The sequence below is a fragment of the Mytilus galloprovincialis genome, chromosome 12, assembly GCF_965363235.1.
Source record: "Mytilus galloprovincialis chromosome 12, xbMytGall1.hap1.1, whole genome shotgun sequence".
Classification (NCBI taxonomy): Eukaryota; Metazoa; Mollusca; class Bivalvia; order Mytilida; family Mytilidae; genus Mytilus; species Mytilus galloprovincialis.
Window position 1 is genome coordinate 73,649,326 of NC_134849.1, and position 72,089 is coordinate 73,721,414.

Here is a 72,089-nt window from a genome sequence, read left to right on the forward strand (position 1 = left end):
GGAAATATTTTGGACAACCCTCTTATTTACAATATCATTTGATCAACACCTAGTGGTCTTTGGTGGTATCTCGCATAACATTAATAAGGTCCTTTTTAAAAGGCAACTTGAAATTATTGGTCCCATATTTATGTGCTATAGCAAATGTATGGGCTGCTGATCTGCATATATGATAGCAATATATTCTTATGTTTTCAATGACCCCTTATTTCTTCACTCCACTTTATAAGATAGAAATAAATGTTATTCCATATTTTATTGGTTTTTTTAAAGGTATCATAATTTAGACATAAAGACAAAACTAAGCACAGTGAAAAAAGTCTACTCTGTCCTGTAAAGTTTGAGATGTTTTTGTTGTTCAATCTTTGTCACTTGTATGGAAACACTAAATCTTGATAACCTACAACAGAAATATTATCACTTTTATTTCAATTCAATTGTTGCAGTTATCATGCATGTAATAGAGAAAATGATAAATTAGACCAGATCTCCACATTAATAATATCAAAACTAGAGGCTTCAATGAGCCTGTGTCACTCACATGATACTTTTATTTACAATTGATGCATGATACAGAAATTGTCCATACCAACCGTCAGTGTTTACCTTACAATACAGTACTTCTATACACTGTCTGTATACAGTATTTGTTGGATTTTGTCCATACCTATCGTCGATGTTTGACATAAAATACAATACTCCTATATACCGTATATCAACAGTATTTGTCTATACCTACCGTCGGTGGTTAACATACAATACAGTCCTCCTATATACCGTCTATCAACAGTATTTGTCTATACCTACCGTCAGTGGTTAACATACGATATAGTACTCCTTTGCACCGTCCATCAACAGTATTTGTCTATACCTACCGTCGGTGGTTAACATGCAATAAAGTGCTCCTATATACCGTCTATCAACAGTATTTGTCTATACCTATCGTCGGTGGTTAACATACAATATAGTGCTCCCATAAACCGTCTATCAACAGTATTTGTCTATACCTACTGTCGGTAGTTAACATACAATATAGTGCTCCTGTATACAGTCTATCAACAGTATTTTTCTATACCTACTGTCGGTAGTTAACATACAATATAGTGATCCTATCTACAGTCTATCACCAGTATTTGTCTATACCTACAGTCGGTAGTTAACATACAGTATAGTGCTCCTATACACCGTATATCAACAGTATTTGTCTGTACCTACCGTCGGTGGTTAACATACAATACAGTGCTCAATTACACATTCTATTGACAGTTGTCTATACCTACCGTCGGTGATTAACATGCAATATAGTGCTCCTATATACCGTCTATCAACAGAATTTATCTATACCTACCGTCGGTGATTAACATACAATAAAATGCTCCTATATACCGTCTATTATTAATTTTTTTTCTAAACCTACCGTCGGTAGTTAACATGCGATATAGTGCTCCTATATACCGTCTACCAACAGTATTTATCTATACCTACCGTCGGTGGTTAACATGCAATATAGAGCTTCTATATACCGTCGATCAACAGTATTTGTTTATACCTACCGTCGGTGGTTAATATACAATATAGTGCTCCTATATACCGTCTATCAACAGTGTTTGTCTATACCTACTGTTGGTAGTTAACGTACAATGTAGTGCTCCTATATACCGTCTATCAACAGTATTAGTCTACACCTACTGTCGGTAGTTAACATACAATATAGTGCTTCTATATACCGTCGATCAACAGTATTTGTTGATACCTACCGTTGGTGGTTAACATACAATATAGTGCTCCTATATACCGTCTATCAACAGTATTTGTCTATACCTACTGTTGGTAGTTAACGTACAATATAGTGCTCCCATAAACCGTCTATCAACGTATTTGTCTATACCTACTGTCGGTAGTTAACATACAATATAGTGCTCCTATATACCGTCTATCAACAGTATTTGTCTATACCTATCGTCGGTGGTTAACATACAATATAGTGCTCCTATAAACCGTCTATCAACAGTATTTGTTTATACCTACTGTCGGTAGTTAACATAAAATATAGTGCTGCTATATACAGTCTATCAACAGTATTTGTCTATACCTACTGTCGGTAGTTAACATACAATATAGTTCTCCTATATACCGTCTATCACCAGTATTTGTCTATACCTACTGTCAGTAGTTAACATACAATATAGTGTTCCTATATACCGTCTATCAACAGTATTTGTCTATACCTACTGTCGGAAGGTAACATACAATATAGTGCACCTATATACCGTCTATCAACAGTATTTGTCTATACCTACTGTCGGTGGTTAACAAACAATATAGTGTTCCTATATACCGTCTATCAACAGTATTTGTCTATACCTACTGTCAGTAGTTAACATACAATATAGTGTTCCTATATACCGTCTATCAACAGTATTTGTCTATACCTACCGTCGGTGGTTAACATACAATATAGTGCTCCTATATACCGTCTATCAACAGTATTTGTCTATACCTACTGTTGATAGTTAACGTACAATGTAGTGCTCCTATATACCGTCTATCAACAGTATTAGTCTATACCTACTGTCGGTAGTTAACATACAATATAGTGCTTCTATATACCGTCGATCAACAGTATTTGTTTATACCTACCGTCGGTGGTTAACATACAATATAGTGCTCCTATATACCGTCTATCAACAGTATTTGTCTATACCTACTGTTGGTAGTTAACATACAATATAGTGCACCTATATACCGTCTATCACCAGTATTTGTCTATACCTACAGTCGGTAGTTAACATACAGTATAGTGCTCCTATACACCGTATATCAACAGTATTTGTCTGTACCTACCGTCGGTGGTTAACATACAATACAGTGCTCCATTACACATTCTATTGACAGTTGTCTATACCTACCGTCGGTGATTATCATGCAATATAGTGCTCCTATATACCGTCTATCAACAGAATTTATCTATACCTACCGTCGGTGATTAACATGCAATAAAATGCTCCTATATATCGTCTATTATTAATTTTTTTTCTAAACCTACCGTCGGTAGTTAACATGCGATATAGTGCTCCTATATACCGTCTACCAACAGTATTTATCTATACCTACCGTCGTTGGTTAACATGCAATATAGAGCTTCTATATACCGTCGATCAACAGTATTTGTTTATACCTACCGTCGGTGGTTAACATACAATATAGTGCTCCTATATACCTTCTATCAACAGTATTTGTCTATACCTACTGTTGGTAGTTAACGTACAATGTAGTGCTCCTATATACCGTCTATCAACAGTATTAGTCTATACCTACTGTCGGTAGTTAACATACAATATAGTGCTTCTATATACCGTCGATCAACAGTATTTGTTGATACCTACCGTCGTTGGTTAACATGCAATATAGAGCTTCTATATACTGTCGATCAACAGTATTTGTTTATACCTACCGTCGGTGGTTAACATACAATATAGTGCTCCTATATACCGTCTATCAACAGTATTTGTCTATACCTACTGTTGGTAGTTAACGTACAATATAGTGCTCCCATCAACCGTCTATCAACGTATTTGTCTATACCTACTGTCGGTAGTTAACATACAATATAGTGCTCCTATATACCGTCTATCAACAGTATTTGTCTATACCTATCGTCGGTGGTTAACATACAATATAGTGCTCCTATAAACCGTCTATCAACAGTATTTGTCTATACCTACTGTCGGTAGTTAACATACAATATAGTGCTGCTATATACAGTCTATCAACAGTATTTGTCTATACCTACTGTCGGTAGTTAACATACAATATAGTGCTCCTATATACCGTCTATCACCAGTATTTGTCTATACCTACTGTCAGTAGTTAACATACAATATAGTGTTCCTATATACCGTCTATCAACAGTATTTGTCTATACCTACTGTCGGAAGGTAACATACAATATAGTGCACCTATATACCGTCTATCAACAGTATTTGTCTATACCTACCGTCGGTGGTTAACATACAATATAGTGTTCCTATATACCGTCTATCAACAGTATTTGTCTATACCTACTGTCAGTAGTTAACATACAATATAGTGTTCCTATATACCGTCTATCAACAGTATTTGTCTATACCTACCGTCGGTGGTTAACATACAATATAGTGCTCCTATATACCGTCTATCAACAGTATTTGTCTATACCTACTGTTGGTAGTTAACGTACAATGTAGTGCTCCTATATACCGTCTATCAACAGTATTAGTCTATACCTACTGTCGGTAGTTAACATACAATATAGTGCTTCTATATACCGTCGATCAACAGTATTTGTTTATACCTACCGTCGGTGGTTAACATACAATATAGTGCTCCTATATACCGTCTATCAACAGTATTTGTCTATACCTACTGTTGGTAGTTAACATACAATATAGTGCACCTATATACCGTCTATCACCAGTATTTGTCTATACCTACAGTCGGTAGTTAACATACAGTATAGTGCTCCTATACACCGTATATCAACAGTATTTGTCTGTACCTACCGTCGGTGGTTAACATACAATACAGTGCTCCATTACACATTCTATTGACAGTTGTCTATACCTACCGTCGGTGATTATCATGCAATATAGTGCTCCTATATACCGTCTATCAACAGAATTTATCTATACCTACCGTCGGTGATTAACATGCAATAAAATGCTCCTATATACCGTCTATTATTAATTTTTTTTCTAAACCTACCGTCGGTAGTTAACATGCGATATAGTGCTCCTATATACCGTCTACCAACAGTATTTATCTATACCTACCGTCGTTGGTTAACATGCAATATAGAGCTTCTATATACCGTCGATCAACAGTATTTGTTTATACCTACCGTCGGTGGTTAACATACAATATAGTGCTCCTATATACCTTCTATCAACAGTATTTGTCTATACCTACTGTTGGTAGTTAACGTACAATGTAGTGCTCCTATATACCGTCTATCAACAGTATTAGTCTATACCTACTGTCGGTAGTTAACATACAATATAGTGCTTCTATATACCGTCGATCAACAGTATTTGTTGATACCTACCGTCGTTGGTTAACATGCAATATAGAGCTTCTATATACTGTCGATCAACAGTATTTGTTTATACCTACCGTCGGTGGTTAACATACAATATAGTGCTCCTATATACCGTCTATCAACAGTATTTGTCTATACCTACTGTTGGTAGTTAACGTACAATATAGTGCTCCCATAAACCGTCTATCAACGTATTTGTCTATACCTACTGTCGGTAGTTAACATACAATATAGTGCTCCTATATACCGTCTATCAACAGTATTTGTCTATACCTATCGTCGGTGGTTAACATACAATATAGTGCTCCTATAAACCGTCTATCAACAGTATTTGTCTATACCTACTGTCGGTAGTTAACATACAATATAGTGCTGCTATATACAGTCTATCAACAGTATTTGTCTATACCTACTGTCGGTAGTTAACATACAATATAGTGCTCCTATATACCGTCTATCACCAGTATTTGTCTATACCTACTGTCAGTAGTTAACATACAATATAGTGTTCCTATATACCGTCTATCAACAGTATTTGTCTATACCTACTGTCGGAAGGTAACATACAATATAGTGCACCTATATACCGTCTATCAACAGTATTTGTCTATACCTACCGTCGGTGGTTAACATACAATATAGTGTTCCTATATACCGTCTATCAACAGTATTTGTCTATACCTACTGTCAGTAGTTAACATACAATATAGTGTTCCTATATACCGTCTATCAACAGTATTTGTCTATACCTACCGTCGGTGGTTAACATACAATATAGTGCTCCTATATACCGTCTATCAACAGTATTTGTCTATACCTACTGTTGGTAGTTAACGTACAATGTAGTGCTCCTATATACCGTCTATCAACAGTATTAGTCTATACCTACTGTCGGTAGTTAACATACAATATAGTGCTTCTATATACCGTCGATCAACAGTATTTGTTTATACCTACCGTCGGTGGTTAACATACAATATAGTGCTCCTATATACCGTCTATCAACAGTATTTGTCTATACCTACTGTTGGTAGTTAACGTACAATATAGTGCTCCCATAAACCGTCTATCAACGTATTTGTCTATACCTACTGTCGGTAGTTAACATACAATATAGTGCTCCTATATACCGTCTATCAACAGTATTTGTCTATACCTATCGTCGGTGGTTAACATACAATATAGTGCTCCTATAAACCGTCTATCAACAGTATTTGTCTATACCTACTGTCGGTAGTTAACATACAATATAGTGCTGCTATATACAGTCTATCAACAGTATTTGTCTATACCTACTGTCGGTAGTTAACATACAATATAGTTCTCCTATATACCGTCTATCACCAGTATTTGTCTATACCTACTGTCAGTAGTTAACATACAATATAGTGTTCCTATATACCGTCTATCAACAGTATTTGTCTATACCTACCGTCGGTGGTTAACATACAATATAGTGCTCCTATATACCGTCTATCAACAGTATTTGTCTATACCTACTGTTGGTAGTTAACGTACAATGTAGTGCTCCTATATACCGTCTATCAACAGTATTAGTCTATACCTACTGTCGGTAGTTAACATACAATATAGTGCTTCTATATACCGTCGATCAACAGTATTTGTTTATACCTACCGTCGGTGGTTAACATACAATATAGTGCTCCTATATACCGTCTATCAACAGTATTTGTCTATACCTACTGTTGGTAGTTAACATACAATATAGTGCACCTATATACCGTCTATCACCAGTATTTGTCTATACCTACAGTCGGTAGTTAACATACAGTATAGTGCTCCTATACACCGTATATCAACAGTATTTGTCTGTACCTACCGTCAGTGGTTAACATACAATACAGTGCTCCATTACACATTCTATTGACAGTTGTCTATACCTACCGTCGGTGATTATCATGCAATATAGTGCTCCTATATACCGTCTATCAACAGTATTTGTCTATACCTACCGTCGGTGGTTAACATACAATATAGTGTTACTATATACCGTCTATCAACAGTATTTGTCTATACCTACTGTCAGTAGTTAACATACAATATAGTGTTCCTATATACCGTCTATCAACAGTATTTGTCTATACCTACCGTCGGTGGTTAACATACAATATAGTGCTCCTATATACCGTCTATCAACAGTATTTGTCTATACCTACTGTTGGTAGTTAACGTACAATGTAGTGCTCCTATATACCGTCTATCAACAGTATTAGTCTATACCTACTGTCGGTAGTTAACATACAATATAGTGCTTCTATATACCGTCGATCAACAGTATTTGTTTATACCTACCGTCGGTGGTTAACATACAATATAGTGCTCCTATATACCGTCTATCAACAGTATTTGTCTATACCTACTGTTGGTAGTTAACGTACAATATAGTGCTCCCATAAACCGTCTATCAACGTATTTGTCTATACCTACTGTCGGTAGTTAACATACAATATAGTGCTCCTATATACCGTCTATCAACAGTATTTGTCTATACCTATCGTCGGTGGTTAACATACAATATAGTGCTCCTATAAACCGTCTATCAACAGTATTTGTCTATACCTACTGTCGGTAGTTAACATACAATATAGTGCTGCTATATACAGTCTATCAACAGTATTTGTCTATACCTACTGTCGGTAGTTAACATACAATATAGTTCTCCTATATACCGTCTATCACCAGTATTTGTCTATACCTACTGTCAGTAGTTAACATACAATATAGTGTTCCTATATACCGTCTATCAACAGTATTTGTCTATACCTACCGTCGGTGGTTAACATACAATATAGTGCTCCTATATACCGTCTATCAACAGTATTTGTCTATACCTACTGTTGGTAGTTAACGTACAATGTAGTGCTCCTATATACCGTCTATCAACAGTATTAGTCTATACCTACTGTCGGTAGTTAACATACAATATAGTGCTTCTATATACCGTCGATCAACAGTATTTGTTTATACCTACCGTCGGTGGTTAACATACAATATAGTGCTCCTATATACCGTCTATCAACAGTATTTGTCTATACCTACTGTTGGTAGTTAACATACAATATAGTGCACCTATATACCGTCTATCACCAGTATTTGTCTATACCTACAGTCGGTAGTTAACATACAGTATAGTGCTCCTATACACCGTATATCAACAGTATTTGTCTGTACCTACCGTCAGTGGTTAACATACAATACAGTGCTCCATTACACATTCTATTGACAGTTGTCTATACCTACCGTCGGTGATTATCATGCAATATAGTGCTCCTATATACCGTCTATCAACAGAATTTATCTATACCTACCGTCGGTGATTAACATGCAATAAAATGCTCCTATATACCGTCTATTATTAATTTTTTTTCTAAACCTACCGTCGGTAGTTAACATGCGATATAGTGCTCCTATATACCGTCTACCAACAGTATTTATCTATACCTACCGTCGTTGGTTAACATGCAATATAGAGCTTCTATATACCGTCGATCAACAGTATTTGTTTATACCTACCGTCGGTGGTTAACATACAATATAGTGCTCCTATATACCTTCTATCAACAGTATTTGTCTATACCTACTGTTGGTAGTTAACGTACAATGTAGTGCTCCTATATACCGTCTATCAACAGTATTAGTCTATACCTACTGTCGGTAGTTAACATACAATATAGTGCTTCTATATACCGTCGATCAACAGTATTTGTTGATACCTACCGTCTGTGGTTAACATACAATATAGTGCTCCTATATACCGTCTATCAACAGTATTTGTCTATACCTACTGTTGGTAGTTAACGTACAATATAGTGCTCCCATAAACCGTCTATCAACGTATTTGTCTATACCTACTGTCGGTAGTTAACATACAATATAGCGCTCCTATATACCGTCTATCAACAGTATTTGTCTATACCTATCGTCGGTGGTTAACATACAATATAGTGCTCCTATAAACCGTCTATCAACAGTATTTGTCTATACCTACTGTCGGTAGTTAACATACAATATAGTGCTGCTATATACAGTCTATCAACAGTATTTGTCTATACCTACTGTCGGTAGTTAACATACAATATAGTGCTCCTATATACCGTCTATCACCAGTATTTGTCTATACCTACTGTCAGTAGTTAACATACAATATAGTGTTCCTATATACCGTCTATCAACAGTATTTGTCTATACCTACTGTCGGAAGGTAACATACAATATAGTGCACCTATATACCGTCTATCAACAGTATTTGTCTATACCTACCGTCGGTGGTTAACATACAATATAGTGTTCCTATATACCGTCTATCAACAGTATTTGTCTATACCTACTGTCAGTAGTTAACATACAATATAGTGTTCCTATATACCGTCTATCAACAGTATTTGTCTATACCTACCGTCGGTGGTTAACATACAATATAGTTCTCCTATATACCGTCTATCAAAAGTATTTGTCTATACCTACTGTTGGTAGTTAACGTACAATGTAGTGCTCCTATATACCGTCTATCAACAGTATTAGTCTATACCTACTGTCGGTAGTTAACATACAATATAGTGCTTCTATATACCGTCGATCAACAGTATTTGTTTATACCTACCGTCGGTGGTTAACATACAATATAATGCTCCTATATACCGTCTATCAACAGTATTTGTCTATACCTACTGTTGGTAGTTAACATACAATATAGTGCACCTATATACCGTCTATCAACAGTATTTGTCTATACCTACCGTCGGTGGTTAACATACAATATAGTGTTCCTATATACCGTCTATCAACAGTATTTGTCTATACCTACTGTCAGTAGTTAACATACAATATAGTGCTCCTATATACCGTCTATCACCAATATTTGTCTATACCTACTGTCGGTAGTTAACATACAATATAGTGCTCCTATATACCGTCTATCAACAGTATTTGTCTATACCTACTGTTGGTAGTTAACGTACAATATAGTGCTCCCATAAATCGTCTATCAACAGTATTTGTCTATATCTACTGTTGGTAGTTAACGTACAATGTAGTGCTCCTATATACCGTCTATCAACAGTATTAGTCTATACCTACTGTCGGTAGTTAACGTACAATATAGTGCTCCTATATACCGTCTATCAACAGTATTTGTCTATACCTACTGTCGGTAGTTAACATACAATATAGTGCTCCTATATACTGTCTATCAACAGTATTTGTCTATACCTACCGTCAGTAGTTAACAAACAATATAGTGCTCCTATATACCATCTATCAACAGTATTTGTCTATACCTACTGTCGGTAGTTAACATACAATATAGTGCTTCTATATACCGTCTATCAACAGTATTTGTCTATACCTACCGTCGGTAGTTAACATACAATATAGTGCTCCTAAATATACCGTCTATCACCAGTATTTGTCTATACCTACCGTCGGTAGTTAACATACAATATTGTTCTCCTATATACCGTCTATCAACAGTATTTGTCTATACCTACTGTCGGTAGTTAACATACAATATAGTGCTCCTATATACCATCTATCAACAGTATATGTCTATACCTACCGTCGGTGGTTAACATACAATATAATGCTCCCATATACCGTCTATCAACAGTATTTGTCTATACCTACTGTCGGTAGTTAGCATACAATATAGTGCTCCTATATACCTACTATCAACAGTATTTGTCTATACCTACCGTCGGTGGTTAACATACAATATAGTGCTCCCACAATGTATATACCGTCTATCAACAGTATTTGTCCATACCTACCGTCGGTGGTTAACATACAATATAGTGCTCCCATATACCGTCTATCAACAGTATGTGTCTATACCTACTGTCGGTAGTTAACATACAATATAGTGCTCCTATATACCGTCTATCAACAGTATTTGGCTATACCTACCGTCGGTAGTCAACATACAATATAGTGCTCCTATATACCGTCTATCAACAGTATATGTCTATACCTACCGTCGGTGGTTAACATACAATATAGTACTCCCATAAACCGTCTATCAACAGCATTTGTCTATACCTACTGTCGGTAGTTAACATACAATATAGTGCTTCTATATACCATCTATCAACAGTATTTGTCTATACCTACCGTCGGTGGTTAACATACAATATAGTGCTCCTATATACCGTCTATCAACAGTATCTGTCTATACCTACTGTCGGTAGTTAACATACAATATAGTGCTCCCATATACCGTCTATCAACAGTATTTGTCTATACCTACCGTCGGTGGTTAACATGCAATATCGTCCTCCTATATACTGTCTATCAACAGTATTTGTCTATACCTACCGTCGGTGGTTAACATACAATATAGTGCTCCTATATACCGTCTATCAACAGTATTTGTCTATACCTACTGTCGGTAGTTAACATACAATATAGTGCTCCTATATACCATCTATCAACAGTATATGTCTATACCTACCGTCGGTGGTTAACATACAATATAATGCTCCCATATACCGTCTATCAACAGTATTTGTCTATACCTACTGTCGGTAGTTAACATACAATATAGTGCTCCTATATACCTACTATCAACAGTATTTGTCTATACCTACCGTCGGTGGTTAAAATACAATATAGTGCTCCCACAATGTATATACCGTCTATCAACAGTATTTGTCCATACCTACCGTCGGTGGTTAACATACAATATAGTGCTCCCCATATACCGTCTATCATCAGTATGTGTCTATACCTACTGTCGGTAGTTAACATACAATATAGTGCTCCTATATACCGTCTATCAACAGTATTTGTCTATACCTACCGTCGGTAGTTAACATACAATATAGTGCTCCTATATACCGTCTATCAACAGTTTATGTCTATACCTACCGTCGGTGGTTAACATACAATATAGTACTCCCATAAACCGTCTATCAACAGCATTTGTCTATACCTACTGTCGGTAGTTAACATACAATATAGTGCTTCTATATACCATCTATCAACAGTATTTGTCTATACCTACCGTCGGTGGTTAACATACAATATAGTGCTCCTAAATACCGTCTATCAACAGTATCTGTCTATACCTACTGTCGGTAGTTAACATACAATATAGTGCTCCCATATACCGTCTATCAACAGTATTTGTCTATACCTACTGTCGGTAGTTAACATACAATATAGTGCTCCTATATACCGTCTATCAACAGTACTTGTCTATACCTACCGTCGGTGGTTAACATACAATATAGTGCTCCTATATACCGTCTATCAATAGTTTTTATCTATACCTACTGTGGGTAGTAAATATACAATATAGTGCTCCTATATACCGTCTATCACCAGTATTTGTCTATACCCACTGTCGGTAGTTAACATACAATATAGTGCTCCTATATACCGTCTATCACCAGTATTTGTCTATACCTACCGTCGGTGATTAACATACGATATAGTGCTATTACATATACCGTCTATCAAGAGTTTTAGTCTTTACCTACTGTTGGTAGTTAGCATACAATATAGTGCTCCTATATACCGTCTATCAACAGTATTTGTCTATACCTACTGTCGGTAGTTAACATACAATATAGTGCCCCTACATGTGTATATACCGTATATCAACAGTATTTGTCTATACCTACCGTCGGCGGTTAACATACAATATAGTGCTCCTATATACCGTCTATCAAGAGTTTTAGTCTATACCTACCGTCGGTGGTTAACATACAATATAGTGCTCCAATATACCGTCTATCAACAGTATCTGTCTATACCTACCGTCGGTGGTTAACATACAATATAGTGCTCCTATATACCGTCTATCAACAGTATTAATCTATACCTACTGTGGGTAGTTAATATACAATATAGTGCTCCTATATACCGTCTATCAACAGTATTTGTCTATACCTACCGTCGGTGGTTAACATACAATATAGTGCTCCTATATACCGTCTATCAACAGTATTTGTTTATACCTACCGTCGGTGGTTAACATACAATATATTGCTCTTATATACCGTCTATCACCAGTATTTGTCTATACCTACCGTCGGAGGTTAACATAGAATATAGTGCTCCTATATACCGTCTATCAACAGTATTTGTCTATACCTACTGTCGGAGGTTATCATAGAATATAGTGCTCCTATATACCAAGAGGGATAACGGATCTGCATCTAGAATTTATCATGCTGCCCTTTTTTTGGATTTTTAAAATTCTTGTTATCCCTCAATTTTTACATTCATCCCAAATAATACAACAGTATTCAATTAGGGGCAGAACACCCATTGTATTATGTTTTCTTGCAGTTATATAAAAAAAATGTATTTAAGAAAGATGGTATATTGTGGATGATATATTAGCACAACCTTGGTCAATTTGATTTCTGCAGTTACTTAGTGGGCTGTCAATTTTGAAACTAATATTTTTTCACATGAAGAATTTTGTAATACTTTAATTTATTATCAAGTTTGGTTGAAAAGTCTGAATAGTTTCTGCTTTGTTCCAGTAATCAAACATTTTGTTTCATTTGCATCTATGAACATGTTATTCATTTTACACCACTCTTCAACCCTGTACAAATCTTCTTGAACATCATCATTTATATTTTCTAGATGTTTCCCCCTGATTTATGAATAGTGGTGTCATCAGCATATACAACGATATAGGTCTGTTTCACAATTTTTAATGCATAAGGGAAGGTCATTTATAAATAGCACAAACAATAGAGGACAAGGTATAGAACATTGGGGAACACCAAATTTTACATGTTGTTGTTCAGAGTTAACATTACAAATGTATACCTTTTGTTATTCAGGTACGACTTAAAAAAACTAACAGTAGTCTCACTAAATCCATACATGTCGAGCTTTAAACAAAGAAAGTCATATTCTACCAAATCAAAAACTTTTTTTTAAATCTTAATAAAATTGCTAGGTTTAAATTACCATCTTTCATTTCTTGCAACCATGTGTCAATGATATTAAATAAATGTCAAGCTCAATCCAGTATATATTCCAAGTTATGGACAAATGATAATGCTATTAAAAATACCAAATCATAACCAGTGCTTTTCTTTTTTTCTATTTATAGTATATGACTAGGTAATAATGATTATTTTTTTCAACTATTTTCATACTTTTTTGTTTCCTCTACTTTTGTATCAAGGGCATAATTGTTTATGGCAAACTAAGCATCTGCATAATCAAACTATTCCTAACTATACTCTACCTCAAATTCTGGAAACTGCAGAATTTTTGTCATAGCAGTCTTATGGTAGCTGAACTATTTCTATTTTTTGTAAATCTGGATTAATAAGTCTTTTGTCAAATTCTGTGGATATAGAAAAAAAACATTACAGAATTATCAAAATTATGTGTGTATAATGTTTGTGTACAGTCATTCAACTAAAAAAATAAAAAAAATATTTTTTTGTGTATAAATAAATAATTGTGATTTTAATGTCTTAATATTATAAAAAAAACTTCAAAAGATTAAATTTAAATTATAATCTAAACATGAAAGAGCACATATAAATCAACTTTTTACTCAGATTTATATCTAAAACCAGTTATAACTGGCTATAATAGCTTTGACTTCAGAAATGTCATCATCTAATTTTACAAATCAGTATTTATTTGGTGGCACTTCCTGCACACTAAGTATGTTATGCCTTAGGTTTAATTTTGATGCAATCACATTTCAGAAGGTACATGTCTTGAACAATTTAATGAATGAATTACAATTTTAAACTCAGTTTAGGCTGACCTGAGGTCAATAGTCTTAAACAATGTCATCAAACTATCAGTTTTACTGTAATATATTGATATTGTGACATTTATGGGAAAGAGCATATGAGTTAGTCATATTGGTCAATACAATGGAAAGTTTATAGCTGAGACTACTATAACACTATGTGTTATACTAGTAGTCTCAGTTTATAACTATGTTAATGTTAATTATATACATGACATAATAATTAAATCATTTAAAAAACTATTCCAAAGATTTCTCTCAAATCATGTTTACATTTTTTTAGAGAAGAGTCTGTCTGAAATATATTCAGGGGTAGTCCAAATAATTATGACTTCTTAAAAAGCTATATTATGAGAAAAAAGGGGGGGGGGGGTCTATTATGTTTTTTTCATACAGGAGGAAGACGTCAAAGCAACAAAAAAAAAAACCAACAAAACAAATAAAATAATAGCCTGTCAAGACGTCCTTATATCATAATAATTTGGTCTAATTTTGGGATAATACATTTAACTTCCTTTGATGTCGGGGAGGGGAAAAGTTTTGACGATTAATTATTCTTGAAACTAACCATTATTATTTCTTATTGTTACTTTGTTAAGCGAGCGCGATGTGTGGTTCTCGAGTTATTTTAAAAAAGGGGGGGGGGGGTTGTTACTATATCAAATTTACCCAGTTTGGAGACAATAAATATTTAATATAAATCTAACCATAAACTCCAATGTTCCTGCTTTTTTTAGCAGAACAAACACGATGGCATTCTCGTCTCTGTTATAATCAATAGTTAACTCATTTCATCTTCCAGGTTATTTCTTAATCAATTATGATTATCAGCTGTCTATCTATTTACCATGTTTATGTTAAACTGGTCCGTAATTCCATCGTAGTGTATCAATAAGTGAACACAACAGGGATCCAGTTTATTAAACGTCTGTAAACCGAGGTATATAATATACAAGGTTCCTGAGTCAGTAACCGTAACTATCACCGTGCTTTGTGCGCATGCGCAAGAAACACCAACAATAAGGATAAAACAGGGTACATAGTTCCGTAATTTCGTATATTTTTCTTATCTTCATACTAAAGAGCTCCAAAAGTAGGCGTGCTTAGGTGCACTGGGCGGGTCTAAAAACCGACTCTCGGTGGTTAACGTCTCTCGATGGTTAACTTTAAGTGCCTACCTTTTTTGAGTGCCAGTGGCTAGCTAACATTGGGAAGGTAAGACGTTTCCCAATGCAAAATTGGAGAAGTTTAACGTCTATAAAAGTAATGAAACGGACTTCAAATAATAAAAAATCTTAATAAAACTGGTTGATCGTATAACATAATTATATTAGAACTTATAAAAATGTATGTATACAATTTGAGGCCCTTTATTGTCTTGCTGTGAAATCCGTACGCTATCCTATAATTGTCAACTTTTTATACATTGTGACTTGGATAGTTGCCTCATTGTACTCATGCCACATCTTATTTATATTCTATAGTTACAGTGTTGAATATACATTTCATATCTTATGCTGCGTGATGATAATTGTAGCAATACTCATATTGTGAATTTAAGATAAAATATCATGATTGGTGGTTACTATTCAATTTGGTTTCCACTTTTATACATGAGATTGGTGCCGTTTGTGTTTACAGAACAGAGGATGCATATATGCCCAAAAAAATGCAATAGAGAAAAATAGGCCAATTTTGGTGACTAATCGAATTAATCCAAGAAGTAAAATTTTCGGAAAGTTTTCAGATTTATATGTCAAATATTTTTGTTGAACATCAATTGACATGTTCAAGTTGAAGACAGATCGTAACCAAAATTACAACTTATAATCGTTCAGTTTTTATTTATTCGTGTCAAAATCTTGATTGAAACTTTGCTTGACATTACTATCTGTAAGGTCACTACACCAAACAAGATAAGAGAACATTGACATTTCCCAATAGAAATGGCGACGAATGTATTGTACTTATATGGATTAACCTTAACAGCTTTACTTGGAATAACCTATGGTTTACTAGAGAGTTGTCCACATCCGTGTATGCAGGGAGGGCATCGATACTGTCACCCTATACCTTGTCCTCATCCGCCATGCAACAACTCATTCACACCAGAGGGCGCTTGTTGTCCAGTATGTCCGAACAGCACTGATTGTCCTCATCCATGTACCCAAGGCGGTAGACACTTTTGTGAACCAATACCGTGTCCTAAGCCTCCATGTGACAACCCTGTTACTCCAACGGGCGCCTGCTGCGCAGAGTGCAAAAATGGAACCGATTGTCATCACCCATGTATGCAAGGAGGAAAGAGGTATTGCAGACCTATTCCTTGTCCGGCACCTCCATGTAATAATTCTTTTGTACCATACGGCGCATGCTGTCCGGTATGTCCAAATACACCGGACTGTCCACACCCATGCAAACAAAGTGGAAGTCATTTCTGTGGACCGATCCCGTGCCCTAAACCTCCGTGCGACGACCCCGTGACAATAGAGGGAACATGTTGCCCACAGTGTCCTAACCGTAAGTATTCGACACTATGATGTATAGGAGACAGAAGATGTGGTGAGATTGCAATTAATTAGACAACTACCACACCAGAGACAAAATTGACGTAGAAGTTAACAAAAATAGGTCATCGTACGGCTTTCAACAATGATCAAAACTACACCGCGAATTCAAAAATAAGAATACATGTAACGTTATAATGGCCAATCAGACAACTGTTCATTAGACATGCATGTAATCATTATGCCCACAAAATATAAGATCATCATTAAATTATATATTATCAAGTTTTTATCAATAGAAAAAAGGTTAAGTTACATTTGTTAAAATACTTATGTTCAGAGAAGAGGGAGAGCTATGCAATGTCAGATGACATATAAAAATGAAGATTTAGTATGATTGCCAATGAGACAACTTCTCAAAAGAGACCAAATCATACAGAAATTTACAACTATAGTTAATCGTGTGGTCTTCAACAATGAGCAAAGCCCACACCGCATATATATAGTCCACTTTTATACCTTGATTAAAAACAAATAGTCTTTTTTTTTTAAATTCTGTGCAGTATTTTTTTTTCTTGACTCAATTTGTTAGTCATGTCAAATTATAGTTGTTCTTTTTTTTATTGTAGACTGTCCTCATCCATGTACAGTTAATGGTCACAAGTTTTGTTACCCGCCCCCGTGCCCACCACCGCTACCAAACTGTACACACACACACACCCCTCCAGGAGAATGTTGTGCAATATGCAATGGTGAGATGGTATATCATGTCTGCAATCAGAATACACTTTAAATCAAAGCATTCTACTTAAATAGCTTGACCCCGCGACCACAATGATTACCGCATTGACTCAACGGTTATGTTGCCATAATGTAAAAAGCTTATTTTATTCTTCTTACGAATAATAACTCTGCTTTATTACAATAGCGATGACCGACAGATATATGCAAAAACCGGTGACCCATTGGACTATATGACAATAACGATAACCACTAGCACTTAATGGCGATAACGATGATCCCATCACTCTTATGACGATAACCATCAGGGTTGCGTTCAATATCATAGCAGCTACTAAGGACTACGTAGATTTTTGACTACTAAACGTGTAGCTAGCCTAGCTGCAAAATTGATTTAGTAAGTAGCTAGGCTAGCTACACGTTCAGTCAAAAATCTACGTTGCCCTTTGTAGCTGCTACGATATTGAACGCAACTCTGCACTATATGACGATAACGATGACAACCGGCACTCCACGGCGATAACGTTTACCAATAGCACTATATGGCGATAACGATGAACAACAGCACTATATGACAATACAGATGAACAACATCACTTTATGGCTATAACGATGACCAATAACACTCTATGGTGATAACAATGACCAACAGCACTATATGCAAAAAAAAAAAACAGCTGACGATCAGCACTATATGGCAATAACGACGACCAACACTATTATATGGCGATAACGATGACCAACAGCACTATATGCATAAAAAAACGCTGACGATCAGCACTATATGGCAATAACGACGACCAACACTATTATATGGCGATAACAATGACCAACAGCACTATATGCAAAAAAAAAACGCTGACGATCAGCACTATATGGCAATAACGACGACCAACACTATTATATGGCGATAACGATGACCAACAGCACTATATGCAAAAAAAAAACGCTGACGATCAGCACTATATGGCAATAACGACGACCAACACTATTATATGGCGATAACGATGACCAACAGCACTATATGCATAAAAAAACGCTGACGATCAGCACTATATGGCAATAACGACGACCAACACTATTATATGGCGATAACAATGACCAACAGCACTATATGCAAAAAAACCGCTGACGATCAGCACTATATGGCAATAACGACGACCAACACTATTATATGGCGATAACGATGACCAACAGCACTATAAGTCGATAACGATGACAAACAGCACACTCAGAGGCGATAACGATGATCAATAACACTCTATGGTGATAACGATGACCAACAGCACTATATGCAAAAAACGATGACGATCAGCACTATATGGCAATAACGATGACCAACAGCACTATAAGGCGATAACGATGAACAACAGTATTATATGGCGATAACGATGACCAACAGCACTCTGGCGATAACGATGACCAACAGCACTATATGCAAAAAAAAAAATATGATGACGATCGACACTTTAAAGCTTTAACGATGATCAATAGCACGTAATGAGGATAACAATGGCATAAAGCCTCCTATGGCACTAACGATGACAGACAGCACTCTATGGCGCTAACGATGACAGACAGCACTCTATGGCACTAACGATGACAGACAGCACTCTATGGCGCTAACGATGACTAACAGCACTCTATGGCGCTAACGATGACTAACAGCACTCTATGGCGATAACGATGATCAACATCACACTTATGGCGATAACGATGACCACCAGCACTTTATGGCGATAACGATAACCAACAGCGCTATATCGCAATGCCGATAACCAACAGCACTTTATAGCTTTTACAATGACAAACAACACTCCATGGTGATAACGATAACCAACAGCACTATAATTATGCTCAACAGCATATATGGCGATAACGATGACAAAAAATCATCTATGGCGATAACGATGACAAAAAAATCATCTATGGCGATAACGATGACCACCAGCACTTTAGGGTGATAACTATAACCAACAGCAGTCCATGCGATAACGATGACCACTAGCAAACTGGAATTAGTAATGACCACCAGCACTCTATGGCAATAGTGAAAACAACCTCAATTAACTTTACGGCCACAATGATGACCACTTGTTATAGTTTTATTGTTATCGACCCATTATGGGATCCAGGGGGGGGGGTGGTCCGGGGGTTTGAACCCCCCTTTTTTGACGATCAATGCATTTGAATGGGAGCATACAGTTGGAACCCCCCTTTACTCTGGGTTGGGAACCCCCCTTTTTAAAATGGCTGGATCCGCCCCTGCGACCAATCAACTTATCATATATACTAGTAGAAAGGAATGTTGTTGTTTTATGTAAAACTATACGGTTGGTAATATGCATCTTTCATTCTCATTTTTGTCTGTTTTTTTTACTTGTTCCACATACATATATATATGCGCACTATATTATTAGTACATTCTTTCTTATTATTGAGTGTAAGCTCAAATATATTTTGATATACATGTATCTTTTACCAAAAGCATAAAATACCAACAATTAATTCTAATGTATTAAATTGTAAATGGACTAACACCTGATTAATTACTTAGCAATGCTAAATATTGATGATGTGCAACACCTCAACTTACGATCTGTCTCTAATAATGATCTTTTTGTTCCAAGACCAAATACAAATTTTTATAAAAAAAACATCTTTTCATTATTCTGCAACCAAAGTATGGACTAATTTACCACTCGAAATAAAAAAAAATGTCGTATAAATGTGGAATTATTCAAGAAACATTGTTATAATCATTTTCTTTAAAATTATACATGTTATATGCAAGTCAAATAATTTGTTTTCCTTTAAAAAACTTTATCAAATATTGCCATTTATTACCATTTGTATATTTGAATAATTGAATTGTGTATATACTAGTGATATATTTAAGAATTGAATGCTTCTTTTTGTAGCTTCATTGGGGTGTAAAAGCGTTGACCAAAGTACATTTTGTATGAAGTGCGGAAGTGCTTCATTCTAAAAATGTGCGCACGGTCAACGCTTTTACAACCCTATGAAGTTACAAAAAGAAGCATTCAATACTTATAATTACATTTTTTACCTATGATCATGAAAACACGATTTTTTTTAAAATTTAATTCACCTGTGCACTTTATTGTGGGACCACGTGTTATCATGAATGATAAGTTTTATTGAGTAATGCAATTGCTTATGAAATAACACGTGATGTGCAGTTAGCCAATCAGAATAAAGTATTATAATGAAACATACATCTAATGTAATTATATTGTAATATATATTGTATCTTAATGTATGAATGTTAACTCTTAGTATGCATGTATTTTGTTTGAGGGCCAATTGTGTCGAGTGGTATACATAGTATACTTATGTGATGAGTTTTGATAAATATTTTTTTTATCAAACTTTTTGTTTTTGGATCTTTCTTCAGATACGATGGTAACAACTGCAGCAATACGTAAAGATACTACAGACTGTCCGTACCCTTGTGAACAAGGTGGTCAGCATTACTGTCACCCTTTACCATGTCCAATGCAACCATGTGCTGATCGGGTCCTTCTTAAGGGAGCCTGTTGCGAGTCCTGTCCAAATGGTGAGTGATCATATATAATGTATATTATAGTTTATATTATATTTATATTATAGTTATACTTTTTAATAATGGTTCTATCATTACCCCTTTATTTGTTTTGATACCATTTTAAAGGAACGACTTCTACATCGAAAATTCATCTTTTTTGAGGAACATATTTTTCCTCTTAAAATATTGGTTCTCAAGCGCGGATCCAGCCATTTAAAAAAAGGGGGGGGGGGTTCCAACTATACGCTCCCATCCCATTCAAATGCATTGATCGGCCCCCAAAAAAGGGGGTTCCAACCACCGGACCCCCCCCTGATTCCGCCACTGGTTCTATCAAACACAAGAAGGGTGGTCAGTGCCTTTATAGTCCTGTTACATTTGTATTTGTATTTGGATGTTCTTTAGATTTCCAATGTAATTGCATTTTACATTTTAGGACCAAACTGCATGATAGAGGGTCACATTTTCCCAGCCTTTAAGGACATTATACATGAAGAAAAACTATGTAGGTGTACTGGACTCACAGGAAAGTGCAATGAAATTCTTGCCTCGTAAAACGTAGTTCAAAAATATCAATCATGATACAATAAACATATTCATAGCTAGTTCTTCTGTATTTGTTTTAAGTCAACGAGTTCGTCATCTCATCAACGAGTTATTCATCTCTCCAACGAGTTCGTCATATCATCAAAGAGTTCGTCATCTCATCAACGAGTTCGTCATCTCATCAACGAGTTCTTCATCTCTCCAACGGGTTCGACATCTCATAAACGAGTTCGACATCTCTCCAAAGAGTTCGTCATCTCATAAACGAGTTCGACATCTCTCCAACGAGTTCGTTATCTCTCCAACGAGTTCGTCATCTCAACAACGAGTTCGTCATCTCATCAACGAGTTTGTCATCTCGCCAACGGGTTCGACATCTCATAAACGAGTTCGACATCTCTCCAACGAGTTCGTCATCTCATAAACGAGTTATACATATCTCCAACGAGTTCGTCATCTCTCTCACGAGTTCGTCATCTCAACAACGGGTTCGACATCTCTCCAACGAGTTTGTCATCTCTCCAACGGGTTCGACATCTCATAAACGAGTTCGACATCTCTCCAACGACTTCGTCATCTCATAAACGAGTTCGACATCTCTCCAACGAGTACGTCATCTCTCCAACGAGTTCGTCATCTCAACAACGGGTTCGACATCTCTCCAACGAGTTTGTCATCTCTCCAACGGGTTCGACATCTCATAAACGAGTTCGACATCTCCCCAACAAGTTCGTCATGTCTCCAACGAGTTCGTCATCTCTACAACGAGTTCGTCATCTCATCAACGAGTTTGTCATCTCTCCAACGGGTTCGACATCTCATAAACAAGTTCGACATCTCTCCAACGAGTACGTCATGTCTCCAACGAGTTCGTCATCTCTACAACGAGTTCGTCATCTCATCAACGAGTTTGTCATCTCTCCAACGGGTTCGACATCTCATAAACGAGTTCGAAATCTCTCCAACGAGTTCGTCATCTCATCAACGAGTTTGTCATCTCTCCAACGAGTTCGTCATCTCTCCAACGAGTTCGTCATCTCTCCAACGAGTTCGTCATCTCAACAACGAGTTCGTCATCTCATCAACGAGTTTGTCATCTCTCCAACGGGTTCGACATCTCATCAACGAGTTCGTCATCTCACCAACGAGTTTGTCATCTCATCAACGAGTTCGTCATCTTACCAACGAGTTCGTCATGTCATCAACGAGTTCGTCATCTTACCAACGAGTTCGTCATCTTATCAACGAGTTCGTCATCTCATCAACGAGTTTGTCATCTCATCAACGAGTTCGTCATCTTACCAACGAGTTCGTCATGTCATCAACGAGTTCGTCATCTTACCAACGAGTTCGTCATCTCACCAACGAGTTCGTCATCTCATCTATGAGTTCGCCATCTCATCAACGAGTTCGTCATTTAAGTCGACGAGTTCGTCATCTCTCCAACGAGTTCGTCATCTCACCAACGAGTTCGTCATCTCACCAACGAGTTCGTCATCTCAGCAACGTGTTCATCATGTTATAAACGAGTTTGTCATCTAATTAACGAGTTCGTCATCTCGTCAAAATGTCAAAGAATAATTCATAAAATAGAACTGATATCTGAACTATTTCGTATCCTTTGAACTCCGTTGTTTGGGGAATGACCACAGCTTTTTCTCTTTCATGTTTCGTGTGTTTTTTTTTATTATTATATTATTACTTAATTTTACCAAATAGCCAAAATAGCTCTTATCTACACGATGCAACAACAGGTGTACTTTAAATACAATGCAAGTATATATCCTTGGAGGAATATAAATAATAATAAATATAAGGGCAGCACTTATAAACAACTAGTATTATAAATTATAATACTAGTTGTTTATAAGTGCTGCCCTTATATTTATTAAATTTTTTTATGTTTAATGTAGGTCCAAAATTTTTTCATAGTGCCAAAATTTGTTTCATCTTGTGGTGGTAATATGATGCTTTCAATGTATTCCCAGTATGATTTTCGTATACTTTTCTGCACCTGGTGTTTAACCTCTTTGTATTTTTTAGCAAGTGATGCATTCCCTGATTTTTTTGATTTTTTATAAAGTCTATCTCTTTTTCTAATGAGCCGTTTTGTTTCCATTGTGACCCATGGGTGACCGTCCTTTGATTTTGCTGTTTTATGTGGGATGTGATCTTTCACTGCTTTTGTTATTGTTGTTTTAAAACAGTTCCACATTTCATTTACACAAAGATGTTGCTGATTTTCAAAGAGATGTTTATGTAAGGTTTAATTGTGCTCCAGTTTGCATGTATACATTGAGAACATTCACATTGATTTGCATTTCTTAATTTTTGAGTTAGCATTTCGTTTAAAATAAAACTAAGCCTAGCACTACGGGGGTTGCACATTTAGATGTAGGTTTACACAATATTAGATCAAAAACGAAATAATGAAGTAATTAGTAAAATTTAATCGCATCACTGATTTAAAGTTACTGCTAAAAAAACATGTAATACTAATTATGTTTGTTTAAGATCCTGCCCGAGCTCTAATTAATTTTATGTTTTTAGGATTAACAATAGTAATCAATATACTGCACAATTGATCTGTAAAATTAATTACCACGGTGTCTTCCTCCTATTCCCACTTTTTAAAAATACTATTCCTTCTATTCCCACTTGCAAACAACAATAGATGTTTTGATAAATAATTTGTTTTTATAACAATCAGGGTTAATTAGAATTTCACCTAAGATTTACCTGTATTTTTTTTTTAAATACTTAGAAATAGAGAAAAATTATGATAAATAGATTGGAGTTAGATTTATTTTTAAATTTTTGAATTTGTAACTTTAAAAAATTGTCTGCTTTACTAATAAATCATGATATAAATAATATTATAACCAAGTATAAATATATATATATATCTTTATTCTCACAAACCAAATTACAGAAAGGTATAGAGATAATTAAACATATTTTAATACAATTACATAAACAAATAATGTACGAAAGTAGATAGAGGCATTCACAGTTGTTCACCCAGAAAAGTTCAATTTGCTATTGATCTCCTTAATAAGTTTAAAAAGTTCCTTCAGTTCTGTACATTTTGGGGAATTCATTAAGTCATAAAACTTCAATGTGTTTGTTCTATTTCTATTGTAAAATGCAATACATTGTTTTCTACAATTATCGAAAGCTGAACAATTAAAAATGTAATGGTATTCATCACCAATGGCATCTGAATTACACAATACACATTTTCTGTTTTCTCTTTCTATGTTTTGTCATCTTCCAGTTTCTATTGGAGATTTCATGTTCATAGTTCCAAATTTAAGAAATAAGGATATCTGCCGGTCATCCAAAATAAATATTTCTCGACTCCAAAGTAACTTTAAATAAACGATTATTTAATGCTTTTGGTGATTCCTGTTGGCTTAAGATGTGGAATAAAAGTATACTTTAAAATATAATTACTTAGACCAATAATCAAAGATATAAAATAATGGGTGAAAACTGTTAACTTTACTTCATTATTTATTTTGTTTAAAAAAAAAACAGAATTCATACAGATGAAAAAAATAACTTATTACCTGTTCTAATAAAAAAAACACTGGTCAATTAACAGTTGATTAAAAAATGTTTGTTCAGTATAATCCTTTGTTTGCACAAGTTTTCCTTCTATTCCCACATGAAATTTTACCTTTTCTTACCAGATTTATAAAAAGTGGGAATAGAGGGAATGAACCATTACCACGACGAAATTTTTAAAATAAAACATAACTATTTATTGATTTCAATACAAATTTATATCAAATCTATCAAAATTTAAAAAAAGTCCGGTTAACCGGTTAGCGTTTTTGGTATTCGGTATTCGGTCATTCGACCGGTAAACCGGTTAACCGGTTAATCGTTGACAACACTAATTATAATATTGTGTGGAGAAAGTTAAAAAAAAAAAGAAAAAAAGAAAAAGGCAAGAACATATTTTGAGGTTCCGTGCCACAAACGCATAATTATGCTTTATGAAATATGAAAAAAAAAATGTGGTATGATTGCCAATGTGACAACTCTCCACAAGAGACCAACATGACACAGAATTATACAACTGTAGGTCACCGTACGGTTATCAACAATGAGCAAAGCCCATACCGCATAGGCCCCGAACTAACATGTAAAACAATTCAAACGAAAAAACTAATGGCCTTATTTATATAAACTTCATTTCCAACTTTTAAGGTGGTACCCAACACTTTCACTAAAATTAATTTGGCTCGTTTAATTTTCATAAAATTTTGACAAAGTATTTACTTTGACCCTTTAACAAAAATATAAAAAAAAATCAAAAAATTTGAACCAAGTGTTTTATCAGAAAAATTACACTGGTTATATAGCAGTTTGACAAATACTAATTTTGATCATTGAGAAGCTTTATATTGCCTTCACAAGGCAACGAAATTAAAACGTTTAGCTGATATTACAGAGTTATCTCCCTGTAGTGTTAGGTACCACCTTAATCAAAGTAATGCAAGAATGAACATTGATTTAATTAAAATGCATGTAATTATTTCATATTCTGTACATTTTGCTCTTATTCGTTATTTTGTAAACCTCATACATATCTCCATAGTATCTGTCAATTGGCACACAATGCTTGTTAACAAACATTTTCCTAATATACTGCTACATGATTTCGACTTGGCTGTTGAGATTAATAAAAGGCTGAACGTCAAGAAAGGTTAAATAAATTTCATCTTTATGACTTATGAAGTAGTTTAAAATAGAATATTGTCATTTATAATGATAAGGGTAGGTAAGGAACAAAACTTTAAAATAAGATAAAACTGAGATGATTTTAGCTCTCCAATTACGAACTGTTCATTTTTATGTAGCCAAATTCCAGTAGCGCCTGTGTATGGAGTGCAATTATATTTCTCGGTTGATGCAATATTCAAGAACTTGCGTTTCCTATCACTATTATTATATCGGTAGTTGGCCGTTTAGACTTTTTAATTCGAGCGTCACTGGTGAGTCTTTTGTTGACAAAACAAGTGTATAGTATACAAAATATGAGTTTAGTGACAGTCGATGAGACTGTTTTTGATGATTCCTCCCCTAGTGTATCACAAGACCAGTAGTCAGCACTTGACTCCTCCCCTAGTGTATCACAAGACCAGTAGTCAGCACTTGACTCCTCCCCTAGTGTATCACAAGACCAGTAGTCAGCACTTGACTCCTCCCCTAGTGTATCACATGACCAGTAGTCAGCACTTCTCTAATGACATGAATGACCATATCATGACCATTGATATGGTCATTATTATAAATTATCTGCTAACAGAACATTTCATTTTTCCGAAATTCTTAAGGATTTTCTATTCCAGGAAGTAGATCACCTAAGCTATATTTGGTAAAAATTTTGGGTCCTCGATGCTGTCCAACTGTATACCTTATTTGGCCTCTTTTTACCTTTTTTTCATTCGAGCGTCTTTGATGGTTCTTTTCTAGTCGAACACAATTTTAATGTTGGTATCTTTGGTGAGTGTATTATCTTACCTCCTATACATTTCCAGGAATATAATTGGTTAAAAGCGTCCGCGTGCAAACCGTGTATATTTGATATTAGGTTAGTAAGGAGGCGGGGCTTATCTCATACACGGTTAGTAGTGGAGTTACGTCCCTTTATATTCCATATTAGGTAAGAAGGGGGCGGGGCTTATTTCATACACGGTTAGTAAAGGTGTTATGTCCCTTTATAAAAACAAAACGGTACTGAGAAAAAAACTTAAAAGTTCCAACAGACGAAGAAATTGATGATTAAGATTGAAATAAATTCATAAAACACATTTAAACCTTACAAGTCGTTATTGTTGGCATCTGTTTTTGTAGGATCAATGGAAGTATTTTCTTAATGCTAACAGTGTTGAAGACTTGCTCATTTTGAGAATCACTAGTCTTAATTTCACACGTTAAGATAGTCGGTAGATAAATTCGTTACATAGTGTGCTAGTGACGTAATACGGTATATATGGGGTCAGTAAATTCCATATGGGGATTCGAGCGTCGCTCTCACCCCATATGGAATTTACTGACCCCATATGTACCGTATTAGGTCACTAGCACACTATGTAACTAATATTAAAAGCATTTATCAGTTGCAGAATGCTAATTTACCCCTATGGCTTTACGATTAACTTCTTAAATTGGTAGGCAGAATTATCGAAATTACATATCTAACACATTAAATTTATCATTGAAGATTTTATTGGTATATATTGATGACTGATTCTTTTTTTTCAGCCTCTTCTTCTATACCTTCTTCTACTTTGGAAGTTCCAGTTGTTTCTTCTTCTAAAGTTTGGCTTGTAGTATGTTCTGGACTGTTGGTTTCTGTAAGATTTCGGCTTGTAGTATGTTCTGGACTGTTGGTTTCTGTAAGATTTCGGCTTGTAGTATGTTCTGGACTGTTGGTTTCTGTAAGATTTCGGCTTGTAGTATGTTCTGGGCTGTTGGTTTCTGTAAGATTTCGGCTTGTAGTATGTTCTGGACTGTTGGTTTCTGTAAGATTTCGGTTTATAATATGTTCTGGACTGTTGGTTTCTGTAAGATTTCGGCTTATAGTATGTTCTGGACTGTTGGTTTCTGTTCCATTTAGGCTTATAGTATGTTCTGGACTGTTGGTTTCTGTTCCATTTAGGCTTATAGTATGTTCTGGACTGTTGGTTTCTGTTCCATTTAGGCTTATAGTATGTTCTGGACTGTTGGTTTCTGTACCATTTCGGCTTATAGTATGTTTTGGGTTGTTGTTTTATGTAAACTTTCGGCTTAGTGTATGTTGAGGTCGGTTGTTTTATGTATACTTTCGGCTTAGTGTATGTGGGTTGTTTTATGTAAACTTTCGGCTTAGTGTTTATGTAAACTTTCGGCTTAGTGTTTATGTAAACTTTCGGCTTAGTGTATGTTGAGGTCGGTTGTTTTATGTAAACTTTCGGCTTAGTGTATGTGGGTTGTTTTATGTAAACTTTCGGCTTAGTGTTTATGTAAACTTTCGGCTTAGTGTATGTTGAGGTCGGTTGTTTTATGTAAACTTTCGGCTTAGTGTATGTGGGTTGTTTTATGTAAACTTTCGGCTTAGTGTTTATGTAAACTTTCGGCTTAGTGTATGTTGAGGTCGGTTGTTTTATGTAAACTTTCGGCTTAGTGTATGTGGGTTGTTTTATGTAAACTTTCGGCTTAGTGTTTATGTAAACTTTCGGCTTAGTGTATGTTGAGGTCGGTTGTTTTATGTAAACTTTCGGCTTAGTGTATGTGGGTTGTTTTATGTAAACTTTCGGCTTAGTGTTTATGTAAACTTTCGGCTTAGTGTATGTTGAGGTCGGTTGTTTTATGTAAACTTTCGGCTTAGTGTATGTGGGTTGTTTTATGTAAACTTTCGGCTTAGTGTTTATGTAAACTTTCGGCTTAGTGTATGTTGAGGTCGGTTGTTTTATGTAAACTTTCGGCTTAGTGTATGTTGAGGTCGGTTGTTTTATGTAAACTTTCGGCTTAGTGTATGTTGGTTGTTTTATGTAAATTTTCGGCTTAGTGTATGCTGAGGTCGGTTGTTTTATGTAAACTTTCGGCTTAGTGTATGTTGAGGTCGGTTGTTTTATGTAAACTTTCGGCTTAGTGTATGTTGAAGTCGGTTGTTTTATGTAAACTTTCGGCTTAGTGTATGTTGATGTCGGTTGCTTTATGTAAAATTTCGGCTTAGTGTACGTATTGTCCTTATAGTAGTGATGTGCAGATCCATTCTTCTTAGGACAGCAAAACCCGTCGTCATAAATACTCAATTCGTGGCATTCACAATGTTTTTGTCCCGCCTTTGTCACAGGGCACACCAAAGGTAAGTTACACCCAACGTCTATAAATAAAACAAACATACATTTCAGATATCTGATTTTAACACACATCCTTCGACCAACTCACTTTCACGGCTCTGTCGGCGCTGAGACAACGGTCCGTTCTTCTTTCATTTTCACTTAGACCCTTCGGGATCTATGGCAAGCCGTTCTCGTCAAAACTATGTTGAAACCATTTGTCGAAAATTTTACACACTGAGAATTACAACAAAGCACACTGAGATTTAAAAACTTAAAACACACTGAGAATTAAAAATTACACACTGAGAATTAAAAATTACACACTGAGATTTCATAAAGACACACTGTGATTACAAAAATGAAAAACACACACTGAGAATTGAAAATTACACACTGAGAATTGAAAATTACACACTGAGAATTGAAAATTACACACTGAGATTTCAAAAAGACACACTGAGAATAAATAAACTGAAAACACACACTGAGAATTTGAAATTTCACACTGAGAGTTGTGCTGAATCTATTACAAGCTTAAACAGGGGACAGAACTCGTTAGGCAGCAACCATTTGATTTTCTGGGGGGGGGGGCTTGGGGGGGGGGGGGGGCTATGGTTTTTTTTTTCTGTACAAACTTTTTTTTTCGCGACATGTCGTAAACAATTTTTTTCTTTCAATTTTAGCATTACATATAGTGGCAGCTGAGGGTGTAACAAACAATCTTTTTTTTTCAGAATTCAAAACAAATGATTTTTTTCTCCAAAAACTGGAAACAAACTTTTTTTTTCCAAAAAAAAACCATAGCCCCCCCCCCCCCCCCCCCCCCCCCCAGAAAATCAAATGGTTGCTGCCTTAGTCCTTCGATTTGGTTCCAAATTATTTATAAAAAAAACCTTTAGAAATATAAGAGCAAGAAAAATACCCACTTACTCTTATTACAAAATATACCAAATGGTGAAAAACTTTATTAAAATTATAAGAAAACATTGGAACAATCTGCAAAAAAACAAAGAATGCAGTGAAATTTTTACTCAAGTGTCTATTATAGCATATAAACGCAACAAATATATATAAAAAAAAAATACCTTGCGAAATGAGGGTAATAGTTGGAAGACTTTTGAAAAGGGTTAAACGGTTTTAAGTTAAAAAAAAATCCCGATACACTGGTAGTAATAATCTGAATTATAGGCAACAATCTTATGAATATGAGCGATGTTAAGTCTTGAAATTTATTACGAATGTTGGTTGAAGGAATCGCATTTCATTATAATGACAAGAGTTTTTGAGATCAAGTTATTAATCTGTTGAATTATTCATCTCATGAATATTCATTAGTAATTTGCATATTAATCTCAGTGTGTATTTTTGAAATCTCGGTGTGTAATTAATAATTCTCAGTGTGTGTTTTTCAATTTATTTCATCTCAGTGTGTCTTTTTAAAATCTCAGTGTGTAATTAATAATTCTCAGTGTGTGTTTTTCAATTTATTTCATCTCAGTGTGTCTTTTTAAAATCTCAGTGTGTAATTTTGAATTCTCAGTGTGTGTTTTTTATTTTTATTAAATCTCAGTGTTTAATTTCGATTTCTCAGTGTGTTATTTTAGGTTTTTAAATCTCAGTGTGTATTTTTTTTCGAAAAAAGGGTTTAAACATAGTTTGTTTAAAAATTTGCAAGCTGTTATTTCATTGGCTGATGTATATATTTACATGGACAGATTGTAGAACGGAGTGTTATTTAATCATTGTATTAAAAGCGTGGGCAGAGGATCTGCAATTTAACAAGATTGGAATCTCACGGACAAAGTTTTATTTTGCAGGAGTCAAAAATCAACACAAAATATATGCCAAGTTACAATGTATCAATGGCAACAAATACGTTATATGAATTGCATGGGCGGATCCAGCCATTTTAAAAAGGGGAGGGGAGGTCAACTGCATATCCCCATTCAAATGCATTGATCGTCCAACAAAAAGGGGGGTTCCAACTCCGGACCCACCCCTTCTGGATCCACCACTGAATTGAGATGATAACGTTGTTTCAGGAGAAAAGAATACATTTTTACAAACATATCAAAAAGTGAATTTACAATGCTTTATACAGCAACTTTAAAAATTTGTGAAGATGACCCTATTTACATGCATGCTAATAAATTGAAATAAAGTAGAAAACATCCGAAACGACTGTGATGACCATAAAAGAGTGCATGCCATGGTAGAGTACAAATAGAATATTATATATATATAAAAAGATAATACTTAATCATACAGACTTTTTTTTTATGTATTTGTAATACATCTTAAGGGTGTACTTAGGTGAAACTTAAATGTCAGGACTTTAAAATTGATACTATAAGTCAGAAGAGCATTAGTCATAAAGAGTTAGATACACATATTGATAGGTTATGGATACATAAAATTGAAGAAGGAAATGGGGAATGTGTCAAAGCGACAACACTCGACCATAGAGCAGACAACAGCCGTAGGCATCCTTCAACTGGCCCCTTAAAAAATATGTATACTCACCGTGTATCATCGTACAGCGGATATAGGTACTAACCAAGAGAGTGTGAGCGATTTTGATCTTACACGGTAACTAAAATCTTTCAGTGTTTTGTTCACATAATATCAATGTCTACTTCAATCTAAACATTATTGCTGTTTTAAGAAATGATTTGGTCGTAGGTTGATGATACGAGATGTCTCATTATTTTCCCAAAACAAGAGGGATTACTAAAACATTGTAAAAGCATGTTCAAATACTGGTCAAAGAAGTTGGCCCTCGTCTCATCCAATATAATTATATATGTATTGCAACTCTTTTTCTGATAGAAGGTCAATGTGTGTGTGTAAGAAGTATAGCTGTTTCAATAATTGGCATTGAAATCTTTCATACCTATGTTATTTTTCGATATTTTATCACTAAAGAAACGTTGTGTACGGTGTTTAGCTGACCACATAAATCATTATGTACGGTGCATAGTTAGTTGTTGTACACCGTACACAAAAACTTGATTTTCATACTCGTTTATTACCCAAAAAGTTTCAAGGAATGAGTAATCACAGGTAGGTTTATGATTGGTAACTATTACTTTTGCCCTGTAGTGGGTTTCTTTCAGATAAAACATGTAAATATCTCAACAACTGTATCGAAATTGAAAGTTGGTGTTGACATTCACAACTATTTGCGCATGTAAAAGTTAATTATTTTTATTAGAATATCAAAGTTGTTTTATGAATAGGAAAAAATCGATGCGAAAATTATTTGGGAGCAGGAATTTCAAATGTTGAGAAAAGTACATTGAATATTGATAAAGCAAAACAAAGATTTTTGTTATATTATCATAAAAGGTTAAAATCGATCATGCCCGCTTAGTTAGTACCTATATCCGGTGTACTGATGATACACGGTGATACTAAACTCCGAATTATACACAATAAACTAAAATTAAAAGTCATACAAGACTAACAAAGACCAGAGGCTCCTGACTTTGGACAGGCGCAAAATTGCGGCGAGGTTAAACATGTTTATGAGATCTCAACCCTCCAACTATACCTGTACATGTATTTAAGTTTCTAAAAGTGAAGGGGAAAGGGTGACCCGGACTTTTACCTTATATATTTGCATTGGCATTATTTGGGTTTTAAATCGAAAGAAAAATGCATATATATTGAATAATAATCTTTTATGAGCGATTGAAGTCTTATATGAAAAGAAAAATGGTTGGTATGGGGCAAAATATTTTATCTTGTTTCGAAGGAAAAATCCAATGAGTCCGAATATTCGAAAAAAAATCCTTAACTTCTCCTCAGTATATCCTTAAGTTATTTTCTTACCTTTAGGTACAGTTCTGCCACAGATTTTCGTTGGTCGACGATTTTCATCAATACCTTTCAAAAGAAAATGAACTAGTACAATTAAACAAAAAAAAAATTATACAGACAATTGGAAGGTAATTGCTATCGTTTTATTATTGCATTTTTTGCTAAGTTCCTTATTTTAAACTCTCAACGGTTTACTCTAATCAGACATACTTGACCTATCTAAAGCATACTAAGGGAGCTACATGTACCATTTGGTTTTTGTGTGGGCTATGAAAATCAAATGGTAGCTGTCTTAAACAATATGTCAACGCTGCTTATATTCCATTCATATAACAGTAGGCCCTTGATTATTAAATGTTGGTGTGTTGTTTTTTATTCGAAGTTTGATAACACTTATAATTTCCTTTGTATCGAATTTTGAAAAGAAAAGCATAAAAGAGTCATTTCGTTCTACAACTACATGTATATAATATATCAATCGCATACAAAATATGATCAAGATTTCAAGAATAAGAAATGAAAATATAAATATTGATTTCCTGTTATATTCATTATACATGTACTTACTTATTTCACAATCTAAAAAACAATATATAATACATACACGTAAAACTTTTATAATTATGTATATATAAAAACATATTACGAGAGAAAATAGTTTTAAAAGATTGTAGATAATGTAAATACATGAAGAAATAAATTCGGAAAGGGACGATAACTGTTTTTCCGTACCTTATATGGGACAACATCCCTAATGCGCCTCGAAATGAGGAACTCAAAAGTCACGTGTAAAGAAAAAATCTCTGTGTAGTGATATTGGACATGTTTCTATTTTTAACAAATGACTGAACTTAATTATTTGTGGTGATTAGGAAAGTAGAGGAACCTAGAATAAATGTGTAAAAACTATGGAGCTATTGAATGTGTTCAAAGTATTAAATTTTCAAAGAACTTATTGCGTTAAAAAGGGGATATTTTACCACAAGGAGCCGCATCACAAAAGGATGTTCGGGGTTTGCTAATTTACGGAAAAAGTAATCTCACTTCGTACCCCGAAAATTTAACCACATATGTGAAAATGTCACAGCTTCGAAACGAGCTATCATACATATCCAAGTTTACGATATGGACTGAGCTACAGGAAAAAACGTTACCATTACCGCCTATGTAAAAACAATTAAAGATATTGAGCTATATAGTTCACAACTTTACATTACTGTTTTTCTCTGCTTTCGATATTATGTAGTGTCAATGTCGTCGATAATGTCATTGTATGTTTATACTAATAAAGATTCATAATGATTCCTATCATATCATCAATAACTTACACAAAAATATGTAATACCAAAAAATCTTGATAACCAACAATGAACTGAAGAAATCGTGAACATATTTATTTGGTTTTGGTACCTCTTTTTTTTCTTATTGCATTCCCCTTTCTCTCCCTTTTCTGATACCTCTAAATAATGTTGTTTAAATATAATATTCTTATCGATCGTTGATATTTCCCACAAATCAGTTATCTAGTTTCGCCAATATGTTTTTATGTTTAATCTCTGAAGTAAAATAATCTGACAAAATAAGAAGAAAAGAATACTCACTGACTTTCACATCTAGCAAATGAAAGACAAAAAAAACCAAATCAAATAACATTATAATATGTATGAAAAACAAAAACGTTCAGTGGGAAGTATTTCATGAATATTTAAAACTAGAAGACATAAGAAAATAATAAAGAAAGTTTCAGCAAAGTAGATGGACCAGGATAAAGGTATAAAAATTAGATTGACACTGGAAAAGCATTCGTCACAACTCGGCAGATTCCGTACCCTCAAAAGAAGAGTAGCGAATTCACCCGAGGATAATCGATTGACTGGAAAAGTATTCGTATCAACTCGGTCGATTCCGTACCCTCAAAAGAAGAGTAGCGAATTCACCCGAGGATAACCGATTGACTGGAAAAGTATTCGTATCAACTCGGCCGATTCCGTACCCTCAAAAGAAGAGTAGCGAATTCACCCGAGGATAACCGATTGACTGGAAAAGTATTCGTATCAACTCGGCCGATTCCGTACCCTCAAAAGAAGAGTAGCGAATTCACCCGAGGATTACCGATTGACTGGAAAAGGATAACTCGAATAATTCAAGCCCTTTCCGTGTCCGATTTTCTCCCACACGAGTAATGAAGCCTTCGCGGAATATAACGACTGTATTATTCGGGTTAGGAAAAGGAGGGTATTTTGAAATAAGGTAGGGAATATATTCGGCCTTATTATTTTTTAACTTCTCTTTAACCTTTGTACTTAAACTATCTTATACATGGTTTTATGAGAATAAACTATCACATCATACCCTTGCAACAGGTCATGCACAGATCCTCAACTACTTTTTGAAAATGTTCTTTTATGCACAGAGAGCAAGATACTTCATCTACATGAAGCTTCAGACTTACCAGCCCCTAGACTTGGTACCCATTTTTTTTCATGTAGGTGAGTGTGAACTAAAGACTTTTTGGTCCTTTGTTGACCGTAACAATTTGTTTTTCTTATTTTTGTTTACTTAAGTAGATATTAGTAGGTAAGGGTAGCATTATACTAGGTAAGCTATTTGAATCTGTAACCATGCTAAGTCGAAAAGGGAACGTTGAGGTTGAGTCAAATTTCATGTCCATGTATTTATTAGGAGCCTGTCAAGCACTGACTGTGTCTTCTTAAGCTTTAGCTACGATTTATACCTCAAAAAATTGATGATAATAAAAGCGAAATATTGAAATTATAATTGGCATTAGTAGCCAGTGTCGTTCTATTTTGTAAAAAAAAAAAATATCAAAAACATCGCTGACATATTATTGTCTTGCAAGACAATAATTCGTAATTCGTAGGTATTCAACCATTCAATTTGATTCCTAAGTTGAGATTGCTTTGCTCTTGTGCCTCCCATGTTCTAAATTTTAAAAAGACCAATATTGAAAATTGATTTTCCATATGTATGTAATGTCTAAGATTTTCTACATAGTTCTGTTTTAAAAAGAAAAGTTCTTGTTACAATTTTAAAGTATATTTACCTAACATGACAAGCCTCGACGACAAATCAACACCATTGCAGACGTCACAAAAATGGGGGTTGTTAAGAAAAACTTCTGCAATTGTATTGACAATATTTTGTTATATTCATTCAGTAAAGCATAGAAAAAGAAAACAGATAGTGTGTCAAAGCAAAAGACAGCACCCAATGCCGTTAATATGTTTTCAACGCAGATGTTTGCATCACGTGGTTTGGTCCATGTTGTACGAAACTGTTGATAGATCAGTCGATAACATCACAAGCTGTTAATCTTGCCCGTGTGGGTATAAGCTGTTTTAGTTGCAACTCGTGTAATAGGTTTTTTCTTCATAAAAGTTTTTTTTCGGAGGAAATACTTTAAGATTCACTTCGGCTTTATATGTTCCTCCTACTAAAAGTCAAATTCACTAGCGCCTCGGACCTTGACCTGACTACTCGTGCAGAAAAACTATCTGGCAACGGTTGTTACCGGCCTGTTTCTTTGTTACCTTTGTATTGTATCTAATACGTAACATGTCCTTAAGTTAGGAGTAGATTTGTCAGCATACAGTAAAACGTTGGTTTGAAATTATTGTTTAGTGTAAACATATTTTATTAATTAAATTCAGGTAAAGTAACGTACACAAATACGCATTTACATAATAATACAAGTGAATAATTAATAGGATTCAGAAACAAGCTGTTAGCTTATATTAATCCGTTTCCTTTACGTTCATTATGTTCGTGTCGGGTCTTTTATAATCAACTTTATGTTTTTTGAACTTTTTTCTCATTGTTGAGGTCTTTTTTAACCAACAACTATATGTTTTTCTCATTGTTGAGGTATTTTATAACCAGCTATATGTTTTTTTTCTCATTGTTGAGGTCATTGTTGAGGTCTTTTATAACCAGCTATATGTTTTTTTCTCATTGTTGAGGTCGGTACGGTTGCGTTGCTTTTAACTACTGGCATCCACTTTATCTGAACTCCGGTGGATATTTGTCTCGTTAGCAATCATACATGTAGGTTGCAATTCTGTAAATATAGACAATGCAATTTTTACATAGGAACTGGTTTTACGGCTAAAACTGTGCCACTTTTACTATGAAGTTTCGTAAAAAATTATATCACAGAACGTAAAATTTATCTGAACTTCTATTTTATTTAAAGGTCAAACTATAGGGCTGTGTGGCATATTTTCAACATGTATATGCCATGAACTTCTAAAACTTATACTTAAATTCTGTACAACCCCTATCGTCACTCTTTGGCTTTCTAAGAATTAAATTCTAGATGGTACCATGTTTTTCTATACTTATAACATTTGCAAGGTATGTCTCTATGAGATAAAACACAGAGATCATATATCTTGGAACCAGTACGTTAACAAATTAACATATCTATGAATATTATATATCTCCCCAAAACAGGCGTGGTTTGAAAATTAGCTGTATTTACAAAGTGCAACCTATAGCCCATCTCCTTATTTCTATATTTTAGCTGTATTTACAAAGTGCATTCCATAGCCCATCTCCTTATTTCTATATTATAAAGTATCACTAATGTAATGGTTCTTTTCTTACTCCAAGGAGATTGGTAGACTATTAAAACATCACCAGAGGCGTCACAATTCGTGTTTTTAGAACATCTGTATTCAGAATGTGTGTTGTTCCCCGGAATATCCCGTCTGTAAAAAAAAACAACAACATTGAGACAAAATCTTAAATAAGTGGAAATATAGCAGTGTTATATGTTTTTGTCCGGAATACTCCGTCTGTAAAAATTATAATATATAAATAATGATTAAGCAACATATACCCAATCTAAAATGATAGAAATACATGCCTATAAAATATGGTACAGCAGAATTGTCACTAGAGGTCCACCCATAAAGCGATATATTCAAAAATTTATAAAAAGTATTACTATAAACACATGTATAAACATGGTGTTAAATTAGCCGTTTCAGAATCTAAAGAATCATGTGTAATTTCATTGTTCGTACCCCAAAATGAAAATAACGCCACGTCATTGGTTAAATTTCCATTGTTTATGACATTTTTAACCAATCAGGACGTTGTGGTGTACACTTTTGAAAATATTACCCAGGATGCATTAGATTCTGAAACGGCGAATTAACTATAATAGATTAGCGTTCGATGGCTTTAAAGGCAGCCATGGTCGTTAAAAACTCCCACAAGTAAGAAACTAAATGTATGTTTAGTTTACTAAATTTTATCATCGGTATAAGGACATCATTCGTAATATAGCTCAACATGCAGACTTCTTATACGTTTAGGTATTTCACATCCAATTTTTTTTGGAAATATTCTTTATAAAGCACAAAAATGTCAGTATTCACCGCAGAAACTAACAAAACCTTTAAATAGACTTACAGTGGAGATCACTTCTAACCTCTCATTAGAACTGTCAGAATATTCTGTCATAGAACTGTTCTAACCTGTTCTAGAACAGTTCTAGCTAGAACAGTTCTACCCTAGAACTGTTCTAGGTAGAACTGTCAGGATCAGTTCTAGGTAGAACTGACTAAATCAGTTCTAGGGTAGAACTGTCTAAAACTGTTCTAGGTAGAACTGACCAAATCAGTTCTAACCGTAGAACTGTCAGCAGAACTGACTAAATCAGTCAGGACTGTAGAACAGTTCTAAATGACGTCACTGCAAAAAGGGCAAAAAAAGAAAAAATCAGTTCCAATTAATACTTTACTATATATAATAGCAGATGTTTCTATATTTTTTACTGATCAAAAGTTACATGTACAAATATCGAAGTGGATAGGAGATTATCCAACTCATCGGAGAAATATTTTTATGAGATTGCAAATGAAACATCATTGTTTACGTTTCTTCGTTCCCCGTATTTAACAGTCTCTTCGTAAATATAACTCTGCATTTAATTCAAGTAAATTTAATCTTAATTTACCTTGTTTGCCTTGGACTTACATTCCTGATTTAAGATTCTGTTTTGACAAATGTTCAAACGAAAATTGTACAGTGGATGAATTATGGGATATCATAGTAATACACATTATCGCTATTTAGTCCATTCCGGGAAAAACAGTCATTTATACAACTTCCTGTTTGAGGTCAACGGCCGAAAAACGGAGGTCATCAGTAGTGAGCTGAGGAAGAAAAAACTTTAGAAAGTGATCATCAAGAAACTTTGATATTGTATGATCCACTTTTTTCGAATTTAAAATTGAAGTAAAAAAATATTTTGTTTGAAGTATTTACGGTAGTTTAAACAGGTCTCATTAAAAAGTATCATGCATGGTGAATTGTTTAAACAGGGTCCCAGATAGCTTCAACTGGATGAAAAAGTTGTGTAATTTTCGAACTTATCCGGAATGGAATAAATAGCGAATAAATAGCGATAGTTTTGTATAAAAAAAAACATCATGAACTACTGACTTAAACAGTCACTTTTTGTGAGGGTTCATTATTTAATAATTTAAGTTTGGATGAAACGGGTCTTCTGTCGTTATTGTGTTATCAGCGCCCATAGACATAAGTTAGTCATGTGACCGTAATGTCATCAACGTTTTTTCATGGTTTGGCAAGGTTTAAAATGGAATTTAGAATTAAATTATAAGAAATGACTTATTTTTTTCTGTCTATTCGAAATAACATAAAAATGTGGTGCACACTATTAAAAAAACCGCTTCGCACATTTTTACATTAAAAAAAGCAAAATGATCAGTTTTGGCTGATGCAGTCATATATGGTCAGATTTGGTTGATGCTGTCAAATATGGTCAGTTTTGATTGATGCAGACACATATTTTTGTTACATGAGTCAGTCTGAGGTATGAAAATTACTGATGTTTGTTCAATTTCCAATATTGCAGTTATTCATATATACTACAGTAAATGCATGGTAAAAAAAAATATAACTGAAGTACTGTGCAACTATATAGACTCACATAAAAAAAGCAAATATGATCAGTTTTGGTTGATGCGGTCAAAAGATTTTATTACACAACTCAGTCTGAAGTATGAAAACTACAGATATTTGTTTACGATTCAATACTTTGAATACAAAGAGAATATACTGGCACTATAAATTCATGCGAACAAAATTTGAATGAGGTCCTTGTTTTCCAATATTGCTGTAACTTGTATAATTGAGCCAGTCCATGCGAAAAGGTACAAAAACGAAAAATTTACGAAATTCTAAAAAGTGTGCATAATTATTGGTAGTAGACTTGTGATTTATAAAACACATTTACTTTCCCTCATATCATCAAGCTGTGAGCTACACGCTCCTGCGAGCAGACTTGGGGTAATTGTAATTGTAATCGTTAATCAGCTGTAATTGATTACAATTTTTCAAGTAATCATAGTAATCATTAATCAGCCAAAAATCTGATTACATGTAATTTAATTTAATCAATTACTTTTCAAAATACCCTGTAATTCTGATTACTTTTTGATTACATTCTGATTACAATGGGAAAAAAACTTGAACTGTGTTTATGGTCAATAAATGTAATTCTTATTTAATAAATATTCAACATGTTAATATAGTTTGGTTTACTCTATAGCATTTTAATTGATGTGTATACTTCAGTAAAAAATAAACTTATTAGTACTGTGTTGAACAGTCATCAATAGCCTTACAATTTTATGTCTCCTGCCTTAGTAAAAGTTATTGTACATTTATTCACAATTTAAAGATGTTCATATATATATTTGATAAAAACTATTATATTTAAGTAATAATTATCTTATACTTTTCTGTAACCCTAAATTATAATCTTTTGTTAATATTATGATTTTTGTCAACTTTGAATTGACTGGTAGGAAACCAATTAAGGTTTGTTTTTATTGCAATTTTTAATTGAATATAGCTGTAGGACAATATATATGATAAAAGATTAACCAGATATGTGAAAATTTGTCTAATTGGCACAAACTAAATCAAAAGTTGGACAAATATCTTGTTTAAAATAATCATTTTTTTTTAAATTCTTGGACTGGACATGAATGCTTTAATTTGGTTTACAATTTGATAAAACAATTCTATTAAAATTTGACATAGTTTTCATCTGGTAACTTTATTTCATCCATATTTTAACTTCCATACACTGCACCTTGAAATACATATAAAGTCTGTAAGAAGTCAGTAGACAAACAGCAAACTCTTTATAAAGCTATATTCAATTGAAGCTAAATAATTCAGATATCAATGATGGCAAAGTGTAACCAGTGATTCAATGTTCATGTATGTATGTCGTGAACTTTTGTGGTTTATTAAATAGATGAAGTTTGAAGTTATCATTTTATAATATATAAAACAAAATCCTTTCTAAAAAGTACTATAGTTGTTTTTAAACGTTAATTCATTCACATCATTCAAATCGGTTATATTTTTAAATTCATTGTAATCAGATGTAATCATGATTACTTTGCCAATGTAATCATTAATTTAATCACACTTTCAGAAATGATGTAATCATTAATTTAATTTAATCGTACAAATGACAAAGTAATTGTAATTTAATCAATTACATTGAAAGTAATCGGACCCATCTCTGCCTGCGAGTGTTGAGACCCCCCCCTAGTTTTATCAAGATTTTTAGTGAATTATTTCATATATTTCAATCATTTTCAAAGTACAGTTTAAATGGCTTGATTTGCCAATTGATAGCGTTAAACCTGGTAGCAGTGGGGATAAGGCTCTCGCTTACGATGCGGATATCAATGCAATCAAACCGGGCAACGGTTCGAATCCCGTATAATATTAAATAACTTAACTTAACTTAAATTTCAATTTCTAAAACACAAGATGTCATAGTTTTTGCATTTTCCCTCATGTTTTAATGTTGTCTTTCTTTCTTTAAACCTGTAGAACTGACGGAAATTATTGACTTTTGTCTCTGTAGTGTCATAATTTTTTGTAGTTTCTGGTCGGTATAGCATTAGTCCGGGGAACAAATGATTTTACACTTGCTCAAATACCAAAAATTCAGATATTTCTACGTCTTTTTCGGTTTTAGTTGACAAATTCGGGATAGAATTGACAATCTTATGAATGTTTACATTAATGTAATTTTTTTTCGGATAAAATCGTTTTTCAAAAATACTATAACAAACTTTGATAACGTGTCCTGTAAAGTTTACCAAAAGGACTTTTTGTACCTTTTCGCATGGACTGGCTCATATATATTACAGTCCCTCTTGACCTAAAATTATAACTGAATTACTGTGCAGCTTTATAGATTTGCAGAAAGAAAGAGCAAATAAGGTCAGTTTAGATAGATGCTGTCAACAGATTTTATTACACGACTCATTCTGAAGTATGCAAACTACTGATATTTGTTTACGATTCAATATTTTGAATAAAAAGAGGACATGCTAGCACTATAAATTCATGCGAACAAAATTTTTAGGTCATTGTTTTCCAATGTTGCTGTAACTTGTATATTACAGTCCCTCTTGACCTAAAATTATAACTGAATTACTGTACAGCTATATAGATTTGCAGAAAGGAAGAGCAAATAAGGTCAGTTTAGATTGATTCGGTCAAAAGATTTTATTACACGACTCAGTCTGAAGTATGAAAACTACTGATATTTGTTTACGATTCAATACTCTGAATAAAAAGAGGACATGCTGGCACTATAAATTCATGCGAACAAAATTTTGAAGTCATTGTTATCCAATATTGCTATAACTTGTATATATTACAGTCCCTCTTGACCTAAAATTATAACTGAATTACTGTACAGCTATATAGATTTGCAGAAAGAAAGAGCAAATAAGGTCAGTTTAGATTGATGCGGTCAAAAGATTTCATTACACGACTCAGTCTGAAGTATGAAAACTACTGATATTTGTTTAGGATTCAATACTTTGAATAAAAAGAGGACATGCTGGCACTATAAATTCATGCGAACAAAATTTTTAGGTCATTGTTTTCCAATATTGCTGTAACTTGTATATTACAGTCCCTTTTGACCTAAAATTATAACTGAATTGCTGTACAGCTATATAGATTTGCAGAACGAAAGAGCAAATAAGGTCAGTTTAGATTGATGCGGTCAAAAGATTTTATTACAGGACTCAGTCTGAAGTATGAAAACTACTGATATTTGTTTACGATTCAATACTTTGAATAAAAAGAGGACATGCTGGCACTATAAATTCATGCGTACAAATTTTGAGGTCATTGTTTTCCAATATTGCTGTAACTTGTATATATTACAGTCCCTATTGACCTAAAATCATATCTGAATTACTGTACAGCACCCTTTTTATGGACGATCAATGCATTTGAATGAGGACAATAAATTTTAGTTGGACCCCCCTTTTTTTTAAACTGCTGGATCCGTCCCTGGTGGTTTGGGCCGGAAAAACGTATTACATTAAGGTCAGATAATTTTGTTATGTAAAACGAGTCATCCTGACTCCCCGAATGACAAATGTAAAATAAATGAAATTATAATGCCCCACCCCTCCAATATTAACGGCTTAATTTATGTTCAAAAAATGAAAGAAAAACAAATAATTTATGTAACACATCAACAAAAGAAAATCACTGAATAACAGACTCCTGACTTGGAACAGTCACATGTATATACATGCAGAATATGGCGGGGTTAAAACCGGCAAAATAGCAAAACTCTTTATAATATTAATCGCTATATTGCCGAAGCCTTTATATTTAGACAAAGAGTTCTTAAATTTAAACCAAATCAATTCTAGCCGTAGAATTTATAAATCAATTTTAGCTGTAGGATTTATAAATCAATTCTAGCCGTAGAATTTATAAATCAATTCTAGCCGTAGAATTTATAAATCAATTCTGGCCGTAGAATTTGTAATCAATTCTAACCGCAGAACTGTTCTAGAAGTAGAACTGACCAAAGATTTGGTCAGTTCTAGGTAGAACTGTCTAAAACTGTTCTAGGGTAGAACTGTCAGGATCAGTTCTAGGACCAAATCAGTTCTAGCTAGAACAGTTCTAACCTAGAACTGACTAAAAGGTGTCAGGCTGACAGTTCTACGTACTGTCTTAGAACAGTTCTCCTGACAGATTCTGACAGATTTAATGAGAGGTTAGAAGTGATCTCCACTGTATTAAGAAGGGATATAGTTACGATACTGTTGTCAGGTCATTAAAGATTGCATACTTTGGCGTTAATATTGATTCACTTATAGGATCTTTGCATCGGAACTAAACATATTTATTCAAAAAAACAGTTGTTGGCATGACACGGGTTATGTTCTTCTCATATATATGTTATGATGGTATGATACTAAACCCCTAACGGGAAGGATTGTGCCTGATATTCATATGATGAAATCATAATCTTTCAATCAGTTTAATTGAAGTCTGGAGCTGGCATGTCAGTTAACTGCTAGTAGTCTGTTGTTATTTATGTATAATTGTCATTTTGTTTATTTTCTTTGGTTACATCTTCTGACCTCAGACTCGGACTTCTCTTGAATTGAATTTTAAATGTACGTATTGTTATGCGTTTACTTTTCTACATTGACTAGAGGTATAGGGGGAGGGTTGAGATCTCATAAACATGTTTAACCCCGCCGCGTCAAGTCAGGAGCCTCTGGTCTTTGTTAGTTTTGAATTAGTTTAATTTTAGTTTCTTGTGTACAATTTGGAAATTAGTATGGCGTTCATTATCACTGAACTAGTATATATTTGTTTAGGGGCCAGCTGAAGGACACCTCCGGGTGCGGAAATTTCTCGTTACATTGAAGACCTGTTGGTGACCTTCCGCTGTTGTTTTTTCTATGGTCGGGTTGTTGTCTCTTTGATACATTCCCCATTTCCATTCTCAATTTTATTTCATATTTATCATGATAACTGTAAAAAATATCAAGACATAATATGGGGACGAAGTCCCCAATTACGGTAGAAAAATCAATAAAAAAAAAAAAAAAAAAATCGGGAAAATTTCCCGAATTTTTCATTCTACTAATGAACTCAAAATCGTTAACTTTTTTTTTTCAGATCTACTTCCTGTTCCGGTTTTCTCCGCTTTTGCGCAGAAATCTGTCTTGTTTGCATGAGACTTTGAAAAAAATTATATTTATCAGTCTAGTAAAATATAAGATTGGATCTCACTACAAATTCAATTTTAATAATTGTTTGATATGAAAAAACGTTACCTGATGAAAGCGTTTCTTTTGTTTACATCCAATATGACGTCATAACTTAAAGAACGTCACAGCTAATTCCCTAACAACAGAATCAAAATCGGGAACGTTACGTACGGTATTTCGGTTTCTTTTATCAACGTGATTGAATTAAAAAAAATAATACATACAGACTTCGTCCCCATTCCCAGGTTATGCCTGCCTCATATTAGTTAGAAGATATTTTTTTTACAAATGCACTATCCTTTTCACGATTTTAGATGGAGTGGTGATTAATCAATTGTATAATATTTACAGGTTTATTATTTGGACTGCAAAGTGTATGAAATTGTTAATTTTAATGACGTTGATGAAGGCGCACGTTACTTCCTGTCGTAAACCTTTATGTTCCTGTCGTAAACCTTTATGTTCCTATCGTAAACCTTTATGTTTTTTGCTAATTCCCCAGTCACACTAGACGATCGCACTACGCTCCTCTTGATCTAATATAGATTCAGAACGCGATGTCACCGTGAGGTCGCCGTATTACCGTGAGCGGCATTGAAAATGTAAATTTTGGTTGTTTTCGTGATGCTAGCACGTCCGCATTACCCTTCTACGACGATTCCGCTACGATTATACCCCGTTCTCACCACGTTTGTTTTGTGACCTCACTGCGATTATCACGATCTTAATACGCTCATCACGTTCTTTCTACGACCATACCACGATTTATATGCACTTCTATTCCTGGCTGGATAAGATATTGAAGGATGCAGACGTGTTTTTTCTGAGCTCCCACTACTAATCATCATGATCATGGATTATACAAACCAAGTATCAACAAGTGTAAATTCAGACTTTAATAGTACGTTGGGTTCCTTTTCTTTTTCGGATTCTGAACTTTCAGTGAATAAATCAAGCAATGTTAATCAAAAGAAATGCCGGAAAAACAAGAAAATATATACTTCGAAACGAGGAAGTAAGTACGGACTTTCAATTCGACCGTTTTGACGACGAGGGGAATGCAATACGTGTACCATGTGATATTAAATTTGGAACAACTTTAACCAGAAAACATTTATGGGTCGAGGCGTGTAAAGAAGTGATGTTAGGAAAATTTACAGTAACTGAGCACGTAACTAGAAATGGACTTCAAATTCAATTCTCAACGAAATCAGAAGGAAATTTTGTCAGTATTACTTTTTACACAAACGGAACTATATTAGTACAAGGAAAACACACCTGTATTACTTGGAGAGACAAATATTTTAGTAAAATTAGGGACTTAGTCAACATCAAAGAAAGTGAGGTAAGCGAACCTTCTTTTAATTATGACTTTGATAATCTGGCCCACACAGAGGTTTCAATTGAAAACAGCCAAACAACAGTTAAAGCAGACTTTAGAAATGACAGTCTTACCATCCCTAAGGAGCTGTCAATGAACTGTGAAAATGACAATAATATCAATCTTGAAGAAGTATCATTATCATCCACAGTAATTCAGCAAAACACAAGCGCTATACCACCTGCTTCCATTGTCATGCCAAAGCAAATGTCATCCTGTTTTTCTGACAAAATTGTAAACTTGCTGGAAAACCTTAATTTAAATATCTCTACATTGACAGCTCAAAATGCAGCTCATAAAGATTATTCATAACAAAGAAATTGAAAATACAAAACTCCGAAATGAACGTGAGGAATGCAGAGGAAGTGAGCAAAAACTTCAAGCACAAGTGTCAAGACTTTCTAGTGACTTAAAATTGGCAAATCAAACAATTACGGGTCTAGAGGATGATATAAGTACATTAAGTAAGCAAATAGCCGGTAAAATGGAAAACAAAAATGTTGTGTCACATACTCCAAAACCAAAACGTAAATTAAGCAAAGATAATGCTAGTTTCAACAGTGGAATTCTACTATCTTCAACTCCAACAAGCAGTGCTGTAACTACATCAGTTGAAGGTTAAAAAAATGAAATAAATCAATCTACCACTAGGCAAAAACTCAAACTGAAAATTCGGAACAACCGAAAAGACAGAATTTCTGACAATATTTTAATTTTGGGAAGCTCAATCACAAAAGGAATCAAAACAATTGATCTAAATGATAATGTATATGTTAGCACCAATCGGGGTGCTTTAGTCTCGGATTTTGAATGAAAGATTGAAAAAAATGATTTATCACCGTTTGCAACAATAGTTCTGCAGTTTGGTGGAAATGATGCGAAATTATCTATTCAAACTTTCAAGCGGAAATACAAAAATGTTATCCAAAGTGCAAAAAAACAAAGGAATTAAAACTATCATTATTGGTGGATGTTTACCCAGATCAAAAACAAACCTCGAACACATCAATCAAGCCCTTTTGGAAATAAGTATAGAGGAAAATGTCACAAACTAATTGATAAAATTGTTAAGATTGATCATAATATATAAGTAGTACGCTTAATTAATATAAACCACTGAATATCTATTCAACTGTACATTTTGTTAGATTTTTTGTTTATTTATTTATTATTATATATTAATATAGTTAAACCCAATTTAAATGTTTACTTTAATTCCAATTTTACAAATTGATATGCATTACTAAGTTAAAGTAATACAATCATGCTGAGTGTTTGTCCGCAACATCCGGGTTTTCAAAGATAAGATTATCTATAAAATCTGCATCTCATTAGATGACGTATAACATAAGGGAATCTGATCCTATGCTATTGATAACATTAACGAAGTAATACCTATAAGAAATGTCAATTCGTCAGTGCAGCCTTACAGAAATACATGGGACTCAAATTATCCCACTCTGTCAAACTGCAAACATGATCAAAGGATCAAATGTAACTTTTGTTTTCGTCTTGGACATAAAGAGATTAACTGTTGGTACAACCACTCTGCATGAAAAATTAGCAAAGAATGTCAATCAGATCAATCAGATAACATATGTATAAAAAATACTTTTGAAATACTTAATACAATTGTGTGTGATGTTTGTCAAAATGATTGTTTTGATTGTTGTTGTAAACATGTGTCCTCTATAAACATGATTAATGAAAGTAACCTTACTAAGAACCACCAGCTAAATATAAATAGTATCAATAACTCTTGTAAAAATAAAAGGATTAATCTTAACCCTGAATCTTTATTAAATTCAACAATTAGGCAAAATAAAACTAATCAAGATTTTACCAATACTTATGGCCACTCCCAAAAAGGTTTAAAATTAACATGCCATAATATACAACATATTTTACCTAAAATTGATGAAATAAGAGCTAACTTTGAAAATCTTAATAAATCACAGAGACCAGATATATTATCGGTATGTGCGAAACGTTTTTAAATGAAAAAAAATTCAAGCCGGATTCAAATGAGATCAATATTCCCGGCTACAGCTCTACTAACATGACTAATGCAAGAAAAGATAGAGAAAAACGGGCAAGGTGGAGGCTGGATAGTTTACTTTGATAATAATATTAAATATGAAAGACTAACTTCATTAGAAAGTGAAAACATCGAAACTATGTGGTTTAAAATTTTGCCAAAACATAATGAGTGTCTTTTATTATGCTTTGTGTACAGACCACCAAACAGTCAAACTTCCTGGTACGATAATATCGAAAAAGAATTCATTAATGCCCTCCCTATAAACGATAATATTTTATTGATGGGTGATTTTAATATTGATTATATGAAGACACTTCCTTTTAGATGGTCAAATTTTATTTCAACATATGGTCTTCATCAAATGGTTATTGATCCTACTCGAGTTACTTCAACTAGTGTCACATTAATTGACCATATTTACAGCACTAATCCCTCAAATATTATCGATGTCACAGTGCCATCTAATGCCCTAAGTGATCACTATCCCATTAGCTGCACCGTAAACAGATTTACTAAGCTTATCAAGGATAAATCTGGATAAATCTGGTTCACATTCAGAAACTGCAAAACATTTAACATTGAAGAATTATTCTTAAATGATTTGTCTGAACAACCATTTAATGTTATACATGAAATAAGTGACCCAAATGAAGCAATTAATATGTGGTATTATCTTATTATTAATGTTTTAGATAAACATGACCCTGTTGTAACCAAACGGATAAAAAATAAATATCAACCAGTGGTATACAGATGAAATCTTTAAATCAGCTCACTAGAGAGATTATTATCATAAAAACAAAGATATGGATAATTATAAGAAATACCGGAACCTAACAAATAAACTGATTCGTTCTTCAAAATCTAAGTATTTTATGGAACCCATTAATAATGATAAAAACTGTAAAACTCTATGGAGACATTTAAAAGATCTTAACTCTACAACGGGTCATGATATTGATATGATAACCTACGAAGATAAGAATCTTACGGATAAAATTGGCATATTGTAAACTGCTTAAAAAGTAAAATCACAAAAATACTGAACTTTGAGGAAGATCAATTGGGAAAGTCCATAATCACATGGCAAAATCAAATAACAAAACGCATCAAAAACGAATGGACAAAAACTGTCATATTCCTGACTTGGTACAGGCATTTAGTCCAGCAGCTAAGTCCAATATTTTGGGACAATTGATCACTTTGTGGTAAAAGCATGAAACTTTGCACAGTGTTAGTTATGATGCTTATAAATATTTTTGGATATGGAGCCATCAAAAAAAATTCCACAATGGCCGCCAACAGTCATAAAGCAGAGTCTAAAAATATAGTATAATTTATCATTTGAAAATAAAAACACAAAACTTTGCATATTGCTAGTTATGATGATAATTAATCTTTCCTGAATATGGAACAATAAAAATAATTCCATAATGGCCACCAATTTCAAAATGGTGGCCAACAGTCATGAGGCAGAGTCCAAAAATATGGCTTAATGTCCTTAATTTATCATTTGAAAATAAAAGCACAGCACTTTGCATATTGCTAGTTATATTGCTTATTAATCTTTTATGAATATGGAACAATCAAAAATAATACCATAATGGCCGACACATTCAAAATGGCCGCCAACAGTCATGATGCAGAGTTAAAAAAAATGGTATAATTGATCATTTGAAAATAAAAGCACAAAACTTTGCATATTGCTTGTTATATTGCTAATTAATCTTTTATAACTATGGAACAATAAAAAATAATTCCATAATGGCCGACAAATTCAAAATGGCCGTCAAAAGTCTTATTATCAGAAACCATAAACATTCTTGCTTTCAAATATGACACTGGTCCTGCATTAACGAGAGTCTGCTTAGAAGACTTAAATAATCAATTTTTCAACATATCAAAAGCAGCTACGTTTGTTTCGTACAGATATTTTCGCATCAAGTTAGGAATTTAAAGAAACCTTCCCAAAGTGATGTCAGGAAAAATCTGTACCCCAGTCATTGCTTTCTTTGGTCAGTATGATTTAGTTTGGACCCAACATTCAGGATCGTTTATATTCTCAGTCGACATTAACGATAGCACAGCGCTTCTAATGTATAGATGTACAAAGAAACTATCAAACCGTCACATAAAAGATCACGAACCTACAGTTTGTGCTTATTTGGGAATCATGATCCTCTGTAAGACTAGAAAACGTGATCTACATGTAGTAGATACTTTCTTCAAACTTGGACTATTTGTCTCCTACCACTGATTGGTAGAAATTTTTACTTACATTGCTTGTGACCGTTATGTAAAAGACGGTATAGTTTGCCCTACCAATCTACTACAAAATGTATTTACTTCATCTGCTGTAGACAACATTGATCACAATCCAAGCAGTATATCGTCAAAAGATTCATTCGATGGTACAAGTATATCTTTATTCCAACATATTTCAGAAGATGTTCAAGGCGTTGTTCAAACATTTCTCCAATCTGAACCTATGTTGAAATGCCAGTCAAAGAGAGTTTCTCTTTAACCATTACCAGAGAGTTATTCAAATCTTCCACCAGCTGTACTAAGATTCAACGAACCAGATATCCCATTAGTTGAAGGAGAACTTTCAATTGATATGTCCTCATTCCCAGCTGCATTAAAAGGGAAATTCAAATGGCTGAAACATGTTGGAGAAAATTCAAGTGTTAAGGCTAAAGTGGGTAAAAACATTTCATGGTCCGCATATCATGCTGTAGTACTGTCAGATGCGAATAAATTACCAGCAGTGTCTGCCCTCCTACCTCTGTTTCATGAGCAAGCAAAATCTGTTGCATTGATACGACACTCATTGAACATTATTCGTAACGCTGTAAGAAAGCTAAATCCAGGCCAAACTCCAGTTGTTGCTTTTGACCAACCCCTTTTCACAATAGCAAAACAATTATAATGGAACTGGCCTCAGATGTCTGGCGAGGATCATTTAGTAATGATGTTCGGCGGCCTACACATAGAAATGGCTGCGTTCAAAACATTTGGTAGTTGGCTTGAAGATAGTGAATGGACAAGTGTTTTAGTAAATGCACAGGTTACATCACCAGGTACAGATGATTCATTCCTAAAAGCTTCTCCTGTTACAACAACACGAAGAACACACCAAGTTACAACATGCACACTTAACCGTCAATTGTCAAACGCGTACTGCCAGTACAAAGATGTTTTGAGGTATTATGAGGTTATAATTATCTTAGAATTAAAGATTCGAACTATCTAAACAATCTCTTCACTTTAACTTCTGGTATATAACTCTCAAATTTGAATAGACATTATTAATATTTATATGGTCTATACGTGAGGGTAACTTTTTATTATATATTGAAGCTCTCGCAAAGATCATTCCTTGGTTTTTTGCCTTGGATCACACCAACTATTCACGATGGCTGCCAATTTGTCTGCGTGATATGCTTCAGTTGCCAAAAAAGAATCCAGAAACCCTCAGAGCAATCCTTAGCGGCAACCCTTCTTGTCACCAAGACCGAGAAGAAATTTTCCTGTATGGCTTTTAATCAAGCCGACGAACAAAATAATGCGCATGTTAAAGCAGATGGTGGTGCTGTTTGATTGACGGAAAATCCAGGAGCGCTTCATAGATTGATGGTTGCTGGGCCTGAAATGGCTAGTTTGGTAAATGAATTTGAAAATGACACCGAATGCTTTGTATACACTAACGAATCTAATAAACCTCATCATGAACAAATATTATCCTTCCAAGAATCATTCCAAACAGACTGCAGATTGAATAGCTGAGGATAGGTTTTGGCACTAGGAAGAACTTCCGATATATCAGTTCATGGATGTTGCCTTGTCCTAGGACCATTGAATCGAAAGTCGTTTTACTGTGTCATGCCTTTACCGGTTGTGACACAATCTCAGCTTTTTCTGGGAAGGGTAAGAAATCAGCTTCGGACACATGGTCCGTATATGAGGAGTTTTCAGAAGCATTTCTGCAGGTTATTGAGAATCCAAAATGAAGTGAAAATTTTAAAAGTGTTAAAAGTAATAGAACGGTATGTTGTGCTTTTGTATGATCGGTCTAGTACAAATTATACGATGAATGAGTTAAGAAAATAGTTATTCACACAGAAGACAAGAACAATTGACAATATCCCTCCAACACGTGATGAACTTCTTCAACATACGAAACGTACAGCTTACTAAGGTAGTGTTTTTTGGGCAATTGTTTAGGTGCAAATCCAAGTATGCCAACACCAGATGTACTTGGTTGGCAAAAACTTGATGGTACTTGGGTACCATTCTTGTCTGTGCTTGCTGACGCTTTATTGTCATGCCAAGATCTCATCCACTGTAAGAAATGATGTCGAGGAGCATGTAAATGCTTGAAAGCAGCATTAAAATGCACAGCAATATGTAACTGCTAAACGGACTGTGAAAGAGAAACTGATTGAGTCACTGTGCTTTATTTTGATTTTCCTGCATTTTGATCATATTGTCATCATAACTTTGATCTATGTTTATGTTAAATAGCTACTTGGGAGTTTTTTATTTCTTACCTCATTTCTAAAAAGTAAATTCTCTTTGCAGAATTAAATACTGCATATGTTGTTTTTTTTTCATTTCAGGAAAATTGAAAAATTTTCTAAGGTTATTACCTGTAACTGTGGGGGGGGGGGGGGGGGAACTCGTCAAAGACGCCATTTTGAGTTGAATCGACCATTTTTATTTCATAGCTAATGTCACTTATTACATTAAATAATAATATGTTTGTATATACGTGCTTGTATTGAAAAAATGATCAAGTATTTTTTAATCATTTATCATTTTTATATCATATTTAAAAAGAAACGTAAAATTTTGACATGTTAAGGTAGCACTACAGTCAGAATTTTCTGACTCCAATCAACAGTCTTTAAAGATTAATTTCTCCAAAACTACTCAATGGATTTTTTAAATCTTTAACTCATTTTAAAGCTGAAATATAACTCTTTCTTAATATATATATTTATTTTTGGTTTGATTAATCTCAAAATATAGCTCATTAATTGCCAAAAAAGTGGTCTTTCAACTTGGATAAAAATGGCACATTCATGTCAAATGGTAGTAAAAATTTGTTTTCATCTCTTTAATCAACAATAAACAATCTCCAAAACCGTGTCTTAGATTTTTGATATAAGCCTCCAATAAGAAGATATATTGATTTAACTGCTGGGTGCCAAACCTCATTTCACCTTTCATCTTTGGAGACCTATAAATTCATTTAGAATCAAATTATCCAAAAACTGGGACACAGTATTGTAGAAAATACACCCTTTAATCATATCTATCAAGGTCAAGCCAAAGGGGGTACCCATAAAGTTTCTATTTTCAATTTTTCCTCACAATTCTCATGAAAAATTGTTCTGATAAACGACCTAAAAACTGAATTTCCCCATTAGAACCCCTATAAAGTCAATATAAATACAAACATTCCACTGGGAACACCCCAGGAGTGTTCTGATACCATTACTATATCAATAGAACCACACACTTTTGTGTCTTTGATGTTCTAATGCTGTGAATTTTGCATTAAATGTGAACTGTCCAACACTAACTTGCCATTTGGCGGGAGTATGATGTCACAGATTTGACCAACATGTGATGTAGAGATTAAATATAGACAAAGCTCCGCCTCTTTCCAGACAGTCTAAAATAAGAGAATAGCATGATTGGCCAGCTGCATTTAATCAATGTTTAACATCATTATTCTCTATACATAAAGAATAATTTTAATTTTAATTTTAAAAAAGAAATAAACTATGTCTGAAATTAGCTAGAACATTAAAAATGTGCATCAAAAAACAAGTTCATAAAAAGATCAAGACCACCCTTTTCCTGAAAATACACTTTCCCACATGATTTTTAAATTTATGGAACTGAAAAATTACACATAAACTGAAAATTAGTTAAAATGCATAAAACTGTATTTAAATGAAGAAGACCAAAGAGAGGAAATTTATACAGGCAGTCAGAGGCTTTCAAAAATACTTTCCCACTCTTTTCCATAGTATTTTTTGTAATTTTAGGTAGATTTTTTTCCTTTTAGTTTTTTTCGTTTTCTTTGTTCACTTCCATGTTCGTGTTATATCAATAATTCGTGTTGCAAAACAATGAGATAAGACTACAATATTTATCTTGTGGTCAGTGATTAACAGCTGGACACTGGTATCAACAGATGATTGACATATTAGCCCCTCCCAAATGCCTATATATTTAGATTAATTACCATGTGCTTTTTATTTTCATAAGTTCATTATCATTTTACTCCCTGTTGTGATATGATAATGACTTTGGGATTTTTACAAACTGTGCAGAATAATACTTATTTCAAAATTATGTGACAAAAAAAATATCTCCAAAAAATCATTGTTAGACTGTAGTGCTACCTCAAACGGCGCCATTTTGAATATTGCTGCCATTTTGGAAATATAATCTATGCACCTATGTATTGTTGATACACTGTAGGCCTGTATTATATCAAATGATCAGTTTCACGGATTTGGTAACTTTCTATCACACAATGATGATGTACACATACGAATACATGTACTTTCAAACTTAGACATTTTGACGCGCCATTTTGAATTTGGACGCCATTTTGATGATTTCTTTATTATAAGGTTTACAAAAATAATAACTGACATATCTTAATTGTATTTCATTAAGTTTGTGACATCTTCATTAAAATTGGAAGTCTTCATCAAATGAATGATGTTATACTTATGTCGTTCATCTTGAATTTGGCGCCATATTAGATTTTTTTTGTGGCTCCATATCTGAATTTTGTCTATACCCCTTAATCTTTCACTATGCCAAGTTTCATGCTTTTACCATAAAGTGATCAATTATTCTGATATCCGCTAGACTAATTTTCAAATGTAGAAAATGGTGGATTAAACCTGGTTCTATAGCGCTAACCCTCTCACTTTAATGACAGTCTCATCAATTTCCGATATTTTTACATTGATGCGTTAAAAAAACAGACACAATAAATATAATAGTCAAAATATGGGTACATCAATCATCATCGTTTATGATCACTTAAGTTCAGTGGGAGAAAAACTTATTCCACATCCCCATTCTAATTTTGAATCAGAAAAAATAAACAATTATGTTAAATCCAAAATTAATGATAACACATTGTTTTCACTATACACTGTCACAAATGCTGATGTCTTTAAATATCTCTCAAATCTAGATATTAATAAATCAACCGGGACCGATGGAGTTGGCCTAAAAATATTAAAAGTATCAAAATAAATAATAGTAGATTCTCTCACTCATATTATAAACCTTAGTTTATGTACAGGTCTGGTATATTTCCTGATATTTTAAAGTATGCAAAAGTAACTCCTATTTTCAAAGCCGGTAATAAGGATGATCCTAACAATTATCGTCCTATTTCGATTTTACCTACAGTGACCAAGATTTTTGAGAGGACTGTGTTTAAACAATTGTATTCATTTTTAACTAAATACAAACTATAAGTACAACAACAATCTGGATTTAGAGAAAAACATTCATGCCATACAGCACTTATCAAAATAATTAACAAATGGTTAGAAGAATTTGACAAATGCAATTTTACTGCTGTTTTATTTCTAGATTTAAAAAAAAGCCTTTGATACTGTTAATCATAACATCTTATTATCGAAACTTAATTTATATAAATGTGATAATCACTCTGTTAAGTGGTTTTCATCCTATCTCTCAAATAGATTGCAAAAGGTTAAAATTGGAACAACTGAATCAGGATACAATAATGTAACATTTGGGGTCCCACAAGGTTCCATATTAGGACCTTTATTATTCTTAATCTATATAAATGATCTCCCGTTTAAATTAGAACACACAGAATCTGAATTATATGCAGATGACACAACTTTGCATATATCGTCCAAATCTATTTCAAACTTAAACTCGTATTTAAATAAAGACTTTGAAAACGTAATTGAATAGTGTGCTAAAAACAATATGATAATAAATAACAAGAAGTCTAAATGTATGCTTATGGGATCTGAGAGAAAACTTGAGAATTGTAACTATGTCTTGTGTGTATTATCGCAAAATCAAACTGCATTTGACAATGTAGAAGTGGAAAAACTTCTTGGTATCCATATTGATAAAAATATATCATGGTCAATTCACATAGATAAAGTATGTGAAATATTTTCAAGCAGATTATACCTGCTAAAAAGATTAAAACGATACTTACCTCGAAAAGGTCTTATCCTTTTTAGCTCACCTGGCCCGAAGGGCCAAGTGAGCTTTTCTCACCACTTGGCGTCCGTCGTCCGTCGTCGTCGTCGTCCGGCGTCGTCCGGCGTCGTCGTCGTTAACAATTTACATTTTGAACTTCTTCTAGAGAACCACTGAATGGAATGGAACCAAACATGGCATGAATGTTCCTTATGAGGTGCTGACCAAATGTTGTTACTTTGTAGCCGATCCATCATCCAAGATGGCCGCCAGCGGGGGACTTAGTTTAACATAGGACGCTATGGGAAATGCATACAAATGACTTCTTTTAGAGAACCATTGAATGGAATGAAACCAAACATGGCATGAATGTTCCTTATGAGGTGCTGACCAAGTGTTGTTACTTTGTTGCCGATCCATCATCCAAGATGGCCGCCAGCAGGGGACTTAGTTTAACATAGGACCCTATGGGAAATGCATACAAATGACTTCTTTTAGAGAACCACTGAATGGAATAAAACCAAACATAGCATGAATGTTCCTTATGGGGTGCTGACCAAGTGTTGTCACTTTGTAGCCGATCCATCATCCAAGATGGCCGCCAGCGGGGGACTTAGTTTAACATAGGACCCTATGGGAAATGCATACAAATGACTTCTTTTAGAGAACCACTGAATGGAATGAAACCAAACATGGCATGAATGTTCCTTATGAGGTGCTGACCAAGTGTTGTTACTTTGTTGCTGATCCATCATCCAAGATGGCCGCCAGCGGGGGACTTAGTTTAACATAGGACCCTATGGGAAATGCATACAAATGACTTCTTTTAGAGAACCACTGAATGGAATGAAACCAAACATGGCATGAATGTTCCTTATGAGGTGCTGACCAAGTGTTGTTACTTTGTTGCTGATCCATCATCCAAGATGGCCGCCAGTGGGGGACTTAGTTTAACATAGGACCCTATGGGAAATGCATACAAATGACTTCTTTTAGAGAACCACTGAATGGAATAAAACCAAACATAGCATGAATGTTCCTTATGGGATGCTGACCAAGTGTTGTTACTTTGTAGCCGATCCATCATCCAAGATGGCCGCCAGCGGGGGACTTAGTTTAACATAGGACCCTATGGGAAATGCATACAAATGACTTCTTCTAGAGAACCACTGAATAGAATGAAACCAAACATAGCATGAATGTTCCTTATGGAGTGCTGACCAAGTGTTGTTACTTTGTAGCTGATCCATTATCCAAGAAGGCCGCCAGCGGGGGACTTAGTTAAACATAGGACCCTATTGGAAATGCATATAAATCACTTCTTCTAGTGAACCACTGAATGAAATGAAACCAAACATGGCATGAATGTTCCTTATGTGGTGCTGACCAAGTGATGTTACTTTGTAGCTGATCCATCATCCAAGATGGCCGCCAGCGGGGGAATTAGTTTAACATAGGACCCTATGGGAAATGCATACAAATGACTTCTTTTAGAGAACCACTGAATGGAATGAAATCAAACATGGCATGAATGTTCCTAATGTGGTGCTGACCAAGTGTTGTTACTTTGTAGCCGATCCATTATCCAAGATTGCCGCCAGCGGGGGACTTAGTTTAACATAGGACCCTATGGGAAATGCATACAAATGACTTCTTTTAGAGAACCACTGAATGGAATAAAACCAAACATTGCATGAATGTTCCTTATGAGGTGCTGACCAAGTGTTGTTACTTTGTAGCCGATCCATCATCCAAGATGGCCGCCAGCAGGGAACTTAGTTTAACATAGGACCCTATGGGAAATGCATACAAATGACTTCTTTTAGAGAACCACCGAATGGAATAAAACCAAACATGGCATGAATGTTCCTTATGAGGTGCTGACCAAGTGCTGTTATTTTGTAGCCGATCCGTCACCCAAGATGGCCGCCAGTGGGGGACTTTTGAAGGAAATTAAACATGTTCCTTTCCTTATAAATGAGGTTGTGTTGTCACTTTTAGCCAAATTTTATATTTTTTTATATGATTTCAAAAACCCAAGTAGAATCAGGTGAGCGATACAGGCTCTTGAGAGCCTCTAGTTTATAATAGTTATATATTACCAATAATTGATTAATGTTGCACCATATGGGGTTTTACCGCAAATTGCAACATTGAGCGTATTCATAAACTACAAAAGCGCACAGCAAGATTAATTTTGAATAAGCCTTTTGATTATCCATCAATATCAATGTTTACAGAACTTCGTTTAATACAGAATGTATTATTATTATTATTATTATTATTATTATCCGATTGCAACACGATCTTATCACGCTTTTGCTGCGATTTTATAAGATGCTTTTGCCACAACCATACTACGATCATACCACGTTCATATTGCGATCTTACTACGCTCTCAGCAATAACGTCAAAATCGTGTTCCATAAAATAAAGTTCTATTCGATTTCTCGGAAACAACACAGGCATGCCACCAAAATCTACTAGGACTCGTGGGCGTGGTGGTAGGGGTAGATGTAGAGATAGAGGGTCCTGTGATACGAACTCTGATCCAGTAGAGATGTCGGACCGACCAATCCAACCTGAATCACCTATTGCTGGTCAAGATCAAAGGACGATGTTTTAGTGAACGATAATAGAGATAATAAAGATGAAGAAAAAGGACAAGATGTCCAGTTAACATGCAGACAAACAAAACCTGAAAAGCTTTTATAAAGGGGGACAATAGGGAGTCCGTTAATATGTTAACAACAACTCGATTTTGACAGTTAACAACAAATGCAAAAATGCAGATAACAGTTTACACAGTGGGTTGAAAACCGTAAACAGTTCAAATTTATCTCAGGCCAAAACATATTAACATAAAAAGGTATTGCCCCCCTCTTTATATAACTTTTTATTTCATGTGACAACGAAAATGAGCATGATGGTAGTAGTATGAACGTAGTCAGGTCGTTAGAAAAGCGTGTTGGGCACGGCGTTGGCGTTCTAGAATCATATTATGGTCTTGAACTGCGTGGTATTAACGTGGTATCGTCGTAATGGAAGCGGTAGTTGGGTCGCGGTGATGGTTGTAGAAATGTCGTAGTAATGCCGCTGTGAGATAGTAGCGCAGTCTCTCAGACTAGAATCGCGCTATCACTACGCGCTCACTACGCTCGCCACATCCGCACGCACGACCGTGATAGGACCTTACTGCGATCTAGACGATCGCAATACGATCGTCAAAATGTGTATTTATTTAACAGATCGTAGTTCGATTGCGGCCTAGTGTGACTGGGGTTTTAACTCACGTCACTTCCTTTTGATATTACCATTGAGAACATAATAAAACAACAACCAACATATCAGATAAAAAAATACATTAATTAATGCTTATCGAATAGTTCTACTTGCCTTATAAGGGTAAATGGTCTCGATCTGACAAAGCATACAGAATTTTGTGACTTAGCTCCCTTTTTTGTTGTTACTAATACTGTTGGATCAGTACTTTTCACAGTTTCGCGAACACTTGTGTCCTCCACATTTACGTAAACCCTATTTTGACGGACGCACTCAAGTGCACAGAAACCTTTGCAATTTACTGGTGCAGTAACATCTAGGAAGAAAATATAACAAATTTCATATGAGTTATTACACTACTGTCCGATGTTACCGCGCCGAACATTTGTTTAACCCCGCCACATTCTGCATAAGTGCTTGTCCCAAGTCAGGAGTCTGTAATTCAGCGATTGTCGGTCGTTCCTTTTTTCATATCAATTTTCGATCTTGTTTTTTTTTTACATTGGTCGTTTTGGTGCCTTTTATTATATCTTGCTATGCTGTATGTGTTTTGCTCATTGTTTACGGTGACCTATAGTTGCTAATCTTTTACGTCAATCTTTCTCTGGCGAAGACTTATTTCATTGACCTATCCTACCACGCTTTTTTTCATTTTAGAGACGTGATTTGATATGGTGAAATATAAAAAACATACAGAAGTTGGTTTTGTGAGTTCTTTCTTGTGGTTACCATGTACAATTGTACAAGGCGAGGGGGGAAAAAGTCAAAACTGCTAAGGACAAATCATGTTGTACCAAAATCAATAAATATCCGAACTCGAGATCTAAAGACCCTGAAAATAATATTTTCTACTTCCTGAAATATATGTCTGACGTTCGAATTCTAACACTCTAACCTCATACAACCTTACGACTGATTATAAAGTACTTTAAATCAAAAGTACATGAATTTAATACATTAAATCAATGAATTTATGTTTTAGACATCTTGTACAACACAAATTATAATCATTATGACGCAAAAATGTGTGATTTTTAATAAGGGAATTTGAGGATGGAAAGAATGTTTTTAGATACGTTTACCTAGCAGTCAATGTCTCAAAATATTTACTCATTCACCATAGGCATGATAAGACAAAACATACACATGTGCAAAAAAAAAAAAAATTCATACGGTTTGATGGCTTTTTGTTAATTCGCCATTTCAGAATCTAATGCATCCTGGGTAATATTATTTTCAAAAGTGTACATCAAAACGTCATAAACAATGGAAATTTAACCAATGACGTGACGTTATTTTCATTTTGAGGTACGAACAATGAAATTACCCATTATGCTTTAAATTCTGAAACGGCCAATTGCATAACACCCATTGGCAAGTAGTTCGTGTATTTTAGGACAGGTCTAAATCAAATCAGAAATAAATCTTATATGTAAGTTCTGTTACTTATATCGACCGTGATGAAGCGCAGGAAAATAAACATGCAGAGAGTATGATATTCTCTTAGAAGTAGACCGGATAATTGTCTCATTGTCAATCAAATCGTTATATCTCTCATCTTATAATCCAGTTTTATATACTACTTGTTAAACTTGATTGTTTGATTTGTGTTTGATGATGGGACAGAACGCAGATGAGTATTTTAACATAAGTGCATGTACCAGGACCATCCGCCCGGTAGCTAGCTACCAATTCGATTGACAATGACTAAGTAAAAATGCCATTCGAATGATACTTGCATGGTAGCACTCTACATAGTAGCTATTAATCCAAACGATACAGGCATGGGCAACATCCACCTTGTAGCTAATAATGAGATTGTTACTGGCAGGTTAACATCTTTCCCGGAAATCTACTGGTTCGACCGATACTGGCAGGGTAACATTTGCCCGGTTGCTACAGTAACATCATTTTGTTTTGTAATTCGGTTGATATTGGCAAAGTGACATTCACCTGGTATAAAATTTTACTAATTTTTGTAAAATTTTCCGCTCGCTAGTCATCCGATCAAAAGTGACAGGGTAACATTCGCCCAGTAGCTAGGATATCATTTGATAACGACAAGAGTAACATATACCTGGTAGCAATATACCAATTTGAGCGATACTAACAGTATAAAATTTCCCGCTCGCTAGTCATCCGATCAAAACTGACAGGGTAACATTCGCCCGGTAGATAGTAATTCAATTAATAACGATACGGTATATAAACATAAACCCCTGGGAGCTACTAATTTGAATAATACTCGCAGTGTAAAATTTCCCGGTCGCTTGTCATGCGATCAAAACTGGCAGAACTACATTTGACCGGTAGCTAGTAATTCAATTGATATCGGAAGGGCAGCATCCACCTGGTACCTATGTCTAGTTATTCCACCAATACTGACAATGTGACATCCACCTAGTAGCTAATAATCTAAACTTTACTGGTAAGGTAATATCCTCCCGATATCTACCTTTTTGATCGATACTGGCAATGTAGCATGCGGCTTGCCTCTGGTTCATGTAGCTAGTAATTCAATTGATGCTATGCAATAAATCACCATTACAAAACTATCTAAAGTCAAAAAATGCTATAAAACGTTTAATCCACCATTTTCTACACACGAAAATCCCAGTACCAAGTCAGTAATATGACAGATGTTGTCCATTCGTTTGATGTGTTTGAGCTTTTGATTTTGCCATATGATTAGGGACTTGTTTTGAGTTCAGAATTTTTGTGATTTTACTTTTTTGTATTTAAAAAAAAAGCCAATTCAACATCTTGTAACAATTTAAAAGCAAAAGTTGATAAATACCTGATGCGGATGTCGAGCCCAAGTAAAACGAGAACAAAATGATGAAATCTAGAGACATCATCCCATTCAGCAAATACTACAGATATGAATAGTCAATTTCTTTAAAAGTCATACAACTACATGTACATTTGGTTTCTTTACATCAGAAAGTAACAGTTGTATAAGTGTATATGTAATATGTTCAATGTAGTTAGTAATTACTAATGAGTTATTATTTTAGAATGTACTACATGTACTTTTGTTTTCTTTTCATCAGAACTAATTTATTGATGTAATAATGTAACAGTTGTATATTAAGTGTATATGCAATATGTTTAATAACGTTAGTAATTACTATTTTAGAATTTATCACATAAATTGGCATGATAATATTAGTGGCGAATTGGATTCGAACCCTATTTTGTTTTACTATCAATGCTTTTAAATGGGTACATATGATTGGAGTCCATCTTTATCCTGGCTTGGAACCCCCGCACCTTTCAAAGACGGTTGGGTCAGCCCCTGGTTAATTAGGTCTTTTTTTTTTATGAAGTTGTAACTTAATTAATAAATGAATTAGTCTCTTGAAAAATAGCATAATGCAAATTGTATTTGATTTTAAATAATTTCTATAATTCTATTAATGTAACTGGTATAAAGCTGATAGAAATAAACTCATCATAGATACCAGGACTAAAATTTTACACTTACGCCAGACGCGCGTTACGTCTACAAAAGACTCATCAGTGACGCTCAAACCAAAAAAATGTTTAAAAGGCCAAATAAATTAAAGTTAAGCTTGCAGTTTTACGTTCTCCATGCTTATGTTTGGTCATGTTTTTGGTATTGATGCGATGCTAATCCGATTCAGCGTATCGTTACATGCTATTAATAATTCATGTACAGTGAAACCTGTTTAAACCGAACCTCTTCGAGACTTAAGATTTTGTTCAGTTTTGGCCGATGTTCGGTTTTATAAGGTTTACAACGCATACAGTTGGTATGACGGTGCCTTAGAACATGTTTGGTTTATACGGGTTATCGGTTTATGCAGAATTCGGTTTATCCAGGTTTCACGGTAAACCATGTTTTATTTGATTAAATAATTTTACATATTTTCATGTCAATGACTTTCGGTTAATGCAGGATTCGGTTAAGCCAGGTTTCACTGTATAACTATGTTTTATTCGATTGAATAATTTTACATGTTTTCATGTCAACGACTTTTATGTATAGGTAATTTGACTTATTATTGATTGTTGAAGAAGAGAGGCGAAAGATACCAGAGGGACAGACTCAGTCGATTTCACAAATAGAAAATACACTGACAACGCCATTGCTAGAAAAAAAAGACTAACATACAAATAATACTTCACAAGACACAACATAGAAAACTAAAGACTAAGGAACACGAACCAAACTAAACATTTGGGGTGATCTCAGGTGCTTTGGAAGGGTAAGCAGATATTGCAATACATGTGACACCCGTCGTGTTGCTCATGTGATTTCAAAACATAAAACAAATGTATTGGGTGGTGGTAGCAGTGTAAAGGCTGAGGTTGATAGTTATACGGAAACCCAGCTGTTCTTGTTCTCCACATCATTTTGAGTCTGTTGGAATAGTTGTCTTAATCATACCACATACATTTCTTTATCATTATTTACTTGGAGCTCTGAGAAATAAACAGTGATTTGCATGACTATTGTGTAAGCGTTCCAATAATAATAAAAAATTAACCTCGAATACCGAGAGTTTGGTGCACTGTTTGAGGGACTCTCGAGTGTTTCCATTTTGTCCACAAAATAATCTTTCTGCATGTTGAACGTTCTCATGTTTTAGCTCATCTGGCCATGCACTCATAAAACTTTCGAGTCAGTTTTTTGTACTCATATTTCTAAATCAACCAATCAAATACTGGAATTCATATTTGGAGCATGATTTTTGAACGTCGAACACTGAGCAAAGTTTTATGACTTCAACACTAAAGCGTTTTCTCATTACTTTGCATCCGTCGTCGTCGTCGTTCGTTAACTATTACAAAAATCTTTTTCGCTGAAGCTACTGAGACAAAGTTAACCAAACTTGGCCACACGCATCATTGGGGTATCTACATGTAGTTTAAAAAATGTGTACTACGACCCGGCCAACCAAGATGGCCGCCATGGCTAAAGATAGAAAATAGGGGTGAAATGTATACTTTGGCTTATATATCTCAAATTAAAGCATTTAGAGCAAATCCACCTGCCCTGAAATAATCAGACAAATCAGACAACCCGTTGTTTGATTGCAGCCCCTGAATAAGTAATTTTAAGGAAATTTTGTAGTATTTTAAATATTATTATAGATAGAGAAAATCTGTAAACAGCAATAATATTTAGCTGAAGGAGTCACTGTTTAATTTTATTTCGTAAATTTTGTAATCTTTTACAAAATCTTCTCCTCTGAAACTACGGGGCCAAATAGAATTAAACTTGGCCACACTCATCATTAGGGTATTTAGTTAAAAAGTTGTGCCCGATGACCCCGCGTTCTAAGAATGGTGCGAGTTCTGTCTCTTTTAATCAAATAGTATAGAAGTAAGAAAAAAATGATATGCAAATAAAGTGTCCTACCGAATGTATTGTTATTTGCTTTTGTCAAATAGCATTTCTTGTGGAATTCTTATAATTTATGCGATTTGAAATTGTTTACATAATTCTTTCAATCTTTCCATCAGTGATTTCGATCACTTTGATTTGTCGTTTTTTCTATGAAATTTTCCTTTGTACTTACTGATTATTTCCTTTCTCCGCACAGTAGAGCGATATGAACAATTATCGCTAGAAATTAAGGGTGCACGTGCTGTTGTCAATGAACAAAATTTAGAACAAGTACAACTACAACCAGTACAACTACATCCATGAACAAATTAGTTCAGTTATTATTATGGAAACTGTAAAATAGGCGGGGTTATGTTATGAGGTACCAATAGAAAGGACCACAAAACAAAATTCATTTCATTTAGAGGATATATAAAAATATTTGATAAATATGAAAGACAAGAAAGAAATGCAATACTTTTGATGTATTTTTGTTTTGGTGTCTTTTTTTATGAACGACGGGGTAAAGATAATCTTGTGTGATTGTTTTTCAAACATTTTCGTCTCTTTTTCTTTGACTATCATAAACATTATCGATCTCAACGCTGTTTTCTACTTGATCGTTATGGCAACAGTGTCTTGCGATGAAGATGCGCAGTTTGTATAATCCAAATAGAACCAGATGTAGAATTGGAATTCCAACAAAAATCAACACTGCCACAGTAACGGCCGTTGGATATATCTCATTCCAGTCTAGTATAGGATATATTTGATCCTTGTCAAATCCAAGTTGATATATTATTGTAAACGTGACGAACACAATGCCGAATATCATGGGATATATCACGTGCAATAGATTTATCACTTTTGCGCATACAAACAAGTTCATGATGACGTAGACAGAATTGATGGCGTGGAACTCGATGCTTGCTGGATGCGTAGCTGAAAATAAATCAAGAAGATTTAAGCATGTCTAGTGCTACATAATTTGTATGTCAACCAGAATTGTTACTCCTATTTGTTCTTAAGGGCTTAGTCTGTTTGGTCAGTTAATGTACGAGTGCGGAAAGTTATGTTTGCGATAAAATACCGAGTCAAAGTTAAGACTTGAAAATATGAATTGTATGCTTCCCAGTTGTTATGCGTTATGCGAGTGACATTAAGTGGAAACAGCAAAGAGTGCAATAGGTTCGAACACAGACGAACATTTCGAAAGGTTGAAAGCAAAAAAAAGAAAAAAACAACAGTTGACTGTGGACTACTGCATTTGTTTGCACAGCCTACGATAGAATGGTGATACATGATGTTTTCTTGTTCGTCTGTCCGTTAGTCCAGGTTTTAGTTAAGGTACTATATACGTATTTATAGAATTATTGTGGCTTTAATCCAGGTTTTGCTGTGCACTTAATATGAAAATATGATTTTATGAGCGAAGCATGGTTTCCTATAGACAAGTATTGTTAGTTTTCTATTTTCTAACTGATACACAATTGAGCTCTCAGATTCTTTTGTATTTCAAATACTTGATTTCCAGCAACATAGTACACTATAGTGTAAACCTTAGTTCAGGGAGATAACTCTTTAAATCAGGAATGCGTTTTTGTTAAACTCAAGTTTTATCAATGTATGTTAAGCATTTACCTGAAACAGATTGGAAATAATCTATGTTACATAGAAGCTTAGAATATATTAATGAAAATGGGTGACCCAAACGTACTGATGATTTTATGAGTTATTCCCTTAATCTGTTTCTTCCTCCTTAATTCATGCGGTATTTTGTATGTTGTTAGTAGTTATGGAGTCATCTCATTCACGACAGCTAATAGTTATGTACTTACAAATTTCAAGCGTGCTGAAGAATCCCACGGTTACACTAAGGGCTATACCATTACTCGTCTCAAACTAAAACCACACTAACTGTATGTACCATGGCATACCAATCTCACCTAGAATGACACAATAAAAGTATTGAAAGTGCAAGCCAAGCATTCATTTAATTACTTAAATGTGACGTAGCTAAGCATGCATTCCTACGAATTTTATGTTTGTAAATGCTGTTAAAACAAGGCACTGTATTGAAGACCGTGGTTTGACCTATGATTGTTAACTTTTTACGCACAGTGACTTCAATGGGCACTCATTTGACATTTTACTATTTCTATATAATAGCGTAATAAACGCATCAGTTATTTTTCATTTGCCTCTTAGTCTGGTCTACAAGTTGAATGCTCTTATAGAGTGTAGACGGGCATGATTTTTACCCCAATTGCAGGGTTGTAGTAAGTCTTCGTCAATTGGCGACATGCAGTGTTACTGGCGAAGTGTTCATTACATGCATCTTGGTTAAATTCCGTGGTATACACGTTTGCTGTAAATAATGTGAAAAATCTTGAATCTGTCATTCCTGTTGCTTACTGCAAAACAATAAGCAAACTATATGGTAAATATTTGCAGAATTTGTGTAACTTTGCTTCATTTTCATTTTGTTTGCTTAGTTTTACTGAATTGTTTAGTTTATGTGACGTTTTGAATAATTTAATTTTCTTTGTTTATTTTTTCTCATTTTATATAGTGTTGTTGCATATTGGTTGTATATTTGTCCTCTAAAGATTTGTGCATCGTGTGTGCGCTTATTTATGCCCCTTTGTCTTCTTTTTAATGTAATCCACTGTATTCGAATATATAACATAATGATAACCAGACAATGGCAGTGTCCTATATCTTTTTACGGCCGTATTTCTAAACTATTAAGGCGACTTCATGATTTTTTGCAGCCATATTGAAAAAGTACAGAGTTTTTGGATGGAAGGGACAATAGTAAAAAAGTACGAGTAAAGTATCAATTTTTCACACAACTGTTTTGTTACAATAATGTTTTTTTTTGTATTTTTCAAACCATTTTTACCTCCATAATGAAAATCTGCCCTAAATCAATATGGCCGCAGTAACCTTAAAAGTGCTTATTTTACCTTTAACGTTTTCGAATATGTCCTTCCTTCTACAGTAGACATACCAAGTAACGATACAATCAGTCAAGTTGGACAATCCAAGTACAACATATCCCCAGTTTGTAAAATAAATAAAATAATCACTTGGCTCTTGTTCTGCTGTCAAAACAAAGTATGGTTCTAGACCAAACCAGACTAAATGGTAAACCAGCCAAAACGTTGTCCAAATCGGATAGAGGATCTTAGGTCCACACTACAAAGGTATAAAATAATTACTCATATAGATATTTCTAATCATATACTTTATGATTAATAAACATGGACCACCTATATAAATAGTCTGACCTTTGTTACTCTTTGTTTTTTTTTAAATTTTAGTTCATTAATATGTTTAGGGGTCTAGTGTGACGTCCATTTTAACAAATACACATGTGTGTTTATGGACGAGCTGAGCCCTCTTCCGCATGAAGGCTTTTCTTGCTTTGTTGAAGACCTATTCGTGGTTTTTGGTTGTTTTATGACCGTTAAGTCGGTTTGTTGAAGACCCATTCGTGGTTTTTGGTTGTTTTATGTCCGTTTAGTCGGTTTGTTGAAGACCCATTCGTGGTTTTTGGTTGTTTTATGTCCGTTTAGTCGGTTTGTTGAAGACCCATTCGTGGTTTTTGGTTGTTTTATGTCCGTTTAGTTGGTTTGTTGAAGACCCATTCGTGGTTTTTGGTTGTTTTATGTCCGTTTAGTCGGTTTGTTGAAGACCCATTCGTGGTTTTTGGTTGTTTTATGTCCGTTTAGTCGGTTTGTTGAAGACCCATTCGTGGTGTTTTGCTGTTTATGTCCGTTTAGTCGGTTTGTTGTCTCAAACAAGTACAATTTTGTGTTTAAACATTCACAATTTCAGGTTTTATCGTTCCATATATAAACAAGACAATTTTGTAGGGAAATTAAATCAAAGATTTTGCAATTATTTTAAAATTTTTCATTTTAAATATATATATATATATATATATAAGTATTTAAGTACGTGAATTTCAAAGGAATTTATATTCACGTTAATTTCAAGCGAATTGAGATTCACACGAATTTCAAGTAAATTAAGATTCGCTTGAATTTTTATCTCAAACATTACGAGCAGATTTCACGTGCGTCTCATGCAAAAGCCATGTGATTTTAATATGAGCCTCACACGAACTTCACTTGAAAGTCCTATGATTTTTTTAATTAGAAAATCAAGTGAATTTTGAAAATAAAGATATTCAAATAACATCTAAATTTTCAACACCATATTAAATAAACATCCTTTTTTAAACGTCATGTGAAATTGCCCTTTTCAAATGGATTCAAACTGTTTTGGTTTGAAAACAAAACCAAAAAATACATAGATGCTTCCACAAAAGATAGATGCATGGTCAATGCCCCTCTGACAACGTTATAACATTAGTTTTGGGTATTAAAGTTAAACACTTTACCTTGAACCTGTTCTAAAAATAGAAAAATATCAAATCAATTGTGCATGAATTTTACAGCCGACTGGTTTTCTATTCATTTTTATAGCCATTCATTTTTAACTTGCATTCATTTTCATTCATCTTTTACCGTTAAATCATAAAAAAACTGATTAAAAACAAATTTTATTAGTTTACATTAAACATTTGTACGTATCTGTTGCAATCAAATACCGCTTTATAAAAGTTTTTTAATCATAGGAGAGTACCGGATTCTACCGAGGATTGCCGAATGCATCACTCGTCTGATGTGTATCTAAACTTATAGTTTATGAGGTTCAGTGGCGGACCAGAAGGGGATGGGGCCGTAAACATTTCGATCTGATTGATAACCTATTTCACGGATGTCATTCGGTTTAACGAGAGAAAAGATCGTGAAAGAATAGCTTACGGCGGTCAAGTATTGCGAGACGATCGTGAAAGCTCTGGTACCGGATCGTGAAAGAATTTTAATATAAATTCTAGTACAGAATTTGTGAAAAAAATCGTTTAATTTTCAAAACGCGGAACAAATCCGAACAAAAAATTATGTCTGTCAAAATGTTTAACTACCTCAACATTACTGTGTTATAAGATAAAGAAAATATGGAGTACTTTATGAAAAAACACAAAAGGCGCAATGCATGTCTATGGATTTAATGGTAAAAAAAAACACGATTTTTGTACCTATAATGGTCATATTTCAATATATCATGACATATTTGAAATTGAATCTTAGGTGTATCTGATAGTACAGTAAATAAAAGTATGCTCTTCCCTTACAAGTGTTAATCTGTTTATGAAAATCTTGATTTTTGTTGAATTTTCATCAAACTTGATCGTAAAAGATCAGGCGACGCATTATTTTGATCGTGAAAGATAATGCGTGACCAGACTTAATACTAGTAAATAGAAATAAATATTTCTATTACCATTTGATATACCTGCAACTGGTTGAAGCCTATAAATATTTTAATAAGAAGGAACATTTATGCTATTAATTTTTTTTTATAATTCAACACTTTACCTCGAAAGTAAAAAAAAACAAACTTGAAACGTGTCTTAATCATTGTGAAAAATTTAGCTCTGAGAATCGGTCTAGAACACTTCAGGCAGACGGCCACTATTTGGCCAATGATATGAAACGTTTAAATCAAAATGTTAACCATCAATCAAAAACTTATAACAAAAACAGCTAGCATCTTTATAAACAATTTGAAATAACCAACATTTTGTGCAACAGTACTTTCTTAATAAAATTGAGAATGGAAATGGGGAATGTGTCAAAGAGACAGCAACTCGAACATAGAAAAAACAACAGTAGAAGGTCATCAAAAAATAGGTCTTCAATGTAGCGAGACATTCCCGCACCCGGAGGCGT

At 34.3% G+C, this 72,089-nt stretch overlaps 3 protein-coding genes and 2 long non-coding RNA genes across 5 annotated transcripts; 1 reads left to right on the plus strand and 4 right to left on the minus strand.

The window, feature by feature from the left end:
• Positions 1-241: 241 nt before the first annotated feature.
• Positions 242-14,417, minus strand: LOC143053637 (uncharacterized). Its single transcript, XR_012971442.1, has 2 exons — positions 14,310-14,417; positions 242-400 (listed from the first exon to the last, which is right to left on the minus strand). It is a non-coding gene; the product is annotated as an uncharacterized LOC143053637 (long non-coding RNA).
• A 2,315-nt stretch (positions 14,418-16,732) lies between these two features.
• LOC143054802 (uncharacterized) lies at positions 16,733-22,255 on the plus strand. The gene is made up of 4 exons (XM_076227858.1): positions 16,733-17,354; positions 17,971-18,093; positions 21,501-21,662; positions 22,087-22,255. The coding sequence occupies exons 1-4, from the start codon at positions 16,781-16,783 to the stop codon at positions 22,203-22,205; spliced, it is 978 nt and encodes a 325-aa protein (XP_076083973.1). The 5' UTR covers positions 16,733-16,780; the 3' UTR covers positions 22,206-22,255.
• Positions 22,256-28,421: 6,166 nt separating this feature from the next.
• Positions 28,422-33,962, minus strand: LOC143054803 (uncharacterized; the record flags this gene model as incomplete). Its single annotated transcript, XM_076227860.1, has 2 exons — positions 28,422-30,078; positions 33,872-33,962. Coding segments are annotated over 2 exons (1,698 nt in total), but the record flags the coding sequence as incomplete, so codon positions are not given.
• Positions 33,963-36,923: 2,961 nt separating this feature from the next.
• LOC143053639 (uncharacterized) lies at positions 36,924-40,273 on the minus strand. Its single transcript, XR_012971443.1, has 3 exons — positions 39,846-40,273; positions 38,486-38,589; positions 36,924-36,998 (listed from the first exon to the last, which is right to left on the minus strand). It is a non-coding gene; the product is annotated as an uncharacterized LOC143053639 (long non-coding RNA).
• Positions 40,274-66,637: 26,364 nt separating this feature from the next.
• LOC143053762 (protein rolling stone-like) lies at positions 66,638-70,770 on the minus strand. Its single transcript, XM_076226540.1, has 3 exons — positions 70,749-70,770; positions 69,309-69,389; positions 66,638-67,224 (listed from the first exon to the last, which is right to left on the minus strand). Exons 1-3 carry the CDS (start codon positions 70,768-70,770, stop codon positions 66,833-66,835), a joined length of 495 nt encoding a protein of 164 aa, XP_076082655.1. The 3' UTR covers positions 66,638-66,832.
• Positions 70,771-72,089: the final 1,319 nt, after the last annotated feature.

Bases quoted from the DNA above. Each gene is read 5' to 3' on its own strand.
- LOC143054802 (XM_076227858.1), top strand. From the start codon at position 16,781: ATGGCGACGAATGTATTGTACTTATATGGATTAACCTTAACAGCTTTA. The intron at 18,094-21,500 runs GTGAGATGGTAT...ATCTTTCTTCAG, and splicing joins ATGTTGTGCAATATGCAATG to ATACGATGGTAACAACTGCA. The intron at 21,663-22,086 runs GTGAGTGATCAT...TTTACATTTTAG, and splicing joins TTGCGAGTCCTGTCCAAATG to GACCAAACTGCATGATAGAG.
- LOC143053762 (XM_076226540.1), bottom strand. From the start codon at position 70,770: ATGAATAGAAAACCAGTCGGCT. The intron at 69,390-70,748 runs GTAAAATTCATG...TTGTTTTGACAG, and splicing joins GAATAGAAAACCAGTCGGCT to CAGAACAAGAGCCAAGTGAT. The intron at 67,225-69,308 runs GTATCGTTACTT...ATTTATTTTCAG, and splicing joins ATTGTCCAACTTGACTGATT to CTACGCATCCAGCAAGCATC.